At 40.5% G+C, this 67613-nt stretch overlaps 2 protein-coding genes across 2 annotated transcripts; both read left to right on the top strand.

The window, feature by feature from the left end:
* Nucleotides 1–17436: 17436 nt before the first annotated feature.
* LOC306987140 (uncharacterized protein) lies at nt 17437–23324 on the top strand. Its single transcript, XM_079591187.1, has 7 exons — nt 17437–17568; nt 18905–19015; nt 20051–20094; nt 22014–22304; nt 22543–22788; nt 22887–22943; nt 23048–23324. Coding segments are annotated over exons 2-7 (834 nt in total). The 5' UTR covers nt 17437–17568; nt 18905–19013; the 3' UTR covers nt 23242–23324.
* A 9086-nt stretch (nt 23325–32410) lies between these two features.
* LOC306987142 (uncharacterized protein) lies at nt 32411–55961 on the top strand. The gene is made up of 6 exons (XM_079591194.1): nt 32411–32534; nt 51391–51437; nt 53771–54046; nt 54263–54508; nt 54601–54672; nt 54770–55961. Coding segments are annotated over exons 1-6 (759 nt in total). The 5' UTR covers nt 32411–32532; the 3' UTR covers nt 54886–55961.
* Nucleotides 55962–67613: the final 11652 nt, after the last annotated feature.

Raw genomic sequence — 67613 nt, 5'->3', positions numbered from 1 at the left:
TATACCACGAATTGTATTTCTCGTGTCATTTATACGCCAAAAATGTTTTTGGTTTTTTTGCCTGCGCATGACACACAGTTTTCGCGTGCATATGGTACGCACTTTATGGCGTGTAATAGGCAGGCACTCCGCACCCCTAATCCTACCCAAGGGGTTTACAGTGCGTATATGCACGCAAAAACATGATTAAATGGCATGAGAAATAAAACTCTCTTGTGTCGCTGTCCTCTTGTCTTGGCAGTAAACATAACTTCATTGATCTCTTTTGAACGTTCAATAGGCTACACAAAAAGACTGAAACGGAATTATATATTTGGAGGGTCTGTTTCTCTCTCTCCATTTATTTACCAATCATCTTTCTTATAAATTCAGAATGACAGAAGAACATATCGTCGACATGAAATAACAGCAGCATTGAAACTGACACAGCTGCTAAACACAAACAGCAGGAAAAAACGATCAAAAATGATTTATCCTGTAGCTTATTTCTTCAGAATAATGAAATGAGTAACATATCTAAAACAACAGCATAACAATCCGATAGCTGATAACTAATCATTTGTGGAAGTACTGGTATATAGCCTACATGTATTTTATAATGGGTAATTTGTTTTTATTTGTTTATTTTTGTGTGTGTTTTCTAATGGACCCTGAGTCTGACAATAAAGTGATTACAGAACGCTTAGAGTGGAGAGAGGAAAGTGTTTTCGCTCCACTCCAGGCTTTGATCACATCCCCCTCAGTAATGTAAATAGGCTACACTTCATCTTTCCTTAATTTAAGACCTATTCAAACTGAAATTAAGACATTTATTACACTATTTGAGAAACGTAAGCATATTTACGGCCTTAAAATTATGAAAAGTGAATAAAAAAAATTAGGACAGGCGGGAACCCTGCAATTAACAGAAATCCGTCGTAGCGGCGGAGAACTTTAATCCCTGATACAGACAGCCTTTGCGGGCGGCCTAACCTTACTTGCCTTGCTGGTGTGAGGGGGTGGCTACTGGAGGACTTGTTGGGGAAAGGGCGGCCGAGCAGGACGGAGTTTCCTCCTCCTGGTCCAGCTCCTCTGAGCATTTTTTGCTGAATTGAAATGAAAATAAGCTGCTTTGTTTTGTTTTGCGTTTCATATTAGCTACTGTATGTGTCTGTCTCATTGAGCTTGCTTGAAAAGCTTTCGCGCTAAAGTCATTCATTTCATTGGATCGCTTGATGGTGACGATGCAGCCTGTGGGCAGGCTTAAGAGTCCACACGTGGGGTAGAAGCCGCTGATTGGCGCTTTCACTCAAAGCTTTCCTCTGGCTGCTTATTGGATGAACTGGGTCAAAATGGGTGGGCCCGGACCTAAAATGGGTGGGCCCAGGCCCACCCGGGCCCAATGGTAGCGCCGCGGCTGGTGTGAACGCATTCATGTGATTGGCTTATGAGTAAACAATCCCCCACGCGGGGTGCGTTCTTGTGATTGGCTAAACCAAGGGAGATATCTGATTGGTTGCTGATCATTCCCTGTTTAAAAAAAGGCATTTGTGTGTCGAGCCAAGTCAAGGGAGTCTCAAAATTCACACACAAATGCAGTGAAGTTCACAGACCGCAAGCAGTTTGTAAATCAATATATATTTGTGTGTGCATCAGAAATACACGTCTGAATCTTGCCCTGTGCATTTCTGAATCTTGAGTGCATTTGTAAATTTTGTTTGTATTTCTGAATTGTGTGTGTATTTATGAATTTTGTGTGAATTTGTGAATTTTGTATGCATTTGTGAATCTTCTGTGCTTTTTAAATTTTGTGTGTGCATTTGTGAATTTTGCGCGCATCTGTGTATCCTGTGTGTGTATTTATGAATCATGTGTGTGCATGTATGAATCCTGTGTGTGCATATGTGAATGTAGTGTGTGCATTTATCTTTATTGAGACTCGTTTAGCTCCATAATTATCACATCATTCCAACCTGTCAACAATCAGTAATCAACATTTCTATCCAATCAGCATGAGTGGAGACCTATATACATACTCATTTGACTCACCAACGTTCCTCGACAGTTTTTCAGCATCCCTCCACCACCCCATCTCCTCACACTAGCCTGGTTACTTCCTAAACCAGCAATACGGGGGGAGTACTCTGGGTTCGGGCAGAATACCGAGCCCGGAGCCCTCTCCTCGGACAGCACGCCAAATATGCATACCATTTATTCCATCTGACTTATTTGTAAGTGTGAACTCGTGAAAAAGCAGTTCTTCTGGTTTCTCATCACGCTCCTGAATCTTCTGCTGCTGTTGTGCTTTGTCGCATACAGTGGTATCATTTTTGTTCATAATGGTAACAATCTTTAATATTTAATTCCAGGTAGAGTTATATTTCCAGTTGATCAAGTAAAGCGGGAGCGCACTGAACCGAACATCTCTTCCTTTTTACTTTTTACAGGGCTATAGTTGTTACAGCACAAAATAAACATAATATCACGTAACGTTACAATGATCTCAGAGAAGTCATTCCATGGCCATAAACTACAGCAGCGGAAAACTCTAGAGAGCAGCATTTTGCAACAACAACAACAAAAAAACTAAAAAGAAAGAATACAACAACAACATTCAATAATTTTACCCCAATACCATTAAAAGGCTAGCATTATAACATTATTATTATAAAACTATTATTTTGAAAAAGGAACTTGTATGCAACTGTAAACAAATTCAGGTGGCAACCAGTGACTGCAAAAATGTATTTGATTGAATGTATCACTGAATCTTTCATTCAAGAGATTCGTTCAAAAACTCTGGACGAAACAAGTCTTCATTCATTCATTTCAAACAATTTTTTATTTAATTAATTTAATTTAAGATAATACATTTTTAAATAGACTTTAAACATTTTTAAAGAATTTTTTTAAATTTAGATTAGCTAAAAATTTAAATAGAAAATTAAAATGTATAAATAGACTTATAACATTGAATAGAACATTTTGTCAGAACAGAACCTCAAGTAATAAGGCTATACATACATATTATTTTTTTGGTTGTCTAATGTTTTGTTTTCAGAATCATGGGAGAACCGTGATCTCTATTCTAAAATAAATTAATGAATTCATTAATAAATACAGATTTGGTACAATTATAATGGAGGAATCTGAAATGTTTTCTTATTTTAAAGACGTTGCACTTCTCATCCAGTGTGCAAAGTTCTGTAAAGCATGCCGCTATCCATGTTGTGTGTCTGTATCTGTCATATGAACCCGCTCTTCTGGTTTCTCAACAGGTTCAGAGGCTCAGATCTTCTTCTGCTGCTGCTGTGCATTGTGAATGAAAGTGGTGAGTATAATTTTTGTTCATAAATGGTAAAAATCTTTGATTAAGAAGAGAAACAACTTTTCTTTTCTGTATTGATATGTTGTATTTTCTTCTGTCTGTATTTGCAGGAGCCAGCCCTGTACATGTGACGGGGGGAAAGGGAGGCAGCGTTACCCTGCAGTGTGATATTGAGGCCGAAGAGATTTTTGATATTATTTTAAGCAGTCTGACAAAAAATATCCCTGTTTGTGAGACTGAAGAATGTGAGAGTGGCCGGGTGTTTAAAGAAGGATCATGTGACGTCATCATCAAGGATCTGAGATTCAGTGACGCTGGGAAAAACTTTTTAAGAGTTTATTACAATGATGATCAGACAAAGCTTGTGCAAGGAATCACCGAGTATCATCTTCATATTCATGGTAAAGTCAAACTGATCAAACCATCATCATGTGCTTTCTGGATTACCTGATAATATTAACAATGTAATAATGTTGGTATTGTGTGGAGGGTCATGACCAGCAAAGACATTAAAAGTGACATGTTTTATCTAATATTCAGATTAGTTTATTCCAATATAAGCTTTCCAATGGCTGATTTTTAAATGATTTGGTCCCTCAGTCCTAAATGCTTATGGTCTTGATTGATTGACAGTTTGACACAATTATTATAATGATAAATGTGTCTGTCTCCTCAGCTGAGATCTCAGTGCAGAAAGGAGAGGATCTGGAGTTGGATGTTCTGTTGATCAACGCTGATAAAGTGGAGAGAAGCTCGAGCTCAGGCTGGACAGAGCTGTGGACGAGAGGTCACGGGGTCAGCAGTGATCGACTGACCGTCAGAGACGAGACTCTAATCATTCATGAGTTTACAGTCAACGACACTGGAGTATACAGAGTTCTGGACTCAGATAATGAAGTCTGGATCACAGTCACAGTCACCGGTGAGAGAAGATCAGTGGAGGAGTGGAAATATTATATTAATCAGTAAATTAACACTAAACTGCATGAATAACCTTTCAATATTCTGTACAGAATCTATTCTAGACTCGAAGGGGAATCTGAGCGACACAGATGAAGACGACACTGAACATCGACGTGAGTAAACATGAGGAATTCTTTATCAACATTCTTAAACAGTGAATAAAAAATAAAAAAACTGCACCTGTTCCCTTCACCTGTAGATCATTGGATGTTGCCGGTTGGAGTGACTGTGGTTCTGGTTCTGCTGGTTCTGGTGGCTCTGACTGCTGTCGTGATATACAGACGTCTGCACAAAGATTACTCCGAGGAGGAAAGCACTGAGTTCAGGGATACAGTATTCGGGTCAACAGCCGTGTTTCCACTGTCACTTCCGGGTTGTGATCGGGCCTCATCGGGACAAGCGGACAGAGTTTCTGGCCCGTCGAATACCTCAGTCCAAAACGGGCTGACGGGCTTGAGGAGATCATGAACCATGTAACATCAGCGATAAACACTTTAACATCATCTACCTCAGAACTCACTTTCAGAGACCGCAGCGAGAGTCTGAAGACCTCCTGTTAGTGATCCGATGTGGATTCTGATCCCCATATAAGGTATGAGTGGAATGGTACACAGAAGTCACGGTTCGGTTCATACCTCGGTTCAGACATCATGGTTCGGTACGAGTTCGGTACAATGGAGGGAAAAGCAAAACAAAATTGCAGAAGGCAAATTTTTTTTTTATTGTGCATGTCTCAGGCCAAAGAGACATTTTTGGTTAATGCATTTTCAAAAAGAGCTTTTTTTCATTTAATGCACACAGTACTTACATCAACTGTGTTTACGAGAATACTTGACTTGGCATTTTGATATATTTCTGTGTTTATGTGGCCGTTTAGGCGCGCAACCGAAGACAAAGGCTACTAATTGTCCGTGTTGCGCTCGGAGCGCGCGCACAGCAACCTGTCAGTAGAGTTCAGGGGCCTCATTTATAAAACTTTGCGTAGGATTTGCGTCAGAAGTGGCGTACGGATGAAACATAGCACGTGCGTACGCACAGAAATATTCTGATTTATAAAACCGTGCGCACGCACATCCTATGCAGTTTTCCCTTAATAAATCACAATCAATTCTAAATGTAGCGCAGCTTTTGCGGCTTCATGTCAAGCCCATAGTTGCGGCTTCATGTCAAGCCCATAGTTGCGGCTTCATGTCAAGCCCATAGTTGCGGCTTCATGTCAAGCCCATAGTTGCGGCTTCATGTCAAGCCCATAGTTGCCCATAAATAGTCCGTGAAACGCCCACAAGTTAATATTCATCGATTGCGAAATCATGGCAAACACAGAGAGGAAAAAAAATAACATAACTCCACTCAATGTGAAGTAGAAGTTATCGTTGGCGAGGTGGAAAAGAGGAGGTGTTGTTTGGAGGGCACAGCGTGGGCATTACTAATGCCAAAAAGGCACTTGAGTGGCAAAAGGTTGCAGACGCCGTAAATGCTGTAGCCTCACAACCTCACAACCAATAAAAAAGAAATGGTCGGACAAGATCAGCCATTGTGCGTCATTACGCATTGAGATGGGGCATTTTATTTCCATCCATTTAATTGTATCTGACAAGCTACAGAAGTCGTATATTATTGCAGAACATATTTCACTTTTCTTTTTGCAAATATGTGTTAATTTGCATTTCTGTTGTAATTTTCGTTTGATTTTGTTTGTTTTACTCTGCAGATCGATGAACTGTGTTCGTGTAGGCTGTTAATTGTAAGACTTGCTTTGTGAAGTCTTCATGTTATTTATGAGAGGCAGTATTGCTATTTCTTTTACACAACGGTCTACAGTTTCACACACTTTCACGTGTTTCTTCCGTCTGCCGACGGTGTCGCCATTTCTCATTTCACCCGTTTGTGTGCGTACGCCTGGGTCAGAGCTTGCGTGAAGGACCGCACATTTTACCGTGAAGTTTGCTTTTTATAAATACCAATTATTGCGTAGAGAGCGGCGTACGCCTTCTTTTGTGCGTACGCAACCTTTATAAATGAGGCCCCTGGTGTCCTTAGACTGGGATGGTGTAAATGTACTGCTGGCTCTGGTGTGGTGAATCAGTGATCCAGATGCTGTTTGAGTGTTGAGGTATGTTGAAAAGCGTTTCTCTTGTCTGTCGTTCTTCACTGCGGGTTAGGTTGCCAAGTGAATGTTTGTTTCAATATTGCGTGAAGGAGCCGACGCTGATTGAGCCGCAGCGCGCTATTGTGTTCCTGGTTGACCATGTGTGGGCGAACGAATCACATAAAATAGTGCCAAACTACGTCCGCGGATAATAAGCGTCGGCTGGAGACTGTGACTGCAGTGGGATGTTTACATTCAACTTAGTGTTCCCCCTTTCACTGTGAATGCTATGACAGGTATGTCTTGAATTATGTTCTGCCCGTATTTCTTTTCCCTTGCTGTTCTAATCAGCGTGTGTGTGTATTTTATGTGTATTTTTGCTTTGTATTTTTGTTATCCAAAGACATACACCTTGATATTGACCACCTTTTTTATATGGCCATTTTATCCTGAAATATGTGACTGCATCTAAAACGTGATTTGTATTGACTGAAGTATGATCAAACAAATATTCTTAACGATGTGTTATTGTGTTTTCAGACCTGTGCAGTTACACTTGAGTTGCTAGCTGCTGTTCTCCATACTGTGTGATTGTGGATGCTGCTCATAGTATAGTTTATTTTATTAGTATTATTATTTTTCTTTTTTTCTTTTCTCCCCTTTTGTTGGTTGTTTGTTTTCCTCTAGCCTGTTGGCTGAAGCTGTTATTGTATGTGATCGTATGAATTGTACGTCACAGGCTAGAGTGGGTTTATTTATTTATTATTATTTTCTTTAAGCTCAATTCCCCTTTTTGTTTGTAACCAGCCTCGGTGTTAGTGGAGCCAGGGTAGCTTCACTGGAAAGCGAGTTTCCCTTATCTTTTTCTTTTGTTTAACGAAGAAGTTTGCAGTGCCGTGTAGTGTGAACCTTAATGCCTTTTAACCCTATTTATTAGAGTGCTGTGAGTGTGCAGTGTGTATTTGTTCACCGGTGGTAGTGCGAACTTCGCCTTCCCTTAGTGTTTTCTCAACTGCTTTACTGGCTCCCGTGCAGATGGCTTGGTATTCCCTAGTTATATGTTAATTTGTTTGATTTATTCCTTTTTTTTTTAGACCAACCGACATCTTCAATCATTCCTTAAAGATTGTATTTTTATACTTTTCTAAGAACCTGTGTTTGTACATTTTTATTGGAGTAGAGTTCCCCTTGCTCTGACACTTGCACTAACCAGTTTAGCTCAAGGGGTGGCGTAGTCAGTTGTACAATTAGGGGTGCCACAAATGTATGCTAACTGTTACGTTCCACGTGTGTTTTGTTTTGTTTCACTGATTTGTATACGTTGGGGTAATTCACACGTTGGCCATTATGTTCATTGTCTCTCTTTTGTCTCTAGCTGACTGAATCATCATTGAGGTGAGGTTCAATAACCAATCTAAGGTCGTTCAGCTGGTTTAAAAGGATGGCGCGTTCATTCATGTTTCTTGGCGTGGTGAGCTTTGTGTAGTGAACCGAGTTTCTAAAGCGAACTGAGTGGTGTGCTATGTGTTTTTGTTCAGATGTATGAGTACTTGATTGGTTTCAGCATCTGAAAGACTTGTTATTGTGTGTCTTCATCACACAGAGGCATTACGATGATCTATGGGAAGATGAACGCTTGGTCAGTATGCCGCGGGATACACTGCCCGTAGGGATGTCTTACCTCTGTTATACACACTAGGTTAGGGGTGAGCGCCATCCTTTGCACATGGTAGATTGTGGTGGGACGTACTGTGTACTCTAATCACCTAACGCTTTTGGGTTATCGAGGGTCTAATTATGAACTGTGCGAGACCGTATAAAAGGATTATTCATTAATATTTCCCTGTTTATCAGGGTGGCGTAGTCGTGCATACGTAGAGGTAGTTTACACCTCTTAAGGTCCCGCTACACTTTCTTTTGTGAAATATCGGTAAACTAGTTTATTTCTGTGTGACTAATGTGCAATATTTACACAAGTTAATTAATTATGATCAATGTATCACTTAACCTGTGGTCAAACATCGATGCTTGGGTTTTGTACGAAAGCCCAACAATGCCCCCTTGAGGTATATTTATGTATGTGACTTTGTTGGTGCTTGCACGGGCATGGACAAGTCAGGACATGTCTGAACTAGTATCAGAGGGCAGTCAATGTACATGTGGAGAGACTGACTTGCTTTCTTACACAAAGCGGACTGCTGTATGTTTGTTGTTCCCGTGAGTGATTGATTAAGAAGTAAGTTCTCTGTTTTACATTTTATGCTGTTCGAACTTTAATATTCTGTGTATTCTGGCACTGTCATCTGTGAAATGTACTAGTTCCGACTAGTAATTGGAACTAGAATGTACATTTCCAGAAGAAAATGTGAATGGTGCTTGCAGTGGCAAAACTCGACACTCGGTTGCTAGAGTGTGGTACATAATTGCATACGAGCAAACAACCATGTCTGTACGATGTTCTGCTGCTGAGATATGGCTTATTCATGTTGTTCAGGTGGTTGCTAGGGTGTTCTGGGTGGTTGCTAGGTGGTTGCTAGGGTGTTCTGGGTGGTTGCTAGGCAGTTGCTAGGGTGTTCTGGGTGGTTGCTAGGGCGTTGCTAGGTAGTTGCTAGGGTATTCTGGGTGGTTGCTATGCGGTTGCTAGGGTGCTCTGGGTGGTTGCTAGGGAGTTGCTACGCATTTGCTAGGGTGTTCTGGGTGGTTGCTATGCGGTTGCTAGGGTGTTCTGGGTGGTTGCTAGGGAGTTGCTACGCAGTTGCTAGGGTGTTCTGGGTGGTTGCTAGGCGGTTGCTAGGGTCTTCTGGGTGGTTGCTAGGGCGTTGCTACGCAGTTGCTAGGGTGTTCTGGGTGGTTGCTAGGCGGTTGCTAGGGTGTTCTGGGTGGTTGCTAGGCGGTTGCTAGGCAGTTGCTAGGGTGTTCTGGGTGGTTGCTAGGCGGTTGCTAGGGTGTTCTGGGTGGTTGCTAGGTGTTTGCTATGGTGTTCTGGGTGGTCGCTAGGCGGTTGCTAGGCAGTTGCTAGGGACTTCAGGGTGGTTGCTAGGGCTCCACAGATGGTTACTATGGGGTGTGAGTTTTTATAGAGTATTTAAAATCTCTATTAAACGAGTGCATTATAATGAGTGTGAGTTTTTATAGAGTATTTAAAATCTCTATTAAACGAGTGCATTATAATGAGTGCACGAGGCCTGCGGCCTCGTGCTTATAGCCTATGGTTGCTAGGGTGCTGTAACTGGTTGCTATGGTGTGGCTATGAGGATTTTAGGCCATTACTTATTGGCTGCTGGATAATATAAATCCTCTGAGGGAGAGAGAGGGGGAGACATGCAGGGGTGTCAGGCCCTTTGTGTCTGTGTGTGTGAAAAATGACAGTTGGGATTTGAATTTCTGAAAATTCCGCAATGTTAAGTCAATGGGACTTTTTTGGCCGCTTTTTCGTCCGCTGTGCAAACATCGTACACCCGATCGCTTAGAAAAGATATAGCACACCTCTCCTCAATGAGCCGGTCGATTTGACACCTCACTCAGGGGTCTGTGACAAACGGTGCGGGGCGAGTTTCGTGCCGAACTTTGTCCAGAATAATAAGAATAAGAAAAACTAGAACGTACATTTCCAGAAGAAAATGTGAATGGTGCTTGCAGTGGCAAAAAACACGACCCGGTTGCTATAGTGTGGTACATGATTGCATACGAGCAAACAACCATGTCTGTACGATGTTCTGCTGCTGAGATATGGCTTATTCATGTTGTTCAGGTGGTGTTCTAGGGTGCTAGGGTGTTCTGGGTGGTTGCTAGGGTGTTGCTAGGCGGTTGCTAGGGTGTTCTGGGTGGTTGCTACGGTGTTCTGGGTGGTTACTAGGGTATTTGGGTGGTTGCTAGGGTGTTATGGGTGGTTGCTATGGTGTTGCTAGGGAGTTCTTAGGTATTTTGGGTGGTTGCTAGGGTGTTGCTAGGGAGTTCTAATGTATTTTGAGTGGTTGCTATGGTGTTGCTAGGGAGTTCTGAGGTATTTTTTGTGGTTGCTAAGGTGTTATGTGTGGTTCCTAGGGTGTTCGAATGTGTTTTGGGTGGTTGCTATGGTGTTGCTAGGGAGTTCTAAGGTATTTCGGGTGGTTACTATGGTGTTATGGGTGGTTGCTAGGGTGTTCTAAGGTGTTTTGGGTGGTTGCTATGGTGTTGCTAGGGAATTCTAATGTATTTTGGTTGGTTGCTAGGGTGTTGCTAGGGAGTTCTAAGGTATTTTGGGTGGTTGCTAGGGTGTTCCGGGTGGTTTCTAGGCAATTGCTAAGGTTTTCTGGGTGGTTGTTAGGGTATTTGGGTGATTGCTAGGACATTTCTAGGCGGTTGCTAGGGTGTTCAGGGCGGTTGCTAAGGTATTTTTGGTGGTTGCTATGGTGTTACTAGGTGGTTGGTAGTTTTCACAGATGGTTACTATGAGGGCTAAGGTTAGGCACTCGGCCGCAGAGTATTTAAAATCTCTATTAAACGAGTGCATTATAATGACTGTAGCCTATGGTTGCTAGGGTGCTGTAACTGGTTGCTATGGTGTGGCTATGAAAATTTTAGGCCATTCTAGGTGGTTGCTAGGTGGTGGCTAGGCAGTTGCTAGGGTGTTCTGGGTGGTTGCTAGGCGGTTGCTAGGCAGTTGCTAGGGACTTCAGGGTGGTTGCTAGGGCTCCACAGATGGTTACTATGGGGTTAGGGCTAAGGTTAGGCACTCGGCCGCAGAGTATTTAAAATCTCTATTAAACGAGTGCATTATAATGAGTGCACGAGGCCTGCGGCCTCGTGCCTATAGCCTATGGTTGCTAGGGTGCTGTAACTGGTTGCTATGGTGTGGCTATGAAGATTTTAGGCCATTACTTATTGGCTGCTGGATAATATAAATCCTCTGAGGGAGAGAGAGGGGGAGACATGCAGGGGTGTCAGGCCCTTTGTGTCTGTGTGTGTGAAAAATGACAGTTGGGATTTGAATTTCTGAAAATTCCGCAATGTTAAGTCAATGGGACTTTTTTGGCCGCTTTTTCGTCCGCTGTGCGAACATCGTACACCCGATCGCTTAGAAAAGATATAGCACACCTCTCCTTAATTTGCCGGTCGATTTGACACCTCACCCAGGGGTCTGTGACAAACGGTGCGGGGCGAGTTTCGCGCCAAACTTTTGTCCAGAATTATAAAAAGAAGAATAATAAGTATGAGCAATAACACTAATGTTGCTTTGCCTATAGGCAAGCACCATTAATAATTATATTTCCGTGTGAATTGCATGCTATACAAGTCCATGTAAAGTCAAATTGAAACTAGTTTGATACTGTTCAGTTGTTTATGTTCTGCAGTATAATTCAGATATGTAAGCTAAATTCTTTATGCTATACATTTAGATTCTAAATACTTGAATGCACTTTATCAAAGTAATGCTAATCTATGGTTTACAGATGTTACCTAATATTGAACCGTTAATAATCTGATTTACTATTACTTCTGTTTTGTATAGTGACTATTCTTTATGCTATCTGTAATACTGTTTATACTAGCAAATTTATATTGTATTTTGTTTTCTCTGTTCATTGTAGACACATACCCACAGGTAAATGCCTGTACTTCATACATGCAGAAATAATCCAAACAAAACCCTTCTGCTGGGACACTCTCTCTCGCTCCAGTTTCTCTAACCGGAAACTCCCAACACCATACTAGTGCTTAACCGAACCCTGAGCGTCCCATACGCTCGTATAGGTTTTAAATCTTCAAGTAAAGAACACAAAAGCGGCGCTTTTATCATGTTCGTTTTGCGATCTCGCTGTTTCCAGTTATTTCTTTCTGATTAGTTTTCTCATAAAACTTTCATTTGTTGGTGAAATGATGTGTGTGTGTGTGTGTGTGTGTGTGTGTGTGTGTGTGTGTGTGTGTGTGTGTGTGTGACACGTTGGTCCAGAGACGTGTGTTACGGGTGTGTTTAGTGAAGCCGTGGAGCTTCAGGCCGACGGTGGAAACTCTAATGATGATTTCTGCTGAGGATCTATGGATCATGATGAACTAGCGCTGGAGTTCTGTCTAGACGCTTCTCTACTGATTCAGGACTTATCGGTCACTGGTCTTGTGCGTATGAACATTTGTGCTGCAGTCGTTCCTCAGGAATCTGTGTGTTACTGAATCTGCATTTAATATGAATGTAAAGCAGCCTTACAAATCTAAATCATGATCTGGGAATTATTGTTTCTATTTAATCTGTCAACTGATGACTGAGAATGTGTTGAGCATTAATGACAGAATGTGAAACAGTGTGTGTGCATATATGTATATTTTGTACAGTTGTATGTATAAATATATGTTTATGTGGATTTTGTCTGTTTAATAAGTCATCTGCTCTTCTTTGTAAATCTGCAAGTATGCATCATGAAAAAACCCTAAATTAAACCACTTTTGTATTTTTGTAGGAAAATAAATATTTTACCATTTTGCTATGGTCAGGAAATGACATTATTTGTTGTTGTTGTAAAATATTCAATGAAATATGAAGAGGATGTTTAATAGTTTACATCATGCAGAGCCGTATATATGAAGAAGAACAACGTTTGATGGAGTTTCATGTCTTATTATAAGTCCTCATTAATTTACTGTATTGGACTGTGTTTGGGCTCATAAATCAAGTCAAGTCACCTTTATTTATACAGCGCTTTTTACAATACAGAATATTTCAAAGCAGCTTTACAGAGATAACAGGAAAATAATGCAATGCCAAAGTTAGTTTCCAGAAGTAAATAGTGTCATAGTCCAGCTTAAGTAAATTAAGTGATGATTCATTTCTGTTGTAAAAGAAACTTATTAATTTAGTTGATGTATAAATATCTCCGCTATATCGTCCAGCTCAGTTCTACACACTCGGTGGATTCAGAAGCGCACACTAGCATGATGTCACTCCTGCTATTACTGTCATAGAGAGATACTGTAGAAGTGTAAGAGTTATATATCTGTGCTCCTGAATCCAGAAACTGTTTTATCAGACGAGTGTGTACGCAATCCAGACCAACATCTTCCAAAAACTCAATCTGCATTATATTAATAACCAGTAGAGGGAAATAAAGCTCAATCTGCATTAAGATAATAACCAGTCGAGGGAAATAAAGCTCAATCTGCATTAAAATAATAACCAGTCGAGGGAAATAAAGCTCAATCTGCATTATAATAAAAGACTCTGGCTCTATCTGCAGACCTGGAGCCGGTAGATATACGGCCCTGTTGTTCCTGATGTGTCCAGTAGGGGGATATACCGCGAAATAACATCATTAAATCGACGATCGATACTTACACATTAATAACTAATAACTGTCTCGTCCATAGACTTTGACCAATTTTGTGTTTTGTGTTAATTTAAATGTAAAAGTTACAGTGTAGATCTGCGGATTAAAATATCTAGATATGGGCTACACTCAGCCTACAGAAGACTATTTGTGAATTATTTATATTATTTTGTGAATAATAGGCACATAGTTGGATCAGACGACAAGTAATGATATATGACCTACTGTAGAATAGTTATATTCACCGTAGGTTTTAATATACAGGAGACTGAGTGAAAATGTATGTAAAGTTACATTTAGATATGAACCATATTTAGCCCATTAGACATACAGTACTGTGTAATCATATCGATCCTCGATGAAATATCTGCTGTACTATTCTCTATTGGTCGTCATACAGCTACAAAACAGTGTCCAGCATTTCATGAAGACAAACACAATTTATCCCTTTTCTAAAATACCAAGAGCCATTTAGAAGAAAGAGACAATATTGTTGTTCACAATTATTATTTTTATTAACACCATTTATGAATTATGACGACTCCCCTATGGGTTGCCACTTTTCTTTAGTGTTTTTCTTATATTCTTCTTCTTATATTATTGTCTTGATGTTATAATACCCGATGGCCACTAGAGGGCTCCCCGTGCTGTTGCGGTGTGCTGAATAAACCAGTATAAACAGTGGAGTCGTGTCTCCGCTTCCCCTCGTGTATGTTCTGAACACAACAGAATAATATCTGTTATTATAGAATATTGATGCTGACATAACAAAATGCCAATTATAAACGTGTCTTTCGTGTAATCACACCATAGACTGTAAAAAAACAAACAAGTTCACATATATCCAATATCTACTGAAATGTTGCCCCAGAAACCATGTGGAGTGCTTTAATGCAAGAAGTAAACAGGGTCTTACCAGAAGAGGCAATCTCACTCAAGCTAAAGACAGGCAACAAAAGAAAATGAATTTTAAAGTGAGTAGAGAAGACTAGGGCCAGCTAAACCTACACGGGTCAGATTAAACCAGACAGATCATCAACCTGACCGTCAAGAACTTTTTGTCTCGAAATAAATTATAGACCCATCCATTGATATATAGAAATGAATTGATATACCCTAGTATTATCTAGCTAATCTTTTATAAATAATAAATGTGCATCATTGCTAAACAACAATAATTTAGCAGATTGTCATACCTCAATTCGTGTTGCTGTGCTCCCCCTACTGGACGCATCAGGGTCTGCAGCCTCCCCAATGATCGCAGTGTTGCCAGATTGGGCGAGATAACCGTGTAAATCGAAGTGTATAAGTGATATTGCTGCCTTTAACATTGCAGCAAGGGCAGAGCAAAGCGTCTGGACCTTTGAGCTTGTCAATAGGCTTGTTTGAGATGCGCCTTGCCTCGCCTGAAATGTATGCGAGAGTAGGCGGCTGCAGTGAGGGGAGGAGTGAAAAAAGTGCAGGCAAGCCGGACAGTTCTCTCTTCTCACAGTGGATCTGACACCTGTGAGATCAAAGATGGATATCGCGGGATTCACGGGATTCACGCTTGTGCACAGTGTTGCTAATAAACTGGATGTAATTTAAGTTCTGTTGCTTAAATATGAAAATAAATATAATGAACAAGACACCCAAATCACTTGTTAGGCTATATAATCCCATTCCAAATACGTGTTTATCAATCTTTTTTTTCTTTCTTTAATACATGTGTTTATATATATATATTTTAATTACATAATCACATAATCCATATAGGCCTAGAGATCGCACTGTCAGAGAGTTTGGGAATATCCACAGATCATTAGGCTACACATAAAACATGATATCAGAGTTTTAATATCAAACATTTTAAAAGAGAACATTACATCATGGTTGTTTAAACCAATGAGCATTAAGTTGTGTCGTCAGCAAGTCGTTTCCCATCATGCTTTTGATCCGCGCAGTCGGTGGAGAGCAACTGCGCGCAACTGCAGAATCCGACAGGTGTGCCTTGCGCTCGCGAGAAATTTTTGACATACGTCAGCATGACATCAGAGCCAGGCGGAACGCAGTCGGACACATTTCTAACCGGCATGCATCTCGCGGTGATCACCGGTGATCGGTTCTGCGCAGATTTTGCTCATCTCAAACAAACCTAATCTGTCTCGCTGAGTGTCACACAGATGCCGTCATTCTACAGAAACGTCCACTTTTGGTTTGGCAAGATGTCTTAACATTTATATATTTTTCTAACGTTTAAACTTAGACCACATTATTAGATTACCATTTTACTTTATGAATACACATAAACGACAGCTTAATGATTTTTTTATATATTTTTGTGTATTTATTTAAAGACCACATACACCATTTTTTGTCACTGGTGTTACCTTAATTATTTGGCAATATTAAAGGTTTTTTATTTTTTAGTGATTTTAAAAAGTGAATCAAGTTAAAAAAAATTATATTTCATTTATAATTGCTTTTTGAACTTTCTTATTCATAAAATATAAAGCAGAACGACTGTTAATATTAAAATAGACCACAGCCATTTTATTACATTTATGCATTTGGCAGAGGAAAAGTGCTTGAATGATGTTAGTTCATTTGCACAACCTTGTATTTGCTATAACGATGAACATATTTGAACACCAGTTAAAATCAAGTAATGATGCAATCCTTTAAATCTTAACTTTTGAGTGTAGCAGAATTAAATGGATGTAAAATTAAAAATAATTTTACAATATGTAATTTTACAAATAACATATTGTTTTGTTTTAAAATGTAAAGAAATTGTAACCCTAAAGTGTCTTTTAAGTGTAATATTTCTGTAAAGGCTAGGGGCAGAAAAAATGATATTTCCATCAGTAGTAGATCGCCCTGGAGTGGTCGCTTTCCATTTAATATTATATTATAATAATTATAATGTAAATGCATGGGTAAGATGTCACATAATAGATGTATATGCATAGAGGTCGCCTAATATATTGTTTTCTATACCAGTTTACGACTGTTTCCTCTTTATTTTGTGTGCAGCTGTGGTGCTTTTGAGGTGACAATTCTTCATTTGTCCTTTAACCCTCATGTGTTGCCTTTCAATTAAAAGATTGTGTTATCGGTGTGCAGTGTGTGCTTGTTGTTCATTTATCTCAAAAGAATCATTAGATTTGTTTGTCAGCGGTGCATTTAGCTGTTCATTAGTGCTGTTGATATCAGTCAGTCAACATTTTTAATCATCAGCAAATCAGGAATACAATAAGACATCAAAAGATTTTTTAAATTATTTATTTAAAAAAAAGAAAAAAAGAAGAAGAAGAAATAAAGCCCAATTCCAAAACGATAGACTATAGGCTATTAGTGCTTGCTCCACACTTTAGTTGAGGTGGGAAGAATAATTGATAGAACGATTGCAATATTGTTTTCTTGCAATACATTATCAGTATCTGGCACTAATGCAGATTGAAGCTTGCTTTACTGTATACCAAAACAAGCATTTCGGTTCTTGAACAGCTAAGAGTCAGTTTAATCAACTCTACGCGAGAGCAAAAGCATACGGAACTGTCTGTTCTCGAATCGCTCTCGCGGTATTTTGATATCATACACCGACCGTCTGTGCAGCGCTGCTTTAAGTCGAAAAAAACGTTTATATACTGTCTATGGAAAAAACAGTGAGCAACTTGAAGGGGCGTAACTTTAAGTCTTGCAGGATGCAGACGGATACTATTGGGTTTTGGTGAGCTTTTGGGCTGGAAATCACCGTCCCAACCTGGCAACACTGTCAGTCAGACTCCTCCTCTTACTGGAAACTTGATCTCATCTTTCTTTGGATAGCCTACGTTTGCTTTTGCTTTTGTTTTTACTCATCGCTAAATCGTCTTTTTAAACGTGCTGTGGCTTTTTGACACATGAATATAACGTAGACCTTTAATCATGTAAGTTTTCATGTTTCTAACAATAGGCTAAGTGTGTTATTATATACATAGGCCTAGTTGTTCTGTTTGAGGAAACTAAACCTGCTAGTGACGAGGAAATAAATCGTCATGTTTACGATGAACATATCGTTAGCCTACTGTGATTATGATGATGGGTTTTATTAGTTGAGTTATTAATATATTCGATTGTTACAGAATTTGTAAAGCCTGTTTGTGTGTAGGCTAGGCTATTGAGTTTGCTGATCATTTTATTACACCGAAATCCTTTATAAAACCAAAGATTCAGGTTATAGTTTGATGTTATTGATTAGACATTTTTAACATGCACACTTAAAGGGTTAGTTCACCCAAAAATGAAAATAATGTCATTAATGACTCACCCTCATGTCGTTCTAAGCCCGTAAGACCTCCGTTCATCTTCGGAACACAGTTTAAGATATTTTAGATTTAGTCCGAGAGCATTCTGTCCCTCCATTGAAACTGTATATACAGTATACTGTCCATGTCCATAAAGGTAATAAAAACATCATCACAGTAGTCCATGTGACATCAGTGGGTTAGTTAGAAGTTTTTGAAGCATCGAAAATACTTTTTGGTCCAAAAATAACACAAAATAAGACTTTATTCAGCATTGTATTCTCTCCCGGGTCTGTTGTGAATCTGCGTTCAGGACTCCGCAGTGACGCTGCTGACGGAAGACGCTGATGACGTGTTATCCGGTGCGCCCGAGCTTCGTTTACAGTCTGAGGGAGACGCACGCTATATTCAAGCTATTCTACATTATTTGCGTGGATATAATTTTTTTAATGGTGCGTAAATGTGCATGTCGCGGATGAGACACTTTTACACACGTGCGTTTCCCTCAGTCTATAAATGAAGCTCGGGCGCACCAGATAACACGTCATCAGCGTCTTACGCCATCAGCGTAACTGTGAAGGATTGACAACAGACCCGGGAGAGAATACAATGCTGAATAAAGTCTTATTTTGTGTTATTTTTGGACCAAAAAGTATTTTCGATGCTTCAAAAACTTCTAACTAACCCACTGATGTCACATGGACTACTGTGATGATGTTTATATTACCTTTATGGACATGGACAGTATACTGTATATACAGTTTCAATGGAGGGACAGAATGCTCTCGGACTAAATCTAAAATATCTTAAACTGTGTTCCGAAGATGAACGGCGGTCTTACGGGCTTAGAACGACATGAGGGGGAGTCATTAATGACATTATTTTCATTTTTGGGTGAACTAACCCTTTAAGTAATGTAACGAAGTATTTGTACTTCGTTACTTGACACCTCTGAGCGCTAGTTTATTATGATCCACAGATCCTTGGCAGACCGTCTTCTGTTCCCTGAGGCTGAGCTCAGTGCTTCCCCCCTCAAGTAATCTCTATGGCGACGTCTGTGTATCACGACAGCAGTCAGAGCACACAGAATGTGAGTGTTTAGTAATATTTTACCGCTCAGGAAAGCGTTATATCCCTGTATTAATGTGTGTGTCTGTGTCGGTCACATAAAGCATGTCTTCCTCTTTCTCATCAAGCTCCTGAATCTCCTGCTGCTGTTTTTGCTTTGTCGCATACAGTGATGAGTTTAATTTTTGTTCATAAATGGTAACAATCTTTAATATTCAACTCCAGGTAGAGTTATATTTCCAGTTGATCAAGTGAAGCGGGAGCGCACTGAACCGATCATCTCTTCCTTTTACTTTTTACAGGGCTATAGTTGTTACAGCACAAAATAAACATAATATCCAACGCACGTTACAATGGCCTCAGAGAAGTCATTCAATGGCCATAAACTGTACAGTTAGCGGAAAACTCTAGAGAGCAGCATTATACCCCCCCCCCCCCCCCCACACACACAAAAAAACCCAACAACAACAACAACAAACATACATTCATTATTTTTACCCTAATACCATTAAAAGGCTAGTATTATAACATTATTATTATTATAAAGCTATTATTTTGAAAAAGGAACTTGTATGCAATTGTAAACAAATTCAGGTGGCGACCAGTGACTGAAAAAATGTATTTGATTGAATGTATCACTGAAACTTTCATTCAAGAGATGAAACAAGTCTTCAATCATTAATTTAAAAAAAAAATTATATAATGAATTAATTTAATTTAAGATAATATTTTTTTAATAGACTTGTTTAAACAAAATTTAAATAGAAAATTAAAATGTATAAATATACTTATAACATTGAATAGAACATTTTGTCAGAACAGAACCTCAAGTAATAAGGCTATACATACATATCATTTTTTTGGTTGTCTAATGTTTTGTTTTCAGAATCGTGGGAGAACCGTGATCTCTATTCTAAAATAAATAAATAAATAAATACAGATTTGGTACAATTATAATGCATTATAATGGAGGAATTGAAGTTCTGTAAACCATGCCGGTATCCATGTTGTGTGTCTGTATCTGTCATATAAATCAGCTCTTCTGGTTTCTCAACAGGCATGTTCTTCTTCTGCTGCTGTTGTGCTCTGTGAATGAAAGTGGTGAGTATAATTTTTGTTCATAAATGGTAACAATCTTTTATATTCAATTCTTTCTCTGTAGTAGGGCTCAACATTAAGCCTTGTCATTGTCCTTCAGACAAGTAAATCAGTCATTTATTAACCTTTATAATAAAGGCCATTTTCCCCCTGACCTTATTAAATGTATGCGTCATATTTCATGTCAAATTCTTAAATTTGGTCAATAACTGTAATAGAAAATAATAAGACACTATAGGGCTGTTAACAGTCGCCATTTACATTGAATGTAATAAAATCACTATCATTCTCGTGTTTCTGTGCTTCTAGTTGTTTTTTGTAATTGCTGTTAATCAGTTAATGTTGAGCCTATCCAATTAATTCCAGTTCATTTATTATTAAACATTCTTCAGGAATTCACTATAAACTGAAACATCTGCTGAAACTTCTGAAATGTTAAAATGTGGCAAGAGTTAATATTGTTGGCTTCTTATAAGCTACAAGTATATATGCACCGATATGAACATTTTGGCCGATACCGTTTACCAATAATTATTTACATTTAAAAGCCGATAACCGATATATTGGCCAATAAATCTAAAATTAAACGAATTAGTCAAATTAACTTTTATGAGTATTTAGCACATTCTTTTTCATTCAAGTTCACAGAACTGATATATTGTAAGTAAGCTGAACTATTTATTTGTTTTGAGTTTTATGAAATAATTTATTTTAATTTAGACAAACTTAAGTTTCACTGAAACAGCTGGGTTGTCTATTTCCCAGCATGCTTTGCCGATGGTACTCGAAAGTGAGAGTAAATGCTAAAATCAAGTGTAATATAATTGATTTTTTTTGTGCAAGATTAATGTTAAGTGGGAGATTTAGTGATTAATGTTTTGTTATGCTAATTTAGAAGAGTTTCTGTTAATGTTGGTTTTAGGATAGTTATGATCATGGTGACGAGTGGAGCATGATCTTGATCTGAGAGCTAATAATACCTTTATATTGTTGCCTTCATACAGCAAGTGCTTCTGTATAACCTACTGTTGCTAAAATGTTAACAAATTAGTATGTTAGTGGATTAGCTTGTTAAAGCTAACTATGTTTATACTAATAAAAGTGTTCCCATTGAAAATAACATGCAAAAAATTTTACATCCCCAAGTCAAAATGTTCTAGTGACTGATAACATCTAAATTTTTCACTAAAAGTCTGACATATTATTTCTCATTGAGCCAATGTTAACAGACTATTGCAACAATTAATTCAATTTATTTTACAGCATTTCACTTAAAAATTAATTAAAATTTAGATGTGACCAGTCACTAGAATATTTTGACTTGGAGAGGTTAATTTTTTTTTTACAGTGTGAAAGTTTTAAGTTAATTGTATGAATTAGTGTAGTCATACATTTTAATTGTTCTTAACTTGAAATGTTTAACTACAAAATAAAAATATGCTAGTTCTGCTTAAACTTTGAATTTCATGTGATGACTGTGCCTGTCATGACGGCTTAACTCCGTAGACGCGCCACAACACGCTCGTCGCGCTGAAACACTGGCGAACAGGAACTCACAGCATTCGTTTACAGACGTGCTCTTATTATAATGTTATGAAGCCTGTGACAGATTTGTGCGGCACATGTTGCACTGAACTGTATCTTCCTTTACGAAGTGATTCATTCAAAACCATCATGGCGAACAGCGCGCATCTCTCAACTGAAGTGAATAATCAATGATCTATCGGCTTTGATCAGCCTAATTTAACATCAAAAATGACTATTTATCGGCCAATATCGATATGTGGTCGATATATCGTGCATCCCTAGATATATAATTTATATAAATGATCTAAAATAAGAATGATGATCTTGATTAAGAAGAGAAAAAACTTTTTTTACCTGTATTGATGAGTTGTATTTTCTTCTGTCTGTATTTGCAGGAGCCACTCCTGTACATGTGACGGGGAAGAAGGGAGGAAGCGTCACCCTGCAGTGTGCTATTGAGGCCGAAGAGATTTTTGAGATTATTTTAAGCAGTCTGTCCAAAAATATCCCTGTGTGTCAGAGTGAAGAATGTGAGAGTGGCCGAATATTTAAAAAAGACTCATGTGACGTCGTCATCAAGGATCTGAGATTCAGTGACGCTGGGAAAAACATTTTAAGATTTTATTACAATAATGATCAGACAAAGCTTGTGCAAGGAATCACAGAGTATCATCTTCATATTCATGGTAAAGTCAAACTGATCAAACCATCATCAGGATTTCCTGATAATATTAACAATGTAATAATGTTGGTATTGTGTGCAGGGTCGTGACCAGCAAAGACATTAAAAGTGACATGTTTTATCTAATATTCAGATTAGTTTATTCCAATATAAGCTTTCCAATGGCTAATTTTTAAATGATTTGGTCCCTGATTGACAGTTTGACAATTATAATAATGATGAAAGTCTCTGTGTCTCCTCAGATGAGATCTCAGTGCAGAAAGGAGAGGATCTGGAGTTGGATGTTCTGTTGATCAACACTGATAAAGTGGAGAGAAGCTCGAGCTCAGGCTGGACAGAGCTGTGGACGAGAGGTCAGGGGGTCAGCAGTGATCGACTGACCGACAGAGACGAGACTCTGATCATTCATGAGTTTACAGTCAACGACACTGGAACATACAGAGTTCTGGATTATGAAGGAGAAACCTTGATCACAGTCACAGTCACCGGTGAGAGAAGATCAGTGGAGTGGAAATATAAGGTTTATTCATCATGATTTGAACCGCAAATGTTAAACTGTGTGAGTAACCTTTGATATTCTCTACAGAATCAAAGGGAAAACAGAACACAAATGATATCAAAACTAATAACAGTAAACAATCTAGTAAGTACAACAGGTGTCATTGAGATTTACTAAATCTTTAAACAGCTAAAAAAATACATTTAAAAAACTTGTGTTCTCTTCCCACTTTCTCCCTTCACCTGTAGATTACTGGATGTTACTGGTTGGACTGACAGTGGTTCTGATGGTTCTGGTTCTGGCGGCTCTGACTGCTGTCGTGATACACAGACGTCACCACAGAGATTACTCAAGGGTGGAAAGCACTGAGCTCAGGGAACAGAAGACGGTCTGCCAAGGGTCTGTGGATCATGATAAACTAGCGCTCAGAGGTGTCAAGTAACGAAGTACAAATACTTCGTTACATTACTTAAAGGGATACTCTACCGTTTTTTTCATATTAAACTATGTTATTCCCTTAACTAAGACGAGTTGATACATACCTCTCTCGTCTCAGTGCGTGCACTTAATCGCTCTGGCGCGCCGCGACACTTTGATAGCACAGTTTATTCAATAGGGGCCAAGCAGAGAAGCTACCAAACACCTCCACGTTTTCCCTATTTAAATACAGTTACTCGAGTAGTGTAATTCGACCTAGGACGGTGACGCAAAACAAAATGTTGCGCTTTTCTAAGCGTGTAAAGTGGATAACTATATTGTATGGCGGAATACCATAGCAAGTGCTTGGGAGCACTTCGACTTGGCGCAGTAATATCTTCTGGGAGAGGGAGCGGGGGCCGGTGAGAGGATTTTTCACGAGTGAAGATATTACTGCGCCAAGTCGAAGTGCTCCCAAGCACTTGCTATGGTATTCCGCTTTACACGCTTAGAAAAGCGCAACGTTTTGTTTTGCGTCACCGTCCTAGGTCGAATTACACTACTCGAGTAACTGTATTTAAATAGGGAAAACGTGGAGGTGTTTGGTAGCTTCTCTGCTTGGCCCCTATTGAATAAACTGTGCTATCAAAGTGTCGCGGCGCGCCAGAGCGATTAAGTGCACGCACTGAGACGAGAGAGGTATGTATCAACTCGTCTTAGTTAAGGGAATAACATAGTTTAATATGAAAAAACGGTAGAGTATCCCTTTAAGTAGAAATTTTGGGTATCTATACTTTACTGGAGTAATTATTTTTCAGCTGACTTTTTACTTCTACTCCTTACATTTTAAAAATAGCCTCGTTACTCCTATTATAGTGTCAAAATATCCCCACAAAGATGGCAATATCTGAAATCCTTATATGCGGCTGAAACCGGTTGCTTAGTGCCTCACAAATCTTTCAACATTAACATTTTAATAACATTATAGTCATTATGGCCTTAGAATATTTTGTTTTTTTGAGGAGGTGGGGTAGTGCACTATAGGCCCCTTTGGCGCGGTCAAAGCTTTTGTCCTTAAAGGAGAACTCCGGTGCAAAATGAACCTTTGGTCTAATTACACATTGTTACCTAGTCAACCGTTATCTAAGATTTGTTTTCATGATTGTCGAATGTAAATAGTTTTATCTCTAAAAACAGTTTAGCCTATAACGCTAGTATAACGCTAGTATATTGGGCATGGAGTAATGACAAATAAAAATCGCTTGTTAATACCACTAACAAGGCTCAAAATAGCCCCACACTAACACGGCAGCATAATGAGGGTCCCTACCTTCAAACCGAAGCATTGAGAACTGTGTCAGTGTCCAGACAGTTTAATAAGAAGATATTTTATACATACAGTCAACTTCACGTATACAAGCAGAATCCATCTTTGAAAAACAGACTCTATCAGTCGAACTACGAACCGCCGATCCAAATGCGCTGAACTGTGTAGAATCTCATATGGCCCAGCGCATTTGGATCGGCGGTTCGTAGTTGTTTGGGATTCTGGTTCTGGCTCTGATTATACTTCTGGTGTCATCAAGAAACACCAATTTCTGAACAAGAAAGTGGAACATGATTCCTCCCAATGTAATAAAGTGTAAAGAGGCACAGAACACCTCGTGACGTCTCTGGTTACTTGCATGTAATTCACCTTCAGAGCCAACAGATCTACAGAGGATTCTGTCTACATATTTCTGCAATATACTGGCACTGAACTTAAAGTTGACATGAAGGATTTATTGTTTCTATGCCATCAACCTTTGTGTCTAAACTAATTAAGAACGTATTCACAGTGTAACCAGTGAGCAAACATATCTATGCCAGACTATGAAAGACAAAAAGTGCAACTACATACTGTAAAAAATGGGGTTTAAACACCCTTAATATTCAGCACTGAAACTTTTGAACTGAATTCAGCTGAATTGACTTGGTTTGCATCATTGATCATTATTTTCCTGTTGATCAGTAAAGCTTTGAAACAATCTGTATTTTATAAATGGTATATGTATAGAGTATTTTAAATATGTGTGTTTAAACAAAATGTATATTTATGGCATGAGGAAGAGTCTTGCTTCATCTAAAGTGTCTTCATCATCTAGAGTGTTTTTCTTATGTTGTTTTTCTCTGCTCAAGTGGACATTTGCATTATTCTTTGTAAATCTGCTTTGAAGAGCATGTATTATGAAAAACCACAAAATAAAGCATTTTTGTAAGAAACGTTTGTAAGATATTATTTTTTTAAGACGACAAGCTGGAGAGACTTTAATTTTGGAGATTTTTAATGATATATTATGTTTGTTTCACTCTTGTGAAGTGAAGTGAATAAATAAATAACTCAGACTGACGCCATATGCCCGTGACTCTGAATCCGATATCACCCCCTATACCCTCAAAAAGGCCATTTGTAGTGGTGTCCGAAACCATAGTGGACGTTATTGAGCGAGTGCACTCATTCAATCCCACATTGCACTGCACTAACGAGTATTAGTTGGGTCATCTATAGCAGTTCGGTGACCGCGGAGAGCGAAGGTTAGCTTATCACTGGATTTATCATCTATAAACGTTAAAGATAAAAATTAGCCGGGGTGCCCCTCACAAAAATGTGGGGAAATTTTGTGAGAGCCCCATATCCAAAATGGCTTCCGTCCACCACGCTGGAAATGATCCTTTTAATGGTTTTGCCCACATTGCTGCATAATACATGGTTTCTGAGACCATTTGGGTAAATGATTTATTGATTTTACCTTCAAATTTAAGATGGCCACCAATTTTTGGCTCTTTAAATGTACATTTTTCAAAATCGGAGTAGACGGCAGCCATTTTGGATATAGGGCTCTCACAAAATTTCCCCACATATTTGTGAGGGGCACCCTGGCTAATTTTTTTCTTTAACCTTTATAGATGACAAATCCTATGAGAAACGAACCTTCGCTCTCCACGGTCACCGAACTGCTAGGAGAATTAATATGTACATATACGCAGAGTTTAAGAGAAATATAAATGCATCTGTATGACACATAAAGCTCGGCTATAAATAAAAATGTGTTCAAAAATGTGTTGTTGAGAGTTCTGATCAAATAAACTGGTATCTTACTACAATACTTTACAGTGGAGTTCACATAATGTCCACAAGAGGGGAATATATTATTATAAATGAGCTGTTTTATTCAGTTAGATTACTCTTCCGACTGAGAGCTAAACTGTAATCTTCTGTCTTCACTCTTGAGATTAAAAATGCAGTTTTTGTGGATATATGTCTTTCGTGTTCAATCAGCACGACACCACAAGAAGATCAGTGGAGCACAGCGTACACACCTGTTTGGTACACACACAGTGACGCGGCAGAGATGTCAGGTAGGAAGGGTTGGCAGGTCTTTGCAACAATAGCACACAAAACCCATCGGCTCTTCTCCATCGGGCGGCCGAATGCTCGAGATTCTCCGCTGGATTTGTGAGTTTGAGGGATGTTTTTGGGTGTTGGTTAGGGTGACCACCATCAAACAAACCAAATGTGGGACAATTAAATACGTTTTTTTGGGACATGTTACCAACACTAAAACATAACCTGAAACTGTTATACAATGTCTATCTAACGTAATAAAAACATTTGTATTCTGCCTTTCAGCTGATAAAAATTATTTGTTCTTTAGTCCCTTCCAGAAAACATCATTACGTCACAATGTAATACAACATGTCTTTATTTTACATGTCATTTAAATTCAACATCACTGAGCCCTAAGGCTGCAGGCATCATGCAGATCACTATTTTTGAAAGAGTTCTGACCAAGTTCAACTAAAATCTACAAAATAAACAATGAAAATATACAATATAAAACAACATGAAATTAGATCATTGACAGTCTTATACTATATTAAGAATATATTAGCCTAAACCAAAAACTTTCATATTTTTATGTAGCTACTGTTTAAGGATGTGAATTAGACACAGCAGGAAACAGGTTGATATATTCTGTTAAATAACATTTTTAATTGACCGAATTATCCATTTGTTTTCTGACAGGGAACACATGGAACGAGTCACCACTCCACATTTTGATTGACAGCCGTCACAACCTATAGTGACCGTGTTTACTCCTTTCCTTTCAACCATTGGGTAGGATTATGGATTTTTGAAAATGACCGTCATGTGTGTAACATCGCTCCAAGTGACTGAAAACATCCTGCAAAGTTTTAAATCTGAAAGTGCACTGTATATTCAATTCAATTCAAGTTTATTGGTATAGCGCTTTTCACAATACTGTTTCAAAGCAGCTTTACAGAAAATGCATTTCAAAAATATACATACAAAAATACAGTTAGTTAATCATAAAATTATAAAGTTATAGTCTTTCAAAATTAAGAATAAATTAAATTAATTGTTTTTCAAACGTGTCATAAGCCGTTTCGTCGTGACGTCAAGATGTAACATTAGCATTAGCCCGTCCACTTCTCGCGCGTGGACACCAGGGAAACTCGAACCCCAAACCGGCGGATTCCTGTGGACACCGGACAGCATCATGTGAGGAGACGCTGCGCTCTACAATGTGACGTGAAGCCAGTTTCCGCTGCGCAAGGACGAGCATGTGAAGAATCAGGGGTTAAAGTTCATCTTTACCACGATATCACAGCAGTTTAATCCTAAACTACTCCTGTTCCCTTTATTTGACTGACGACTGCTTCTCAAATCTCGAGTTCAATGCAGGATTCGCAAACCGCTTGCTCTTGAGAGATGGTGTTCAAAACACTAGTTTTGAGTTTGTGTACGTCTCCTGCTAACTGGCTAACTCATGTTAGCACTGTCTTACTGATCAGCTGTGGCCACTATTACATAAAACTGTGTCTATTAATGCAGATCGTCTGTCGTCCTCACCACTTTGAGGAAAGATTAAGCATGGAGCAAGATTTGTGTTACCAATGTTTATGTTACATCACATCAGTCATTCACGCTAGAGTTCAGCTAATGTATACATACATGCACTGTTATTGACACAGTTTCCACGTGTACACCACAATATATTAGAAACATACAAGTCAAATAATCGGTTTGTGGATGGACATGCACTTGTTAATGCTGATGTTGAGGAATTGCAACATCTCATAATGTTCCTCAAACTGAGTAGTGCATCACTGATGAACGTCCTGCTCGAGTCGTCCTTGCGATGGAGGTTCGGGTTGAATAACTAGTTCTTCCAGTGTTTCATTGTCGCGCTCGCGCTCGCATTGATATGGTCAAATCGACGTGATTGTTCATTACTGTGTTAGTTTGCAGTACGGTGTAGAAAGCCTCAGGACACGCAGAGCTGACGTTGATATGGCAACGGGCGTTTTTGTTTTCGACACGCGCGCTGTACGCGGTAAACCAATCACAACAGACTGAGCCGTCTGGCCAATCAGAGCAGAGTAGACCAATCACAACAGACTGAGCCGTCTGGCCAATCAGAGCAGAGTAGACCAATCACAACAGACTGAGCCGTCTGGCGAGTCCTTTGAGAATCATTGAAAATGTGATGATGTGCAAATGTATATAATAAGAAAATTAAACAGTTTTTTTTTACTTTGATGCATGTAAACCTGTTGTAGGAAACTCCAAAACAATATTAGGAAACTTTAAAATAGCATAATTGGGGCCCTTTAAATAAAACATCTGTTGTATTTGTACTTCTGACGAAAGCGCTGTTAAATATAGGTGAAAAACTACGCCTCAAGAAGAACAAATCAAATGTTTCTTCAAAAGACAAAAGAACGCATGCACGTTTTCTTAATATGATAATTAAAAACCAACAGACTGATGGAAATGCGGGACATTTTCTTAATATGCGACGTGCGGGACAATGGGGGAAATTGCTGTGCGGTGCAACACAAAGCGGGACGGGCGCTTACCCTAGTGTTGGAGCGTAGAAATCATAATTATTTTTTCAATATTATTATTATTATTATTTTTTTTAACCTGCAGCAACAACTTAAAAGTGGCGTGACTTGGCAACACTGACTTGTGCATGTGTTAAGCAAAACTACTCTGTCTGCTTTCCATAGCAGAGTCTGCAGTGTGGCAAGCCAATTTAACATTTAATCCTTAAAACACACTACTATGTATTTTCATACTAGTACTTGTTTGTGTGTATGATATTAGTATCTATTCCATTACTAGTGCTCATTCTTTAAAAGTATACCATATCCTGAACTTAATAGGTTGGCTACTATAGTACTATTTAAATGTACATTTCTGCTCAGTTTGCTAATAGTCAAAGGGCCATACGCATAATTATAAATTCACAAACTGTAAAGCAGTTTTTAGTATTCAAAAGCTGAAACATATTTCGAGTAGGCCTATTTAACGGCCCATTAGAGGCCTGTGAGAGATTAGAAAGGTATCGGGCACTGGGGGACGCCATCGCATTTTCAGGTACAGTACGTAAATGTAATGGCCTGCTATGTAATGCTGTCAATCAAAACGTTCCTTAAAAGTTTGTGTTTACATAATAAATGTGTGTGTACTGTGTATAATTATTTTATATATATAAATACACACACATGCATGTATATATTTAAGAAAAATGTGTTATATAAAATATTTATACTTATATATAATATAAATGATATAAAAATCTATATACATTATGTACATGCAAATATTTCTTAATGTGTGTGTATTTATATATATAAAATAATTATACACAGTACACACACACATTTATTATGTAAACACAAACTTTTATTTTCGATGCGATTAATCGTTTAACAGCCCTACTCTAAATACAGTTTTACTCATTTATTATTCTTTGCTTTTATTGTTTTTTATTTAATTTTTATGCATCTGTTGTGATTACATTATGTTTGTATGTAAAGCACTTTGAATTACCATTGTGTATTGTGTATTGAAATAAGTGCTAATATGATATCTAATGAATCAGTATTATGGGAGAGCGGGACACAGTGTAACGCGGGGCTAGTTGTCACACACTTGTTTTAAATACTTCCACACACGCCAGCATGACGACCCCCCCAGATTCACAGTGACCCGATCCGTCCCCCGCCCTCACTATCCCCACGAAAGGCGACCAAAATCGGTAAAACAGAGGATTAACCAGTGTTTTCGCAATGTACATTAGCCAAAGTAGTGCCCCGGCCCGCCACTGCGCTTCAGAATCGGGTCGGGGCAGACGCAGGCCGACTACACTGACTGGTCACCATTACTTTGTACCCACGTTCTCACTACACGCTGTTCTGTTGTCAATAAACACACGATGCCACCGACTTTACACTCTCTCTCTCTGTGTGTGTGCTACGACTCCTGAGTGACGCAGGAGGACACTGTAGGAGCGGACGAGCGGTAACCATAGTGATCATATACAATCTATGAGTTGAGTCTGTGATTTTTTGAACTGAAAAAAATCGACCGTAAATGCCACATAAAAGAAATGAAGAGACAAAAAACAATCACCTCGTTTTTTCAAAAACCAAACAATGTAAGTATCCTATGCCTGTTGACTTTCCCAGATGTGGCAGATTAGATTTGTTAAGGGGAATAGCTAGTCTGAATAGCTAGTCTTTTGCACTTAGCAAACACAGCAAAATGTGGAGACCATAACTATGCATTTAGGTGAGTGGACAGAGGCAAATAATGAATGAACACAAAACGAATGGTTGGATAAATCAAACAATTTATCGTCGTCAGGAAATAATGTTTTATCTTATAATTTAACAGTATAAATTGACTGAGGTATGTTCACTGTCGTGTAAGCCACTATAAAAATAATTATAATAAGTAAATTTGTGTGGTGGAAGGTTTATGCAAACAACAAATAAAGGCCTACATAAACTTTTGACATCCTCTTATAGCAGGAAATGGGCTATGAAAAACATTTCTTAATGTCATACATAATTTGAAAGATATTTCTAATATATACATTTGTTTGGCTGCACTAGACGGAATTTCTCATACTCCGTATACCTACTTATTTTTATTTTTTGTAAATATGTTGTTGTTATTTTATTTTATTATTATTATTTGCACATAGGTTCTTTGCTTTTTTGTTCATAATGATAGCCTTTGTATGCTGAGATAAGCAAATGTTTAAATAAAACATACTTTGCTGAAGACATGAAGTTTTGGTGGGTGATTGTCAATAACAATAAAAATGAACATGATTATACTAGTCAAATAACAGTCTGATCATGCATTGCTAGTGGTGATCAGGTAGGCCTTTGTTTACCTTTGTTCATTCATTGTTGTTTATCCATGATTTCAAATAAGAATCCCCCAATGGCTTTTTAGTGCAAATCATTAGCCCAAATTACGCAAAATAACAAATGAGTTTAAATAATTTGCTGACAGCTTGGTCCCCCCAAGTTAAAAAATCCTATCTGCGCCAAATCTGATAATTTATCTAATATCTGTTATTTTACAGTTGAAATGGTTCTTTATGCAAACCAGTTGCTCAGGCGGGGCATGTTGTCACACTGAGTTACAATGAGCCTCTATTAGAAATATGATATTCTATTCTATACTTCTATGAATTCTATTGATAAACTATGTGACTAAAGACTGAGAGTAAATGTTCAGAAAATATTAATTATTATTATGTTTTGAACTATGCTATAGCTGTGTTTTCCGGTGTGTTTTTTGACAAACTGAAAAATGTGTTGATTTTTAATTATTTTATATGAAAAAGTTAATAATTGTATTTTATTGACAAAATATTTTAGTTTGTCTTGTGTATTTTTATTAGATCATATGGTCATGTTATAATGAACTCCACCTATGGGGCATGTTGTCACATTTCACTTCCATTATTTCAGGGGAAATCAAGAAAAAAGTATTAGGCTAATGAAACAAAATCACATAATTGTAGCTACTAAACATGTGGGAAATGAATGTTGGAAAAAATAAATAACACACTAAGTAGATTTACACAAACTGAGAAAGTTAAAACGCATTACGAGTACCATCTAATAAATCTAATACCTAAATAAAATAAGGTAATCTATCATCTAATAAATAAGAACAATCTGATGAATAAGTAGCCTAGAACCTGATGAAATGGCTAATGCTAGTATATAAAAACACTAGTATGAAAACAGATAGTAGGTTTTAGGATGAAATGTTAAATGGGTTTGCCATAAATGTTAAAGCGCTGGTTACTTCCTTTAACAACAGAGAGAGGAGACTGAGGAGGAACGACTTCGTGCACTTCTGAATGAGTTCACTGGCATCCTGAGCTCTGTGGTTTTGCTGAAGCCCTCAACATAAGACTCACGCTAAACTTTTACCATGTAAGTTTTAATTTTTTTTTATATAACGCCAGCTTGTTAGTTTTTATGTTCTTATACCAATAGTCTTGTCTTTTTGGGAAACTCAACCTGCTAGTGATGAAAGGCTATGCTAAACTTTTTCCAGATACAATGATATGATTATATTTTATATTGTGGGGTTATTATTAATCTAATTTTAAAATGTTTTAGCATTATTACTCCGATTGGTTGGTAGTAGGGAAAATAACTTCAAAGACATGTTGCTTGTGTATTTATTAAATAGGCTATAGCCTAAATGTAATAGGCAATCTACATTTATAAAAACAAAGTTTTCCTAACGGATTGTAAATATTCACCCCATCCATCGATCTTTTTGTTTTCTGTCTTAAAACATCCCGTTACTGTATCGGTCTGAGAAACAGTTGCAAAACAATTCAGTGTGCAGCAACAACGCGCGCGCTGTGTAAACATTGCTCTGCCACACCGCGCGTGCGTGAGAGCGCGTTCTCTTACGTAGAGTTCTCTCGTACTGCGTCGAAAGAACGCTACGGGAAAGATATTTCTTTGTCGAGATTGAAGCCTAAAATTAATCCTTAATTTTGTAATATTGTAAAACGCTTTTCTGAAGCATACAACCTAGGCGGAGCAATACAGCTCACCCATTGGCTGCTCTGCCAGAAAAGCACAGCCTATGCGAGGCCAGAGACGCTGACCAATGAGGACGCTTCGCGCCCTTCTGCGTCACCTCCCGCCTAAACAGGCGTGGCCTAGGCCTATAAATACGAGCATAGCTGTCTAACACGCCGATTTTCTAAAATTCACGAGGCTACACGCATCGTTGGATTGGATTCGAGCCGCCACAGCCGTTTGGAACAAGCACCTCAGCAGGACGCGCCTCTTACCTGAAGCCGCTGGTCTTCGCCGCCTTCAGCCGCCGTTCCCTGCTGCGCTTCTCCGGCGTGGAATATCCTTTACATTATGTGTGTGTGTTTTGTGTGTGTGTTCGCCGTCGCGACACACAGTTTTTCCACCACTAAAAGAGCCGAGCGTCTTTTTCAAGATGCCTCGCACCTCCTGTGGCTCGTGTAGAGCCCCGCTCAGCGACAGGGACCACGTGCTGTGTTTCCTGCCTGTGAGTATCACGCAGCTTCAGCTCTCGTCGATGGCGGCTGCCATCGCTGTAATTTGATGCCTACGGTGACTCTGCGGACTCGCCTGGCGTTCATTTACTGAAGCTGCATCTTTTCCGCCTGCTGTAGTGCCGCGCCGTGAAAAGCGCCGTGCTTAGCAGAGCCCGGAACCTCCCTTCACCACGAGGTGCTCGCCGCTGCTGCCGCCAGCTTCTCCGCCCGCTTCGCTGGACTCTATGATCGACGGACAAGGGCCGCTGTGTGCCGCCGCGTCCGTCATGAACGAGGAAGGTGAAGCCGCGTCTGTGGAGGAAGACTGCTGTTCTCTCCTCGCTTCGGGTAGCGAGGTATGGGCGAGCTCCGAGGATCTCCCCTCCCCCGCCGCTCATGAGCGTCGACGGAGAAAGACCAGCATCGATGCGCTTACCGGCTGGATGGCTGTTTTTCTGCAGAGGAACGTACGTTACCGTCCTCACGACCCGCGCTTTTTTTCTTTCTGAATTCACGAAGAAAGCGCGGAGTCCCGGAAAGCCCCGTCTTTAGCCAGGATGCGCACTTCTGCTTCGAGGGAAGCTACAGTGTTAAAATCCCGCCGCGGCCGGATTTCACTAAAATGTCTCGCTCGCACAGTCCCAACATACGCGACCGTGCCAGTGTATTTTGCAGTCACCAAATCAGCATCAATGCTCGTTTGCCTGCACACAAACGCCGTTTTCACGACGCCCCAGGTAAATCTGAAAATGTATTTTCTGGTGTCCCGGCCACGGCCGATGGTGTAATGTGTGTATCCGTAATGCCCACGACTCAGTGCCCATTCATACACACAAGCACAGCCCAACACAATACAGGGCTTGCACACATAAAATCGACTCGTGTCGATTGTGCAATACATGTAAGTTAGTGAACGTGCCCGCTTTTCAGTGCCCACAATCACTACACACTGCATGTCCCGTGGTTTCTGTAAAAACGAAACGAATGCACGGTCAGTCGGTTCTGATAGACAGTACTCTCTGTGCTACACGGTGTCCCGGCCACAGCCGATGATGTAATGTGTGTAACTGCAATGCCCACGACCCAGTGCCCATTCATACACACAAGCACAGCCCCCACACAATACAGGGCTTGCACACATAAAATCGACTCAATGTCGATTGTGCACTATATGTAGTGAGCGTGCCCGCTTTCAAGTGCCCACAATCACTACAAGCTACATGTCAACATGGTTTCTACGGAGCACGCACCGCGTGCTCTCTCTCTCTCTCAGCTGAGAGAGCTGAGCGCGCGCGCGGGCTGCCCGCTCGATAAGCGCGCCCCCGCATCACGCCATGTTACAGCACACGACTGCTCTCGTGTCGCCGCCATTTCGCGACCAGAGCCCGGTTTTTCAACCCGTGCAAGCACGATTGTACTTTACATGTAGTGAGCGTGCCCACTGTCCAGTGCCCACAACCACTACACACTGCACGTTCCGCGGTTTTTCTGTAAAAACGAAACCAACGGACGATCAGTCAGTTCACAAACACAGTATTCCCGGTGTTAGAAATGTGCCCGCTACCACGCGCCCACATTTATTCACAAATATACGAGCCCTACGGGCAGCCCCGTTCAACACAGGGTTTGCACACTTAAAATCGACTCAGATCGATTGTGCTTTACATGTAGTAAGCGTGTCCACTGCCAAGTGCCCACAACCACTACACACTGCACGTTCCGCGGTTTCTGTATAAACGAAACTAACGAACGGTCAGTCAGTACACAAACACAGTGTCCCCGGTGTTATAAATGTGCCCGCCACCAAGCGCCCACGTTTATTCACAAGCATAACGAGCCCTACGGGACTCGTCCCGCGCGCTCTCTCTCGACACAGAGAGCCGAGCGCGCGCGGGATGCATACTGTGTTAAACATGCCCCCCCGCCTCACACGCCACGGCGTCCATGTTACAGCACACGGTTGCTCTCGTGTCGCCGCCATTTCGCGACCAGGGCCCAGATTACATTCAACCCCTAGTCACACGTGCAGATGCATGGGAAGGACTTCCCGGGGTCTCAGAATGGGTGCTAGAGACTATAAAAAGAGGCTATTCGCTACAGTTTCATCGGCGCCCTCCCCGTTTCACGGGAAAAGTCGAAACCACGGTAAAAACAGAAGTAGCACATCTACTTCGAGCCGAAATAGCGAAGCTATTGAGCAAAGGGGCCATAGAGCCTTTATCTCAAGCTCAGAGCGAAGGGGTTCTGTACAGCAGATATTTCCTGGTACCGAAGAAAGACGGGGGTCTCAGACCCATTTTAGATCTAAGGCGTCTGAACAAAACGCTAACAAAGCGGAAGTTCAGAATGCTCACGACCAGAAGAATCGCCTTCGAGGGCCGGGCATATCAGTACACAGTCCTGCCATTCGGCCTGTCTCTAGCACCTCGTACATTTACAGTGTGCATGGACGCGGCGCTGGCACCCCTGAGACTCCGGGGCGTTCGAATTCTGAACTATTTGGACGATTGGCTAATTCTGGCTCAATCGCCGTCAGAACTCGCTCACCACAAGACACTAATACTCGATCACCTCGAGTGCTTAGGTCTGAGAGTCAATTGGGAGAAAAGTTCACTGTTTCCCAGTCAAAGGATCTCCTTTTTAGGACTGGATCTGAACTCACTGTCTATGACAGCACAGCTGTCATCACAGCGCAGGCGAAATACCCTGCAAATGGCGAAATCCTTCCTCAGCGGCCACATAGTGCCACTCAGGAGATTTCAGAAAATGCTGGGCCTCATGGCCTCAGCCTCAACAGTGCTGCAGTTGGGCCTGCTGCGCATGCGCCCACTACAGTTCTGGTTGAGAGCGCGCGTACCGCGCCGAGCATGGTTACACGGTCGTTATCGCCTCAAGGTCACTCAGGAATGCATTTCAGCCCTGACACCATGGAGAGCGTCAGACTGGTACCGGTCAGGTGTAAGCCTGGGGACTTCCTCGAGCCTGAAGGTGGTGTCCACGGACGCGTCCACCTCAGGCTGGGGAGCACTGCTCGACGGCAGACCGCTCTTTGGCCAGTGGGCAGAGCGAGCCAAACTACCGCACATAAACTGCCTGGAAATGATGGCAGTGGACTTTGCGCTGAGGCGCTTCTGTCCCCGGATAAAAGGACACCACGTCCTGGTCCGCTCGGACAACATGTCGGTAGTAGCCTACATAAACCGCCAGGGTGGCGTGAGATCCCGGAACCTATTCAGGTTAGCGGAACGCATACTGGTGTGGGCCCAGCACAACCTGCGCTCGTTAAGAGCAATGCACGTGCCAGGCCACTTGAACGTAGGCCCGGACAGACTCTCACGGAACAACGTTCCTACGGGAGAGTGGTCCCTACACACACAGACAGTGCGTCTGCTGTGGAAAACGTTCGGCAGAGCGGAAATAGACCTGTTTGCAAACCAGGAAAACGCTCACTGCCCAGAATTCTTTTCGAAGAGCACGAACGCGCTGGCCAGAGTCTGGCCCCGCCGCCCGCTCTATGCTTTTCCTCCTGTCTCACTCCTGCCTCAAGTGCTGGAGCGTATCAAGGAGAGCGGATGCTCAGTACTGCTAGTTGCTCCATTCTGGACGAATCAGACCTGGTTCCCAGCTTTGATGCGACTGAAAAGTACTGCCCCGTGGCCGATTCCAGTGAGGAGAGACCTCCTCTCACAGGCCAAGGGCTCGATTCTGCATCCTCACCCCGAGCTTTGGTCCCTACACGTATGGGCCATAAACGGGTACCCGCTAACCTCCCAAGAGGAGTGTTAGACACGATCGAACAAGCTAGGGCTCCGTCTACTAGACGGCTCTACGCTTCCAAATGGTCGGTGTTCTCTGGATGGTGTTCAGATCAAGGTCTGTCACCACTTCAGTGTGGAGAACCGGAGATTCTCTCCTTCTTGCAAGAGCTATTGGATAAGGGAAGAACCCCATCCACGCTCAAAGTCTATGTGGCTGCCATATCAGCGTTCGTTAATCCAACGCTTGGCCGTTCACTAGGCAGGAACGACCTGGTGGTCCGCTTCCTGAGAGGCGCCAGGAGGTTAAACCCTCCAAGGCCTCCTTCAGTCCCCGTTTGGGACCTTTCTACAGTGTTGAACGCTATGAAAGGGGCCCCTTTCGAGCCTATTCACTCAGTTGACATGAAACACCTGTCTCTCAAGACCGTGTTTCTTTTGGCTCTCGCTTCAGTGAAGCGTGTGGGAGACTTGCAAGCGCTCTCAGTGAGAGCTTCTTGTATGGAGTTCGGGCCAAAGGACTCTATAGTCGTATTGAAACCGAAGCATGGGTACGTGCCTAAGTCCCTCAACACACCGTTCAGGGCTCAGGTCATCTCCCTGTCGGCCCTGCCGGCCTCAGAGGACGGAAATAGCTCCCTTTGCCCGGTCAGGGCATTAAGAGCTTACGTGTCCCGCTCCGCTGTTTTTCGACAGACGGAGCAGCTCTTTGTTTCGTTCAGCGGGCGCTCCAAGGGACGAGCCGCAACGAAACAGAGTCTGTCTCGATGGGTAGTGGACACCATTGCGCTAGCCTACGCATCTAGAGGCTTGGAATGCCCTTTGGGCATCAGAGCACATTCCACGAGAGGCATGGCCTCTTCATGGGCTTGGTATAGCGGAATCTCGTTACAAGATATCTGTATGGCGGCAGGCTGGGCCTCCCCGTCTACATTTATTAGGTTCTATAACCTAGAGGTTCCTGCGTTGCAGGCTAAACTGCTCTCGGTCTAGAAGACTATGTGTAAGTGTTCCTGCCCCGCGCTGCGGCCCAGGTCACTTCAATGTTAATATGTATAAGTGTTCCTGCCCCGCGCTGCGGCCCAGGTCACTTCAATGTTTAAGCATCACTCACTGACAATGTGTCCCATGAGCATGCTATTACCCCTCATATATATCTATATTACATATATATGCTATTATGCCTTAAGAGGCACTACTATAAGGGATGATGCTATTTTAGCCGCTCTCCCTATACTTCTTGGGGTAGGCGCTTGTATACCAGGGCGCGCGCGCCCTTAGGTGTCTGTGTCGATCCAAGAACACGCACGGCGGTTTGCATAGGGTTCCCGTAGCGTTCTTTCGACGCAGTACGAGAGAACTCTACGTAAGAGAACGTACTCGGTTACTAACGTAACCTCGGTTCTCTCTAGGAGAGGGAACGAGTACTGCGTCTCATGGCCGTGCGTGTCCACGCTGCGTCGCTTCATTGACGAAAATCGGCGTGTTAGACAGCTATGCTCGTATTTATAGGCCTAGGCCACGCCTGTTTAGGCGGGAGGTGACGCAGAAGGGCGCGAAGCGTCCTCATTGGTCAGCGTCTCTGGCCTCGCATAGGCTGTGCTTTTCTGGCAGAGCAGCCAATGGGTGAGCTGTATTGCTCCGCCTAGGTTGTATGCTTCAGAAAAGCGTTTTACAATATTACAAAATTAAGGATTAATTTTAGGCTTCAATCTCGACAAAGAAATATCTTTCCCGTAGCGTTCTTTCGACGCAGTACTCGTTCTCTCTCCTAGAGAGAACCGAGGTTACGTTAGTAACCGAGTACGTTCTGGTCACGCAGCGTTTTTTACACTTTGCTTGATATGATGCAGAATATTCGCGGCAGTGTTATTAGTATTTAATTTAACAGATACTTTGTTTCTGTGTTGTTTCTATATAAAAACGTCACACTGCCTAACAGCTGATAGAAAACGGCACACCAGATTTTATTGGTTAAAAATACCGCAATCAATTTCCTTTATTATGGTAGGAGTTTTTGAATGATCTACGATGCTGTTTAATTACACTTACATATAATAAAAAATCTGCACATATCACCCCTATCCTTCATCAACTTCACTGGCTTCCTGTGGCCAATCGCATCTAGTTTAAACTATTAGTCTTAGTTTATAAAGCCTGTCACGGCCTCAATACCTCGCTGATTTAGTGCAACCAAATCTTCCTGCCTGGACTCTTAGATCTAGCAACGAAAATCTGCTTGCCGTTCCCAGGTTTAAACTATCTACTGTGGGTGGTAGGGCTTTTAGTGTTGTAGGCCCTGAATAACTGCCCCCTAATCTCCGAGCCATCGACAACCTCCAGATCTTCAAATCAAAACTTAAAACTCACATATTTACCATGCTCAATACATAATCTTCAATTCTATTTCTCTGTCCACTACTCTCTCACCTTTATTTTATTTTACATACTCTGTCAAAAATCTTTTTAATTTTGCTAAAAAAGCTTATATGTTTGTTATCTTTGATTTATGTTCATTATTTGTAGTGTTTGCTTGTCTCCATCTGCTTCTCTGCTTGTTTGCTTGATAAAGCCTAATAAACTGATTGCCTGTTTCTTTAGTCTGTCTATATTTGTATTACTTTGTGAAACGACCTTTGGTTCTTGAAAGGCGCTATAAAAAATATATTTGCATATTTGCAAACATATTATTATTATTACTATGGTTTCACAAGGACAGGAGACTTGGTAACAGGTGATTGTCTTAAAGGGGTCATGACATGAGAAACCAAATTTGCCTTGATCTTTTGGTATATAAGAGGTCTTTGTACCATTAAAACGTCCTGCAAGTTTCATAGCTTAAAGGGCATATTGCAGGTTAGAGTACCCAGTGCGCCAATGTATAGAACAATAATGTAGGAACTAGATTTAAATATAAACATATACTTATAAAACGCTATTTAGGCTTCTGGAGTCGTTTTTGTGAGAAAATTTTACTTCCGCATTTGAAAACCGCCAAACCGGAAGTGACGTAGCACGGGGGAGCTCGGTCAAAGTAAACAATAGGAAAGCAATGGATCGCAATGACAGTTCGGACGCTGAGGAAATTGTAGCCTAAATGTTTACTCGTATGACGGACCTCAGCCATATAATTATGAGCCTCATATGAAGCCAAGAGACTCTAGACAGGTCAGGATTAGACAAAACAACGGTCAGAGGAGACGCATTGAGCTGTGGTGTGAGGAGAACAGGGCAGGAGTCGGGTCTCGGTGAGAGAACAGTGTTAGCTTATAGATGTATTCACGTTAGCCGACGATATGTATAACACTATGCTCAGATCACAATATTGTAATTATGTGTCAGGCAATAGCAAAGCTAGTATTTAGACCCTTACCTGCACGTGTATGTCAGCCATTAGGAGACAGTTTCCAGAGAAAGAGGGACATTATAAAGGTTTTGAATGGCCCCACTTGGTGATAATGAATAAAAAAATAATCACAATCACAACTTTCTTACTGTATAAAATTTTTATATGTAGAAACAGCCAACACAAACATTAAAATTCGGAGTACAGATTGAAAATGAACATTATATTATAATAATAATAAGTGTCGGCTGCAGGCTTGCAAGACATTACAAGTTTATGGAGAATACGTTAAAGAAATAAATTAAGACAAGGCACATTTTGTAAAAGAAATGTACAATAAGTGATCTCTGACGGATCCGTGACCGTCATGTTTCCCACCGGTGGCCGACCCACATGCTGACGGTGGACCGGGCGACCCGATGAAGGAGCCGGGACAGTGTGCACATATCGCCGTCATCATATAACGTAACGTTAACTCATCATATCGCCGGGATTATAATCATGCAGTCTATAGTGAACGCTACACACTACCGCGTTTTTCAAAGCAGACGCAGAAGTGAAGGCCGTCTCTTACCCTGCACAAAACGCACACAAACACGGAAGAAAGCACCATCCTTTTTCTTGTTCGGAAACCTGTGGACTCGATGTCCTGACAGGCCATAATTCACAGTCATTTATCACGATAATTATTAATTGAAATACAATAACCACCGAAAACACACTGAATCACGACCGCTTCAACATAATACCAGCCTATTCTGCATTGAGCGAACGCAGAGCCGGCAAACGACTCCCCATTCTGACGTAATATGACGCGGTGGTGAAAAAAAAGCGCTTTTTCAACACGGTCAAGGAAACTGTCACGTTTTCTACTAAATTTGTGCCCTTATGTCTGGCAAAACAATTTTTAATCATGCATTTACTCTTCATATGGTATTTTCATACAAGGTTATATATTAATTCTGAAAAAAAAAAAAACCTGCAATATGCCCTTTAAGACTTCCTTCCCATTATAAACGAATCATTTATTTAATCAAGCTCTAAATACAGCTCGTTCTGGATCCATGGTAAGAACGGTGCGAAGTGACGTACCAGCGTTTGCATATAGACCGCCTCCAGCACAAGACAACTACGCTTTAAGCGCAAGACAACTACGCTCATTTCGTATCATTGTCGCGCCGCTCGCCTCACAAGTGTTCAGTCGACGGACAGCGAGTGGGTCTGCAGGGAAATTACGATGCCGCAGATGTGCTGTTCCTGGCTGTGGACAAACAACATCTTTGAATACGCTGCAAAAGATCCAGTCGTCAGGGGGAAATGGATGCACTTTATTTTTTGCGGACGTCTCAGTCACGGCAGTGTTAGTTTAAGCGTTTGTTCTGTACATTTGAAGGATGACTGTTTTGAGAACAAATCCCAAAATGATGCTGGCTTTGCCAGAAAACTGTTCAAAGATAAGTCCTTGCCGACTATTCTGGGCTCAACAACGACGACGCAAACTGTAAGTAATGTATTTAAAACTTTAATGTACTTTTTAAATACGCTGAATCCGCAAATGTTCTGGCTGGGGGCGTTAAATGGGGGGTACAATGGTGTTTCATGTATTCAGAGTTGTTTACAGTGTTAAAGAGATGGATTCTCATGCTAATAATGGCCAAAGTTTGAAAAGTTATTTTGAACGAATAACAGAGAATTTCTGTGCTGAAAATCATACTTCCGGGTTGCAACACGTTTCGGCTGGTTTTTTTCTATCGTAGATCTAATGACGTAGACCAGAGTGGAACTCCTTATATGAGCATTGCTCTCGGAAAAGCGCGTTCACGCACACGTCGACCAGAGGAGAGAAAGACCGCGCTCATCGACGCGCTACTACCGGAAATCATCATCAGCAGCGCTAAATAGGAATGGTTGATGTCCAGAATGTCTCCAAAAAAGTGTGTTTTGGGATGTGAGGGAAAGTTTACCTTGTTCAGCTTCCCAAAGAACCCAGTGTTACTGGAACAGTGGATGCAGTTTGTATGTTGTGGATGCTCCCGCTTGACTCTATAGCTCCGCCCACGCCCAGAATCAAGGACCTCGGCTTTTTCCGGATAGAATCGGAAAGCTGTATTTTTATTTTATAAATATGATGAAACTAAAGACTTTTTGGAGATATGAAGGATGCACTATTACTCTATAGGTACTCAAGATTAACATGAGATTGACTGAAACGAAATATTTTACCCCCCCTTTAATAATTGATGCATAGGCATTGACGTTAGCCAATCATAACAGTGGGCGTTAACACTGAACTCTTAAAGGGGAAACACCCCCAGAACAGACTGTTTGAATCAGAGGACGAGAAACAGGGAAAAGGTCATAAATCACTACATTTTGAAAGTTTTTTGTAAAAAAAACTATAGTAATACTATATTTGCACCTAAGGGAACATAATAATAAAATAAAAAAAACCATGTCATGACCCCTTTAATGTAAAATTTAATTAAGTGAAATTTCAAATAATCGTATAATGTTTACCATGCTAATGCACCCCATGCACGTATTATTATATTCATTAATACACAATATATTCAATTCTAAAACAAAACATGATTACACACACACACACACACACACACACACACACACACACACACACACACACACACACACACACACACACACACACACACACACACACACACACACACACACTCACTCACTTACACACACACACACACACACACACACACACACACACACACACACACACACACACACACACACACACACACACACACACACACACACACACACACACACACACTATTTCCAAGTGTATTCCAAGTCCACTATTTTTCCTTTTAACATTATTTGATAAATTCATGACATAAATCACTTTAATCTATAAAACCTATTTAGTTTGAATTCATTTTTAATACATTTAAATAATGTATTATATAATGTATTCAAAATGTCAGGTTGTGCAACTGTCCGCACAAATAAACAAACGAATAAACTATTTAAAATAAATAAACTATTGTCTTATTAAGAATAAGAAATTGAAACCGAAATTCTATGGCATCATTTTATGTTTAAAGGTGTTGAGATAATTGAACAACTTTTGTTAAATTGAGCGTTAATCATACAGTAAGCCTACACTTAGGTGTATCTGCAGTTTTTCACAAAGACCAACACTGCAAGTTTAATGTTTATTTAAAATAAGGAGCAAGAAAAGTCTTGCAAATCCAAGGAGCTGAGACTGAAGGTGAGGTAGCGTCATGCAGGAGTCTTCAGGGTCCACTGAATCCCTTCTTGTGTTGACAGAGATAAAGGAGACAAAAACGGGACAAATTATTTACAGTAGTAATACAGTTATGGTATTTATTTAGTATGATTCCCCATTTAGCCTAGTGTGATTTGTTTTTTTAAAACGGCTCGCTGCTTTTAAGCATTGTTTTTAATCTCATGTATAAACTTCCATCTCCCTTTCCCATCAATCCAAAAAAATCAGCTGGAACAGTAATATAGAGAGATAGTAGTCAACAGAAACACAATGCCTAAAAAACTCCACCCATACGTTTTTGTTTACTCAAATATGCAATCTAAAATAAGGATTTTATTTTGTTATTGCACATTTAATACGAAATTAAACGGATATTCTTATTTTACCACTTCATTAATGACTAGCACACTCCCAATGTTATATTTAGCCTCTGTTTAGAAGCGTTTCCCTCTTATTACACACAACAAAGGATACAACTACTGTTGGAGCCATTCTGTATTGTGACGGGTTAGAGCTGTGTTCTGCCACAAGTCTACTTAAGACAGGGGTTAATTAGTGCAGGGGTTAATTAGTGCAGGGGTTATAGTGCAGGGGGTTAATTAGTGCAGGGGTTAATTAGTGCAGGGGTTAATTAGTGCAGGGGTTATAGTGCAGGGGGTTAATTAGTGCAGGGGTTAATTAGTGCAGGGGTTAATTAGTGCAGGGGTTAATTAGTGCAGGGGTTATAGTGCAGGGGGTTAATTAGTGCAGGGGTTAATTAGTGCAGGGGTTAATTAGTGCAGGGGTTAATTAGTGCAGGGGTTAATTAGTGCAGGGGTTATAGTGCAGGGGGTTAATTAGTGCAGGGGTTAATTAGTGCAGGGGTTAATTAGTGCAGGGGTTAATTAGTGCAGGGGTTAATTAGTGCAGGGGTTAATTAGTGCAGGGGTTAATTAACACAGCGAGGTGCATGGTTTTTGACCGTGAGGCACGGCGTGTAATCATGGAGACTGACTTGAGTTAAGTTTATGAAGAAAGGTTTCATTTTTCGTTATGATAATAAATGTATTGGCATACCCACTCTTGTAAACAGCAAGAGTGACAAAAGAATACAATACATTGACATTTGGTTTAAAGTAAACGAGGACTTGAAATAAGAGACATTTGGGTCAAAGGGTTTACATAAGAAAATGAATGTGTTTATGCTTTATTTCTGATTTCTCGTTTTATGATATTTAAATGAAATGGGTTTTTTTGGGGGGTAGTTGTTTGAAAACGAGTTAAAATGGATGAAAATCATCAAGGTATCGAGGTAACTCATGTGGTGTCAGCTGACTCACAAAATGTTAACGAGGAAGAAGCCTCTGTGAAAAAAAGCACTTTCTAAACTAAGAGATTTAGAGACACTAAGAGAATCCTAATTAAGTAAAGCTGCCAACATCAAGCAAACCGTTCAAGGTTTATTATGCGAGTCTGGTTATGAAGTTGAAATAAAAAGTAGCTTCAGCAAATATCAAGCTTTGCTTAATGACGCAAAGGGTTGCACATAACACATAACAATCTGCTTGAGTTGCTACTCGTGGATGAAAGGGAAAAGCATAAAACCTGGTTCAAAGCAAAGCTTTTAGGTGTGAACGAATTTTGCCAGTGCGTGGAAAATCATTTTAAGAGTACAAATGGTACTATTGAAGATGTTCACCTTGAGGATGACATAAAGCCAACGGACAGTGTATCAAATGTTGGAGGCTTGGAGCAGCATCATGCACTAAAAGCCGCACCAGTGAAAGATCAAGTCGATCAAGCAAATCTGCATTTGAAGTCATGCGCAAGCAGAAGCCAAAATAGAAACATGAATTGGAAAAGGAGGCGGAATCAATGCGCAAAAGAATGGAACAAGTGGAAATGGATGCTGAGATTGAAGCCTCAGATGCAGAGTTGGCAGTACTGGAAGCATTTTCAGATCAGGATAAAATGGGATCTTATGTTGAGAAGCAAAAATCAAAAAAAGAAAGACCTGACATTCCCGATACAAAGTTTGAGAAGTCTACCAGATTGATGAGAAATAAGGGCTTACCCGTTGCAGTTGCAGGATCCACTAAAAATTTTGCACATGCAGTTGATGACAATTCTACACGTCAGATTCTGCAAAGGCAAAATTAAATATCTGAGCTGCTCATACAACAACACAAAGCAAGCTAACTGCCACCAAGACAAATGCCTGTGTTTGAAGGTGACCCACTGAAGTTCAAAATGTTCATGCAAGCTTTTAGACACTGTGTGGAGGAGAAAGCTGCATCTAAAGGTGATTGCATGTATTTTTTGGAGTGCGCACACACAACCTTGTACAAAGTTGTTTACATATGAGTGCGGAGAGAGGCTTTGAAACAGCTAAAGCCCTCCTACAGGAACACTTCGGTAATGAAACAAAGATCACAACAGCATACATGGAAGAGGTTCTCAACTGGCCTGTGGTGAAGGCTGAACGTGTTTCGTTACTACAGGACTATGCATTATTTTTACGTGGATGCAATAATGCAATGTCAGATTTAAAGGACATGAGAGAGCTGGACATGTCTGCCAACCTCAAAATTGTTGTTTCGAAACTTCCTTTTAAATTGAGGGAAAAATTGAGAAGTTCTGCATGTGATATTCGGGAGAGACACAACCGCAGACCTAACTTTAATGACGATTTTGAAGGAGTCGTGATGTTCAATCAACAAGATAAACATTTACTGAAGAATAGTTTGCAGTTTCATCGGTAGAGCGAGCATCAAAGTCTCACGAGGAGGTCGCAAGCCAACTCTACCTTACACAAAATCATACACCAATTATACCATTTTGCAAGGGCAAGCATATAGCATCATCATACATCTGATTGGCTAAGAGAACATAAAACCATAAACAATTTCACACATGTGAGCAGATATAGATGCCTATCGCCATTAGATAGCTGTCGCCAATCCTTAGATGTAGGTCAGCGTTGACCTCGCAGGTTAGAGGAGAGCGCCGATGAGGCTGAGCGTTGTGTCCCAAATGCCTACGTAGAAAGTCAAACACACACACACAGAACACCACCAAATAACATCGCCAAGGCCGAAGAGTGCTTGAGCTTCGTATTATCAGTTAGCCAAAACATAGCTCCTCAGGAAGAAAGGCAGAGAAATGGCATTGCTCTCAAGAGAAAAAATATAATTTCACAAGCACAAAAGAATATAGAAATTATTATGTGATAATGCATATATATTTGATTATTGATTTGTATAAAAGTAATGTAAGCATTCAAAAGGATATAGAATGAAATATATATATAACTGACTGAGGAGACAAGGGATTTTGACCGACCCTTCAAAGGTGATTCAGACCTATGCTTTTCTGGACAATGGCTCAACATCCACATTCTGCTCTGAAGCTCTTATGCATAGGCTTAATCTCACTGGGACAAAGTAAAAAATATGTTTGAGCGCAAAGACATCAGTGTCAACATACATTGTGAATGGACTTGAAATAGCTAGCCTTAATGGAACAAAGTACAGTCTTCCAAATGTTTACACACAGAAAACGATGGCAGTAAATACAGCAAATATCATAAAACAAGAGGACCTTACACAGTGGCCTTACCTTGAGCACACTGAGATCCCTGAAATTGATGCTAACGTTGAGTTATTAATAGGTACTAATGCTTCAATGTTGCTGGAACCATGGGAAATTGTAAATAGCCAAGTTGAGGGTCCTTTTGCTTGTCTTAGGGTGGGTGGTCAAGGGATTAGGAAAGGACTGCAAAGACAACATAAATGACAATGCCTGTCATAGTGTTGCTGTAAACAGATTATCTGTGGAATCACTTCAGCTGCTATTGGAGAAGCAGTACCAAAGTGACTTTAATGAAAAAATCGCTGACGACAAAGAAGAAATGTAAAGGCAGGAGGCAAGATTCATTGAAATAATGGATCAATCTGTAAAATTAAAGGATGGACATTACAGTTTAAAGCTGCCATTCAAAGCCTAGGAGGTAACACTGCCAAACAATCGTTGTATTGCTCAACAGCGCCTTGTTGGACTAAGAAGGAAAATGGAAAGAAATGAGAAGTTCCACCAAGAATACGCAAGCTTTCTTGAGAATGTCATCAGCAGTGGCTATGCAGAAATAGTACCACAGGATGAATTGCGTTCTGGAGAAGATAACCTGTTCTATATTCCTCATCATGGAGTGTATCACCCACGCAAAGGCAAGTTGCGAGTTGTCTTCGACTGTGGAGCTAAGTTTAAAGGAACTTCTTTGAACGAACAGCTTCTGCAGGGTCCGGACCTCACAAGTTCATTAATAGGAGTGTTTCTACGATTCAGACAAGAACCAGTTGCTTTTATGTCTGATGTGAAGTCTATGTTCTATCAAGTCAAAGTGGCTGAGGAGGACAAAGACCTTCTAAGGTTCCTGTGGTGGCCTAATGGAGATCTGTGTAAGCAAGTTGAAGAGTACAGAATGACTGTACATCTCTTTGGAGCAGTGTCGTCGCCTAGTTGTGCATGTTATGCTTTAAGAAAGACTGCAGACGACAATCGAAACAGGTTTTCAGACGAAGTGATTGACTTTGTCATTAATGGGGAATGTGTAGAAAGGGTTCCTGTCTTCAAGTTCCTGGGCACACACATCACAGAGGACTTCTCTTGGAGCACCCAACGCATTCTCATCCTAGGGCGTCATATACTGACACTTTTGACATTTCGTCTACATCCAACGCACATGGCACCCTTTAGAGTCAATATGAGACGCACAGAGCTTTGTTCGGTTATGGTTAGGTTTAGGTCTGGGGTAGGGTTAGGGTTAGACCACTAGGAGGCGCCTTCTGGCCCATTTCTATCTGCGTCTCATATTGACGTTAAAGGGTGCCATGTGCGTTGGATGTAGGCGAAATGTCAAAAGCGTCAGTATATGACGCCTTGGGATGAGATCGGGCTGGAGCACCAATACCCACCACATGGTCAAGAAGGCCCAGCAGCGACTGGAGGAGAAGCTGCTGGTGTCCTTCTACCGCTGCTCCATCGGAAGCGTGCTGGCCTACTGTATATCCACGTGGTATGCCAGCTGCTCAGCAGCGGATAGGAGGGCCCTCCAGAGGGTCATTAATGCAGCGCAAAAGATCATCGGCTGCACTCTGTGCAACGCTTCATGTCAATCAAACCCCGGAAAAACAGACTCAAAAACAGTTTTTACCCCACTGCTATACGGACAATGAACACTGCTAGTCACTTTCACATTGTTGTCACAATGCTGACATTAAACCACCGTTCAGGGCCATTGCTTAAGGTTGTGCCTAGGGTGTCTGGACAACCACTGGACGACATAATGTACTCGTCACTCGTCACTTGTCACTGAAGCAGGAAAATCAACCTTTTAAATTCCAACCAAATTGCACCAGGTGCACCTGTTGGGCTCGTTGTGTTCTCATTCATCATCGAGCAAGGATACGTGAGTATTGCGTTTAATTTAGCCTCAGCTATCAAGCATAACCTACAACTTTAATTTAATATGACTAAATGTAGCCTCGCTCGCACTGTTTTAGTTTTTGATTTGATTTGTCCGATGTTTCCACGGTTACCCTCCTTTATCGGCCGGCTTTCGACTACTTGCCATACAGAACCCGGTTTTGTTCATTAAATGTTCTGATCTGCCTTTGCTTTTTATGTTTTATTTATTATACTTAAAATAAATTTGTATATTCGTTTATTTCTTTTTTTTTTTCTTTTTTCACAAATGTATGACTTTTGGAAGTTACCATATGCAGTTTTAATAAAATTGAATTAACGAAACATTCTGTCATTTTTACTCTTCAAAGTGTACACTTGCAGGTGTTGATTATAATTAGGCTAATTTACTGATAGCCCTATTAAATAATAATTAGGATAAACAATATTTAAAAAGTATAATAATTATCTAACAAAACGCTAAATTCATTTGTAAAAAAATTTGTCAGATCGTCGTCTCTCAGTTGCTGAATGTCGTGTAACAACGTTACTACAGCCCTGACACGTCTTACAATTCTACGTTGTTACAATGTTGCGAGCACGTAGACAGCGACGTTGCCATAGCAGAAATGCAGCGTGCCAGAGACGTTGCCACAACTTTCTGTGTTTGCTGGGTAGCTGCCTGTCCGCTGAACACACTGTAAACAAACACGGTCTCTGTGGAACGGCAACAAAAACAAACTGGGGCCAACCTGGACCACGAAACATAACAAACAGTGTTCCAGCCAATCACCGACCAGCAGGGTTTGGGGGGTTAGTGTGCGTACACATGAAGGGGGGTGTGGAGGAGGAGATAGAAGCATGAAGAGGGAAGTTAGAATTATATTCTATTAAAGTTTGATATGGCCGACACACGGCCAAAGAGACGACGTTCCGATGATGTAGCTCTGTTTTTGCTGGACTGGTAAATCCATTTTTTTCTAAATGGACGTTCGTGTTCGCCTAACCAACACAAGGATATAATTAGCTAGATCTATGCAGTCAGCGCTAATAGTGAATACAACATGTAGGTTTATATAGCAGCGATCATCTTTATTGTAGATGATCAAGCAAACTCACAGCAGGGCGACAGCTTGTGTGAAGGATTGTATTCACCCACTGTTTGTTGTGAATTTGAATGTTCATTTATAGGTTATGACAACTTTGACTAAATTTGTTTATGACGGAGCCGTTGTTTATGCTCACTGGGAAACGAAGGGAGGGGGAGGAGACGGGGTGAGGAGGAGGGGGGGTCGAGCTAGCCTCCATTTTGTTTGACAATACTTTGAATGTCAACAAGAAGTGACGTCACCCAGCATCGCTTAGAGCTCCTTTAAGTATGCACTGGAGATTGTGGGTATGTAGGGTATGTGGGAGGGTGGTGGGGGGTGAATGAGAATGGTTGGACACCAGATTGATATTACATTCATTGTTTTATTGTGTTTTTTTATATATATATTTTTATGTTCTTTTATCAATGTCCAGGGCTTGTTTAGTTTGTTCTGTGCCTCAGATAAACAGGCCAATAAGAGACTATAAACTACTATTATTCCTTTTAATTATACTAATGTCTAATTACAACGTCTACAGATGAATAAAACTGATCAGAGATCAGGTGAAAACCAGAGACACTTGTGAGGACGAATTCAGTGAATCCACACACACACGCACGCACGCGCGCGCGCACACACACACACACACACACACACACACACACACACACACACACACACACACGTCCATTGTGCTTTCTATGATGGGAGTACGAAGATTATAGAAAAAAAATTATAATTTGATGTTTTTTAATCATTTAAGATCCACATGAATCAAAGAATCAAAATCTTTAAATAATATGAAAGTGAGTGTGTAATGTCTGTATCACATAACACACCTTCTGTTTTCTCATCAGGATGAATCTTCTTCTTCTTCTTCTGATGTGCTTTATCAGCTATAGCGGTCAGTATCATTTATGTTATTGTTTTTCTGTTGTGCCCACCAATATCCATCATATTACATAAATAACACACACTGACATCACTGGTTTATGCAGTTCGTTCTGGTTCATTGATTAATAAACATTGTTCTAGCCTGGCAAGCCAGACTTACATTGCACACATTTCTATGTGGATATGCATCATACCCTTGTGTAAGATGTAGATGATATATTGATGTGAATTTGTGCTCTAATAAAAATATTTGAAACACAGACTTACATCAAGATGTTTAGTCTGGCAACTCTCCATAGACGCGGCTTAATCCGAGGGGTGGGATAAACGGTTGTCTCTCCAAATCCCTCTGCACGCAATAGGATAGCGCTAGAGCAACCAGAGCAATGGAGAAGGTGACGTTTTCCCACCAGCGGAGCTAATTGGTATATTAAACTTTTTCCGTATCCAGTCGGCAAAACTCCAAACACATCTTCCTTTTTTAAAAATGACTTAAAGGTTGTATCAGCGATTTCAGGCGCAAAAATAAATGATCACATTCATCTAATCTTTCCTAAACGATCCGCTAGCTGCCCGCGCCATAAGCAAGCTGTCAAAAAAACGCGTCTCTGCGACAAGGGCTGGTGTTGTGAGGTTTTGCGCTCGTGCACTCAGCCCTCACAACACCAGCCCTTGTCGGTGATTGGTTGAACACTATTTATTTTGGTTTTGAGTGGTTGGTGAAACCAATTGTTTTTGTGTGCAGATCTCAGAGCCTAGGCTGCCTACAGAGACGCGTTTTTTTGACAGCTTGCTTATCAGCTAGCGGATCCTTAGGAAAGATTAGATGAATGTGATCATTTATTTTTGGGCCTGAAATCGCTGATACAACCTTTAAGTGCCGTTCTTTGCTCTTTTCTTAGAGAAAAACTTAACTCCAAGTCCTCCAGAGTCGCGGCCAAAGCCGATTCGAAAGACCGCTATTCTCCATCCGCCATTCTTTGTTTTCAAGTGCCGTCGCAACTCTGTCGTCAGATGTTAAGCCCGCCCCCGCCTACTCTATACACGACGTGATTGGCCTGACCCAATTTAGGTTTTTGCAGCTAGAAGGTCTATGGAGAGTTGCTAGACTGCCCTGCTGCAGAATACACTTTGCTGCCGCTAGGGTGCGTCTAGGCTAACATTGTTCAGGAGTTCACTAAAACTGCACTGACACATCTCTAGGTTTATACTGTCATCAACACTTTAAACATTTGTAATGTGCCACTTCTAATATTTTTGGCTTATTGTTGCCTTCATTTATTTATTTTAATCCAGTTTACTAAAATAACTAGAATATTTAAGATCATATTGATTTGAGGATATAGACAGAAACACCACATTTATGTATTTATTGTTTTGTAGAATATGAATCAGTGAATATGAGTGTGGGCCCTATCTTGCACCCAGCGCAATTGACTTTGAACACCGACGCATGTATCATTCCTATTTTGCACCCGCGCACAGCGGACTTTTCCCTCCACAGACGCACGTCGGTAAATTAGGGAATGAACTTGCGCTCGCGGGGGAGGTTCAGCGCAAAGAGAAGGCGTGTTCCGGCGCAAAACTTCCCTGGTGCTATTTTCCAGTTTTAGAAAGCAATTCCGCCATTGATCAGGAAAAAAACAGTCTAAAGACAGTGGCGCGTTGCGCGTTAGTGATATGGTATTTTAAGGGCGCGTGCTTGGCCATAATGTTAACGCGCATCCACTTTGATTCTCTAATATAAACAGATGCAGCAGTTTTCATTTTTGCAAATCATACATTATTACAAGGAAAAATATTAACACACGAGGGAAATCATTGTTGTGTCCGTGAAGATGTGAAAAAGATCTATCTAGATAAAAAAAAAAAAAATCTAGATTAGGCTACACATTTACCCAAATTATACGCCTGTTTAACCGAAGCTAATTTGTGTGTGTTTCTCCCATCATCCCCAATGTCACTTCTCTGTGTTTTACAGCCCTGACGAGAACGTCGGTCTCCTCGGCTGTGAACCGCTCCTGGCGTGCGCCGGCAAATCCGCCGTTATAATAGCAATCCGCCGTTATAATAGCAATCCGCCATGGAACAAGCGCGCCTGCTCTTAAAGGGAATGTGAGATGGCGCTCTGATTGGTTTATTTCACGTTACGCCCAAACCACACCTATGAATAATGAAGCTACTTCAGACCAACCCCTTTTACATTTGCGTCGGGCGCAAGAGTCATTTATCCCGCTGGGAAAATAGCAACAGCGCCGGGATCCGCCCACAAAGTTACTTGCGCTTTGCACTTTGACACTTGCGTTTCAGATCGTTAAAATAGGGCCCTGTGTGTGTTTGCAGAAACTGTGTCAGGAATAAAGGGAGGAACCGTCTCTCTATCGTGTGGATCTGAGGACAGAGAGATTGTGGACATCAGTTTAATCAGTCGGTTAAAACACATCCCTGTGTGTGTGAATAAAAACTGCAGTGGACGAGTGTTTAAAGAAGGATCATGTGACGTCGTCATCACGGATCTGATCTACAGTGACGCTGGGAAATACTTTTTACATGTTTATTACAATAATGATCAGACAGAAGTGGAGCGACAGATCCTGGAGTATCATCTTCATATTCACGGTAAAATCAAAACTGATCAAACCATCATCATGTGCTTTAATAGTGTTGGTATTGTGTGCAGGACTAGAAACACAAACACTGAAGGGGAGAAACTTAATATTCAGAGTGGATTGGGGTTTCCAATGTTTACATCTGGTCCCTCAATCCTAAATATGTTTATGGTCTTGATTAAATGACACTATTATAATAATGATGAATGTGTCTGTGTCTCCTCAGATGAGATCTCAGTGCAGAAAGGAGAGGATCTGGAGTTGGATGTTCTGTTGATCAACGCTGATAAAGTGGAGAGAAGCTCGAGCTCAGGCTGGACAGAGCTGTGGACGAGAGGTCACGGGGTCAGCAGTGATCGACTGACCGACAGAGACGAGACTCTGATCATTCATGAGTTTACAGTCAACGACACTGGAACATACAGAGTTCTGGACTCAGATAATGAAGTCTGGATCACAGTCACAGTCACCGGTGAGAGAAGATCAGTGGAGGAGCAGAAATATTATATTTAATCAGTAAATTAACACTAAACTGCATGAATAACCTTTCAATATTCTGCACAGAATCTATTCTAGACTCGAAGGGGAATCTGAGCGACACAGATGAAGACGACACTGACGACACTGAACATCGACGTGAGTAAACATGAGGCGAGAGCTTTACAGGAGTTCTTCAACACTGAATTTAACTTAAAAAAACAAAATGTCTTCCCACTTTTCCCTTCACCTGTAGATTACTGGATGTTGACTGTGGTTCTGGGGATTCTGATTCTGATGGTTCTGAGGGTTCTGATTGATGTCATGATAGACAGACTTCGCCACAGAGGTCCAGTATATAGGTTAATATAGCCGTGTTTCCACTGTCACTTCCGGGTCGTGATCGGGTCGGGACAAGCGGACTGCGGGTCGACTGGGGCTTCAGGAGGTCATGAACAGAGTTTGTCTGAGTCTGGACACATCAGCGCTGGATGAGTCCATGTAACATCAGCGATAAACACTTTAACATCATTTACCTCAGAACTCACTTTCAGAGACCGCAGCGAGAGTTTTTATTTTAATTTTTTTCATTTATATAGCGCTGTGAATAACAGTGTAGTTTGTTTAAAGCTGCTTTACAGAGATAAATTTGAGTCTGAAGAACTCCTGTTAGTGATCCGATGTGGATTCTCATCACCGTATAAGGCAGAAATATGTATACGAGTGTGTTGACCATTACCAGAGTAAACATGATTAATATAACCGCTTGAAGAAATCAGACAGATCATCTGCTGTCAATCATGTATTTATTATATCTCAGTCCGTCTCGTGTCTCTATACCGGTCGAATAAGTGTGTCCTCTTTCTTTTGTGAATAACCACTTTATTTCTGTGTGACTAATGTGCAATATTGACACAAGTTTATGATCAATATATCACTTTTCCTTGTAAACCTGTGGGTCAAACATCGATGCTTGGGGTTTAAAGGGCACCTATTATGACATTTAAAATGTTCCTAATGTTGTTTAGGGAGTCCCCAACAACAGTTTTACATGCATGCAATGACAAAAAAACACTTTTGTTTTCGTATAATATGCATTCATTTTTACCTGATTTGCTCACCGACTCCCAAATGATTCGTTTAATGACTCGTTTTTCAAACCCCTCCTTTGCGCGACGCTAAATCTGCGTTGATTGGTCAGATGACCCAGCAGTGTTTACAGAGATAATACTTATTTTTAACACGGAGTAAATGATGCTTTTATCAATTAAATTGTATTATAATAATGATTATAGTCCACTGCTTTGTAGTTTGTAGTAAAAAACTAAAAATAAGATAAATAATTTAATGTTATGTTAGCGAGCATAGCCCAGAGTTCATATTGTAAAAGCACAATCAGTCTCTGTTTGCGTTAGCCCGATGCATAAACATAACGTTTTTACACACACAAAAAAAAAAAATGCAGTTACGTTACTACGAGGTATTATTCTATTCTTTAAGACAACTCCGAAAACAACGACAAACACTTCACATACCTCAATTCAATTGTCATTGAAGACCTAAGCTAAACGGTGCTTACACAACAAACAAAATAATTATTAAGCATGCTACATAAAACATAAAAGCAACAATTATTAATAACACTTACAGGTTGTGATACGGAGGAGGAAGCTGATGCAAATACACTTGGAACTGAACCTTCCTTCAATATCAGCCGCTCGCGAATCCAAGTTTGATTGCATTTAAGTTGGTAAAGCAATCGTCTTCAAAATGGCGCGACCAAAGCACAAGGCTCGGACTATACTTCTGTGGTATAGTTGTATATATGAATTGTAGCCACTTAGTCTTCAAATGCTCCTCCTTGGGCAGATGAAAAAAGTTTGCTTTGAGTCGCACTTCAGAACACAGCGTCTCGTCGCCATGATGTTTTCCCTGCTGGCCTCGGAGCGCAATAAGTGGGCGTATCGTATTCAAATAACTTGACAAGTTGACGTCATCTAGTCAGAGAAAAAGCTTCGGTCTTCTAACGATTCATAAAAATGACTCCGAGTCGACTCTCACTTTTGAAAGACAATAACTTTATATACGGTGCACTTTCATATTTCAAACTTTGCAGGATGTTTTTGTTCACTTAGATCTATGTTACACACTACATGAAAGGTAAATTTCAAAATTCCATAATAGGTGCCCTTTAAATCTTCAAGTAAACAACAGATGCCAGCAGACGGCCGCTCTTATCATGTTCGTTCTGCGATCTCTGTTTCCAGTGATTATTTCTGATTAGTTTTCTGATAAACTTCCATTAGTTGGTGAAATGATGTGTGTGTGTGTGTGTGTGTGTGTGTGTGTGGGGGGGGGGGGGTGACACGTTGTTCCAGAGAGGTGTGTTACGGGTGTGTTTAGTGAAGCTGTGGAGCTTCAGGCCGACGGTGGAAACACAGATAATGATGATTTCTGCTGAGGATCTGTGGATCATGATGAACTAGCGCTGGAGTCCGGCCTCTAGACACTTCTCTACTTGTGTTGGTCTTGGTCACTGGTCTTGTGTTGGACTTGGCAAATGTTCTAGTTGTTCTCGACCGAGTTCAACAATATATGCTTTTTTCTCCTTCAAATCAAAACCATTTCAAGCGGAGGAATATGGCAACATATTTCTGCAATATATATTTAATGTTCAGTACATATGAACATTTGTGCTGCAGTTGTTCCTCAGGAATCTGTGTGTTACTGAATCTGCATTTAATATTAATGTAAAGCAGCCTTAATGATCTAATACGTGATCTGGGAATTATTGTTTCTATTTAATCCGTCAACTGATGACTGAATGTGTATCTGTGTCAAACTGTATACGACAAACAGGGTGTGCATATGTATGTGTGTGTATATATATATATTTTTATTATTTTTTTTTATTATTTTAAGTATAAAATATATATAGCCTAAGTGTAATGAGCTATAAGTTCACTGCAACTTATCCAACATCCAAAAGATAAAGTATTATAATTAGAATATATTTCTGGTGTTATAAAATATCGCATAGCCTACTAATTTCCCAAGCAAAATGTATATATTAGTCAGAATTATTGCGCTCCGATTTGGCACGCATGCGCGCAGCAGCGCTCGTTCAATGTGAAGTTTACAGCAAAATGGAAATATTTGCTCGGCTTTCTAAAATTTACAGATGGAGATTACAGAAGTTTTGTAAACACCATGTCTCAAACGCATAAAACAGCACAAAATATATGCAGTTTGATGGTGGATCGATTTGATCTATGATCGACCTCCAGGGCTGCTTAAGAAACGCGTGCACAGGCAGTTATCTAGACTAGATAAACCTGGATCAAATTAGTGGGATTGCGTGAACTTAAATGACCTTTTATGAAACCGCTTTAGCCCCAACTTATTTGTTAGGTTCATTCAAATCGGGTTTTGGAGTTTAATCCCCGCTTTTCTTAGCTTCTTTTATGGAACAACCTTCTGGGGTCTGTTTCAATACGGAGGTTCAACCAACTCTGAGTTAAAACTTGAGCTCTGATTTGACTTACCCTGAGATGGGAAACTCTGAGTTTTCGGCTTCAGATCAGCTGAAATTAGTTAGTTCACTCAACTCTAAGTTGACTGACTCTGAGTTGAGCGCGTGCACCACAACTATAAAAAGCCATTATCAATGGAGCACAGATATTATGTGTAACCATGGCAACAGCGCCAGACAAAAAGAGGAATTACTGTTATACAGTGTTGAGTGTAATTAATTAACAAGTAATCTAAATATTGTAATTTAACTAAAGGGATTACTCTTAATTCTTCTGTAATTTAAAATAAAATCTGATGTAATTACATTAAATAGGCTACTGCATAGATAGACTATAGAACAATTCTGTATAAAACAATAGTGGAATTAACATAATTTTTAAAAGGTTTATTTTTAATGTAACCTTCTCCCTCTACACACTTTGGTCACAATTCAAGAATATTCATGCAATTGTATATTGTTAATTTGAAAGCATTAAAAGTGCAGTTTCTTGTCTCTCAAAATGATTGAGGTTGATATGGGATTTAGTAATTAGCAATACTTTCTCATTATTATTACATTAATCTAATTACGCTGTTGCAGATGTCAAGTTAGTAATTAATAACTATTTTAGAGTAACTTAACTGTTATAATATCTGAGGTGACACTGGAATAACTGAATAGCATCCAGTGTCTAATGAGCATTTCTGGCTGAGGGAATCGCTTCATCAGAGCCGTCACTCCCGGAGACCCAACGGCCTCATAAAATGTAAGAGGTCTACATATGTGTTATTTTCTATATAGGGTATTTTTGATATTTCCATTTATTTGACTTTGATTCTGATGGTAATATCTGTCTTTTGGAGCCTCCTGTCCCAACAGAACCCCGGTCAGTTGTAAGTAGCCGACTCAATACACCAGAAATCATGATAAATAGTGTTATAAAGTGTTCTCGACCAAATGCTCATCTTCACAGGACGATGGGGATGAAGAAACAGTTTCTGCTGCCACAGAGAGGCCATTCTGGTCAGGACGCAGAACTAGAGCGCCGTGGCAGAGAGTGTCGCAAGGCCTGTGACGCTTTCTGAGCCCTTAACAGACTGGCCAAACAGACCGGATGGTAAGATGGGCAAGTCCAGGAAGGAAGCTCTGTCCGCGTCCTTCATCTCTGTGAGCGTCAGCCACAGATGGCGTTCCAGAACAGTGAGAACCGCCATGTTCCTGCCGATAGCCTGGCAACTATCGAGCGGAAAACTCAGAGCGGAAAAAGCACCCGACGTCATCGCGTTTTTCCCCACTGTGCAATCGAATGAATGGAGAGGCGGGCCTTTGTTGAGGGGTCTGGCGGCGCCCCAGCAGAAACCATTCTTCGAGCCTGTTGCGTGTCAGCTTCTCATGTGTAAACCACTCGAGGCCGAGGTCTTCAACGGCCTTAGTCAGCAGGCAAACAATCTCCACGCTGGAGTCCACGCTGGCCCTAGTTCTGCTTGTACTGGCTTGGGTTGAGGGGGCGGGGTCCGGAATGGATCCCGACCAGTCCTCGCTTCCCGAGGCGGCGAGAGAACAGCTGTTCGTCACCCTCCGGTGCACCAAAAGTGATGGGAACGAAGGCGGAAACAGCCGGGCGTGGACCATCATTGAGGACAGGTGAGGGCGAATCAGTGAGCGAGGCACGCGGGGAACCAGACGGCGTGAGCTCGCGTGTCACTAAAGCCTCCGGAGCTCTTTGATAGCGGCGCTTTTTATGGCACGGCCCGTGAGAGAGCGGGAGTGTGGTGTCCTCGCCGAAGACGGCTAATCGAGCCCGCAGGGTCGATAAGGCTATTTCGTTGCACTCCGGGCAGCCGCCTTTGGAGAGCGCGATGTCGGCGTGGTCCTTCCCCAGGCAGGAAACGCAAAGGATGTGGCGGTCCCCAGCCGTGAGGGGGGCTTGGCACGAGCCGCAGATTCGCGGGGCATTTGAAACAACGCCCGCAATTTGCTCTTTTAGAAAAGAAGACGCCGCTGCGTCACACACGGAAGCTTTGAAAGGATATAGTGCGTGCCGGATAGCGCAGCTGGAACGGCGTCTGAAGGTGGCGTGGGGAGAGTCTCCTAAGCAGGCTTCTTCAGTCTTGCAGTCCCGCTGAGAGCTTGTTTCGACGGCGCGAGGCTTCTTCCAAGAGGATACTTCGCTGAAGGAGATGAAATCAAGGCATTTATGGGCGGCGCGGCTTTTTATAACCTGAAGCCACGCCCATTTTGGCGGGCTGTGACCCTTGGAGGGCGCGAAGCTCCCCTGTTGGCTCTCACGTCAGCCGTGCCTTCCCATAGGTTGCAGCAGTTGCCGCAGAGCAGCCAATAAGCGCGCAAGCCGTCTCACTTGGGTCTGCTTGCTGCAGCAAGTGCGTTGTAAATGAAAGAAAAATTAAAGGATAATTTTTGGCTTCTCGAGAAAAGGGGTTTTCCCGATGCGTAAGCCAGCCAGACACGCAATACTCTCGAAAGGGAACGAGTTTCGTCAGCAGTTCCTGTTTAGATAAGGCCAGATTGTTGACAATCATACACACGGTCAAACATCCAAAACTACCAAACCAGTTGAAACAACTGGATCGAACACTTCAAAAATTGATAAAAAAAGAAAAGAAAAACCTTTAAATACATTAGCTACAATTTTTATAATTTATTTAAGATATAGGGCCTGTTTGGACACATTGAGAGATTTATCCTGAAAGGAATTGTGCATTTGCCCGTTATCGTTATTTAAGTTTAATGAATGTTTATGTATTTAATAAATATACAATAGGATTACATACTAATTTCTTTCTGTATATATTTCATTGTTTAACAAACATGTACACTCATTCATTTATACACGTACAAATTCATAATTTCAAGTGTAGTTTAATGTTTTTTTGTATTATGTCTAAGATCTTCGTTACTTGATTTATATTTGATAAACCGGTTTTATTCAAATAATATAAAATAATTATTAATAGAAGTATTTTATTTAAATACGTACTAACATTTTATATTGATATAATAACTTATTTGCCTGGCTAAAAGCGGCATCCATCTCCGACTTTCGGTTATTAGCGGCAGCTGATGTCAGGTTTTATTGGCAGCTACTTCCTGCTGCCATGCCGATTTTTCGCTGAACCCCCTCTCACTTCACAGTTACAACATATATTTAGCATATATTTAAAATATATCTTGGCCAGAATACATTTTTTTTTTTTTTACCGTATGGGATATTTAAATCTTTAAAGCCGGGAACACATGGCCTGGGAAAACCCAGACCACTTCCGGCAAATTTAGATTTGCTCTGCAAGTGGGTCTGGCAAAGAGCCCATTGAAACCCATTTCCAATCCGTCGAAATCGCGGCACCAATCAGAAACGTTGGGGCGGGATTTACACGATGACGACAGAGCAGAGACGGTGATGCAGATTTTGTACATTACAAAGATGGATGCCGCCGTGGAACATCACAACATCACTCGTTCGAATCAGCTATCGCGTCTGTTTCAAGCGATTTAAAATGGTCATTTTCGTTAAAACCCGAGCAAAAAACAGCACTCGAAGCCTTCATATCTAAAAAAGATGTGTTTGCTGTCTTACCAACTGGATTCGGAAAAAGTCTGATATACCAGCTTGCCCCGTTGGTGGCTAAACGAATGGGCTCTGCATACGTCATGTCCTTCATCGCTCTGATTGGTTTTAGATCTATCCAATTGCGCCCAGAGCCATTTGAGCGACATCCGTTGGTGACGCCCCTGTGGAAATGAATTGTCTATGGAGCTTTGCCAGACCCCTAACTCAGTTACAACTGAGAGTGGTCTGGGTTTTCCCAGGCTAGGGAACACACTTAACAACTGAAACATTCTAAGGGTGCTTTCACACCTGCCTCGTTTAGTTCGGTTGAATCGCACTAGAGTTCGTTTTCCGAATTGGTGCGGTTCGTTTGGGCCGGTGAGAATGCAGCAATCGCACTCGGGTGCGCACCGAAAGCGGACCAAACAAGCGTACCGAGACCTCCTAGGAGAGGTGGTCTCGGTACGCTTTCAAACGAACTCTGGAGCGGTTCGCTTGTGGTGAGAACGTGATCCGACCTCGAACAGACCCAACTGCCAAATAACTGCACATTTTTGGACTAAACCAGCTGCCGTAGTCAGCCGCGCTGTGCATTATGTCAATGTTTAGCAACATTAATGCACGCGTTGCCTCCTCCTGAAATGACTCGCTGCGTGCATTATTTATTTTAGTTATTTTCAAGCCGCATTCTCGCTTCATTCTCAAATGTTATTGTTTGCCTAAAGTGGTGTAGACAATATAATATAATAAACTATGACCAGGGATACAATCAGCCCACAAAGTCATTTCTCCATAGTAAAAAGCGGCGTGTTGTCTGCCGGATTTTCCTCCTCTTTGTTTACTTCCGTCAGTTCTGTTGGAATTTTCCCGCATGTTAATTCTGACAATCAAAGTGCAGTTATGAAAATACGTTCAAGACCCATCTGGCCATCGAGTGATGTGGATGTTGTCACGTGACTGCATTTTGGTTCGTTTCATAAACTGATTCGGACCAGAGCAATCAGTGTGGTGTGAAAAGGAACCAAAACGCCAGAAAAATGCTACAAAGTATAATTTTTCTCCCTTGGTCCGGACCAAATGAACCAAACTACAGATGTGAAAGCACCCGACTGCACACACTTAAAGACTTTCCATCTACTACAGCAGATTTTAAACACCAATCCCTTACATCATGATTTAAACAGCAAACTGATGCTAAACTGCATGACTAAAGTTTCAATATCATCTACAGAATCATTCGGAAAACTGGAGGTGACACTGAACAACCTATCAAGTAAAGCAGGAGTCATCGAGAGCTTTACAAAAAGAGCTCTAGATAAAGATAAGTGGCCAGTTGCATAAAATGCTAGTCTTACAAGTTAGCTGTCAGGTCTAATTTGAATTTGAAAAACCGATTACCTTTTAACTAAATATGGCATTTGGTCTTATGTCTGTGTTTATGAAACTGGTCCCTGTAACAGAAATATTACCAATCCTAATTCATCAGATATGAAATATTGTTTCTATTCAATCCATAAACTATTGGAAAATAGGAAAGTATTCAATGTATAAACAGTGAGCATGCATAAACCAGACTGACATCTGAAAGTGTGTCCAATCCATCAACCAGAGTCAGGGAGTGTCTTAAAAGTGCAAAACGGTCATTATCATTCAGTACATTATTATAGGCATCTTTCTGTGACTGCATGATTTATTTATTATTTTATGTAACAAACGATTCAACATAATGTTGTTGGAAAAAAAGTAGCTATCCATTTTTTAAATTATGATTTATAAGTGTGTTGTAACTGTTTAATGCTATTTTTTTTGGTTAAATAAAATAAATCTATTTAACTTCTTTGTGTTTTGACCTACAGATGCTAAACCACATGTAATGCAATCACAAGCTCTTGCAACGCATCTTGCACTAACACAGTCTCACCCCAAAACTTCACATACTGACAGGTCTTGACCATACGGCAACATACGACGAAAAGGGTACCCTTTAACGTCCATGTGTGACGATTCGGGTATGGTTGGGTTTAGGTATGCGGTAGGGTACCGCTAGGAGGCGATGCTGGTGCGCTTATGTCTGCGTCTCATATTGACGTTATAGGGGTACCCTTTTCGTCGTATGTTGACGTATGGTCAAGACCCGTCAGTATATGACGTTTTGGGGTGAGACTGGGCTGTACAGCGAGATTTTTTTTTTTTTTACATTTTTTTATTGATTTAACTTCCTGGTCATGTGACCTGATTATGCTACACCGACTGTATTATGTGACGGCCATGTATAGTTGGGGTTTAACTGTGTGGTGTTGGGCGGTTTACTGTGGTCTTTTTGTCCCTGAAGGTATCAGCGCCCGTAAGCCAGATTGGGAGCACCTGTGCCAGACTCTGTGGGAGGATAAATACTCCAGCCTCTTGCATCGCTCTCTCTCTGCTTTTGATTCCACGCTTGCCAGCAGCAGCAGCACATCTCTGTTTTGTTATATTATGTTTTGTTACCACTCTTCAACACCAAGACTTCACACTAGTCACTCGTCCACATTTACACAACTGATGTTACTGACTAACACACTCTACCTTGTTAATTTTTAGTTTAACTGTTTTAAGTTGTTTAATAATAGGTTTACTTTTGGATATCCTCCGTGTCCTTGTTGCATTTGTCATGGACTTTGAGCCGGGTCATGACAATTATATTCACAAACATCTGTTACATGTATTAGTTTCTGAGAATATGTCGACCCATGTCAGGTGCAGGTTTACTTTGCATGTGTTTTGCATATGTTTTTGCAACACGTATAAGCCAGGGACAACTTTCAATAAAGGCAAATGTCCACTACACATCCATAATCTAGCCTATACAAAATCTATTTCTGCTTAGTTAACATTTTTGCTAAACATTAGATCATTTAAAATCATATTGAAGTTGTTGATGGTTTGGACATTTTTGCAGATGCAATGTAAAGTCGTTAGATCACATGACCTTTAAAATATCTAATTGATTTGATTATTTCAAGAACTGTGAAGACTGATTTTTAATTTAAAATTTAAATCAAAAGGTATAAATATATTGTTGAAATGGCATTTTCTGAAAAATGTTTTAATGTCATTATAATGTTGCTATAGTGAATTAGCCATTTATGCCTTTAAAATTATTATTTTATAGGCAAACAGCTCCGCGTGGTTTACATCAGTAAATTACATCTGAATGATGATAACGTGGTTTATTAATTATGGAATCATGCATTTTTTTACGCCGTGAAATTGAGACACTCCCTGTTGCTCAGAATGTCCACAACATCTTTAGCTCACCTGTGGACACTTTCGGTTTTATTTCTAGCCTACATTTAAATCGCGCTGAACATGCTGCAGTTTACACAGTTTTGACACCCGATGAACACAAGACTTATGCAGAACTTTCACCATGTAAGTTTTCATGTTTTCAAATATAAATACAGCCTGTGTTTTTGTGTTATTATAGTAGCCTAGCTAGCCTATATATTGTTTTTCTGTTTATGTAAAACTATAAGGAAATAAGTCATCATGTTTATAACGAATGTGTAATTATTATGATGTGCTTTAAAAACAAAACAAAGTTAGGAGATAATTAAATGTTTATAATCTTCTATAGTCTAACATAATTTCTAAATCCTGTTGTTTGTTTGTGTATTGTGTTTGACTGATATTTTTTAGTATTACCAAAGTAAAACTAAAGCAGATTATAGTTTGATGTTGCTTATTTGACATTTTTATCATAAAAGGTCCACATGTGTTAAATATTCATGAATGAAAGTGAATGTTTAGTATTATTTTACCAATCAGGAAAGTGTTTTATATCTGTATAAAACGGTTTGTGATGAGCAGCCTGAGTCACATAAACCGGCTCTTCTGGTTTCTCAACAGGTTTCTGAATTTTCTGCTGCTGCTGTTTTGCTTCATCAATTATAGCGGTTAGTATAATTTTTGTTTATAAATGTTAACCATTTTGATTTTCAGTTGCAGGTTGAGTTATTGTAGTCTATTGTTTCTCTCTTGTGTAACTTAGCCATGTATGTGACTTTGGTTGACATTTGAAGAATAATATGTCAATTTTCTACCATATTGCAACATCACACACTGTGGCATCACTTACTTATCTATGCAGTTCATTTCAGTCAATTTATTAATAAACAATGTTCAGGAATTCACTTCATCTGCACTGACACATCTGATACAGCTTTATATTGTCATCAACATTTGAAATATAAAATGTGGCACAGCTAATATTCTTGACTTATTATTACTTTCATTTATAAACCTTTTTGAGTCCAGTTGACTAAAATAAGAATATTTAATGATTACAGAAAATAGACAGAAACACATTTTCAGTATTGATACTTAATATTGAATTATTATACCGTCTGTGTTTGCAGGAACCCCCCTGGCAGGATCCAAAGTTATTCTTGTGACAGCGATTAAAGGAAGCAACGTGGCCCTGCCATGTGACTTTGAGGCTCGAGAGATATATTATTATCATTTCAGCAGTTGGTCAAAAGTGATCTATGTGTGTCAGAATGAAGAATGTGAGAGTGAAAATGGCCGAGTATTTAAAAAAGGATCATGTGATGTCGTCATCAAGGATCTGAGATTCAGTGACGTTGGGAAATACATCTTGAGAGTTTATTTAAAAAATGCTCAAGCAATGCTGGAGCGACTAACCCTGGAGTATCAACTTCATATTCATGGTAAAGTTAAAACTGATCAAACCACCATCATGTGCTTTCTGGATTTCCTAATAATGTTAGTACTGCATACAGGCCTGTAACCAAAGACATTAAATGTGACACATAGCCCACCTCTTAACATAGGGTGACCATACGTCCTCTTTTCCCCAGACATGTCCTCTTTTTGGACCTAAAAAAAATACGTCCGCCTGGGATTTTGAGATCGCCCAAAATGTCCGGAATTCGGCTTTTGCTTTCTACAGACGCATTCATTATGTGTACATGCACACCTTTTGTTTCAATCGGACTGAATTCATTCCGATTGATGAATCTGAATGTAGTGTTTACATGACGCTAAACAATGATCGGGTTGATGTGTTTTAGCATTGCTTTAAGGAGGTTTGAAAGGGATGTGCAGGTGGCTGGCTTGAAACCAATGGAGGTGTCGGTAAGAACAATCCAGTCCAGTCACTTTAATTACACATTGTCTTTCTTTATTAGGTATGTGTGTGTGTGTGTTTGTGTGTGTGTGTGTGTGTGTGTGGTTTCTAGGAGGGAAAAGGATTTGGGATACAATTAAAAACATAATGCCACAATTAATTTGAATGTCAATCAAACATTTGTACAAGAACTTAGAATTCAGGAAATTAGCTAGGTAGCCTACAAACAAAGTCAATACAAACATTTTCTCTGCTCCGTAAAAATAAACTTATAATGCCTATAAATACTCAAATGCACATATTATTACAATTCACCTTTGGCTAAGCCCTGCCCCCCTTAGTTACTGTTGCTACCTCCGACAACTTCATCTGGGCTCTGGTTTGGTATCAACATGGCTTATGCTGTGACGGCTCTTCCTGCTGAACTTTGATCAAACTTTTATAAAGCAGCAAATAAAGTGTCCGATAGAAGTAGGCAGAAGCGGCTGCAGTGTGCGTTCGAAGGCTTTATTCAAGACATACAGTGAAACGCAAGCAACAACAAGGCATCCAAATAGAGGCAAAAGCATAACGGTCACAGTCAAAAAATGAACCACCGCATATCCTAATGGAGACGGAGACTGGGACTCACAATATCAAAGAGCTGGGTCTCTTCACTTCTATAATCGTTATTAAGGTACAAAGCAAACGGGCTACGCGAGTAACGTTATAAAGTTGTATTTATTAGCAGCGTGTGCTAGCGTATCAACAATTAGGGTAGAGAACCGAAATCATAACCTAAACCAGCATAAAACTGTCTAACTAGTGTTACTTCACAGTACGGTTAAAACACAGAAGTGTGTTGTTGATCTTGAGGGGTTTCGCTGACTGAGGACGTCCACACAGTTTAA

Source organism: Phoxinus phoxinus (assembly GCF_949152265.1).
Source record: "Phoxinus phoxinus genome assembly, chromosome: 19".
Taxonomy (NCBI): Eukaryota; Metazoa; Chordata; class Actinopteri; order Cypriniformes; family Leuciscidae; genus Phoxinus; species Phoxinus phoxinus.
The sequence above is the reverse complement of the archived record's forward strand: the minus strand, read 5'-3'. Positions and strand labels throughout refer to the sequence as shown.

Bases quoted from the DNA above. Each gene is read 5' to 3' on its own strand.
- LOC306987140 (XM_079591187.1), top strand. The intron at 22,789-22,886 runs GTGAGAGAAGAT...TATTCTCTACAG, and splicing joins GATCACAGTCACAGTCACCG to AATCAAAGGGAAAACAGAAC. The intron at 22,944-23,047 runs GTAAGTACAACA...CTTCACCTGTAG, and splicing joins TAATAACAGTAAACAATCTA to ATTACTGGATGTTACTGGTT.
- LOC306987142 (XM_079591194.1), top strand. The intron at 54,047-54,262 runs GTAAAATCAAAA...GTGTCTCCTCAG, and splicing joins GTATCATCTTCATATTCACG to ATGAGATCTCAGTGCAGAAA. The intron at 54,673-54,769 runs GTGAGTAAACAT...CTTCACCTGTAG, and splicing joins TGACGACACTGAACATCGAC to ATTACTGGATGTTGACTGTG.